Source organism: Artemia franciscana, chromosome 14, assembly GCF_032884065.1.
Source record: "Artemia franciscana chromosome 14, ASM3288406v1, whole genome shotgun sequence".
NCBI classification, from domain to species: domain Eukaryota; kingdom Metazoa; phylum Arthropoda; class Branchiopoda; order Anostraca; family Artemiidae; genus Artemia; species Artemia franciscana.
The window spans coordinates 17133692-17205780 of NC_088876.1; the positions used below are offsets into that span (position 1 = coordinate 17133692).

Below are 72089 nucleotides of genomic sequence, written 5' to 3' on the forward strand. Positions count from 1 at the left end.
AAGTGTTTCCTACATTGCCCAAGAAGTATACTTTGAGAGCATTTATTTGATAGCCTTTCAAGCGTTTTCAAGTCAGGTCATCATTGTGCATCATTGGTCTGTCAAAGGATTTCACCTCAAAAACCAAGATAACACAAAATGAAAACGACTGGACTGTCTTCAGCAATAAAATTGCATCAAACGGTGTGCTTGTGCTTTCAGAAGGATATGTGAGCTGTTCTGAAAATTTTTGAACTGTAAATAAGGGCTCATCGTTTTGACGGTTTTCTTTCAAATGTTCTACTCTTTGAGCAGTTGGAGCAATAAGTACGTTCCATCTTTGCTTCGATGATGAAAAATATGAGCACTTGGTAAATATAATAAAAAAAAAAATGATCGAGTATAGAGACACACAAGCAGCCCGAACTGCCACCAGGCTTAGGGAATTGTCTTTGCAAGGGAATGGATCGTGTCTTTGGATTGTTGGCTTTTACATGTGCTTAAGCCTCTGTGTGAACACCAGCCATTGACATGGAAATTTCATAAGCTTGATTTTGGCAGTTTTAGATGTCAGGTCCATCAGCCTGAGTATCTCCGGCATTAACTTAATTAACTTTTCAGAGGATACCCATTTAGTCTCAATAAAGTCTATGAAGGACTTCACAATACTAACCTTAAACGTATTGATTTTCAGGCAACTTAGAACCGGATAGGTCGAATCTTTGTGTGGTATGCATTTCAGGAGTGTCGTCAAAATTTTGGTTATGATTTATTTGTGAGCTTGGTCGCTGAGAATGTTGGTTAAGTCATTCTGAGGTTTTGTTGAAGTGTAATTGAGTGAAATATAATGAGAGAAATGTTGAGATGGCTAGGACACGTTCTGCGGATGAAGGATTACAGATTGCCAAAGATCCACCATGTCGGCCAACCGACAAGGGAAAAGCAGGTTGTCCCCGAATAGAGTGGGAAGGTATGGTGGGAAGGTTCTTAAGAGGGTGCAAAGATTTAGGCTTGTAATAAATTTGGATAGAGGACGAACGTGCATAGCTGTGTTGGCCTAGGATGGTTTCATGCTGCAGTGAAGTGTTATTAGTAGCGAAAGATTGCATTTTTTTTCTTGTGTAAGCTCATCGTGAAATGCTTTCTTAGTATTTGATAACACTTTGCCAATAATAAATTGAACCAGTTCAGGAAATTTTCTTTGCTTCCATCAGCATTATCACTGGTGGATCCAGGGGGACCAGGCCCCCAAGATTTTTCTGGTGCTTTCTTTTCCTGTTATTTTTTTTCACCGTTTTTTTAGAATAAATTTGTCAATTTGGTCAATTATTGTCACCTTTATCACATTGACCCCCAAGATTTTGCTCATTGGCACCCTTGTCGCATTAGGGCCCCTCCAAGATTTTGCTCTGGATTCGCCCCTGAGTATTATCACTATATTTTTGATGCCCTATGGGGACCAAACCGCTTTGCCAATAATTTTACTTCATCTAAAAAGTTGGATGGTGGATCTCTTCATCTTCCAACTCTTCCTCATGGCTAGGTCGCTGGCTGATACTCCACGATAGTCAAACAGTTCGTGGTAACGAACTGTAGTAAGGAGCGACCCGGCTCAATAGTAACCAAAACTCTAAAAAATGGAATTTTGATACCAATAGCTACATCAAAAGAATCGCATTTTAATGCTGGTTTTAAATATATAAGTTTCATCACGTTTAGTCTTACCCGTCAAAAGTTACGAGCCTGAGAAAATTTGCGTAATTTTAGAAAATAGGGGGAAACACCCCCTAAAAGTCATAGAATCTTAACGAAAATCACACCATCAGATTCAGCGTATCAGAGAACCCTACTGTAGAAGTTTCGAGCTCCTATCTACAAAAATGTGGAATTTTGCATTTTTTGCCAGAAGGCAGATCACGGATGCGTGTTTATTTATTTTTTTTTTTTTTTTTTTTTTTTTTTTTTTTTTTTTTCCCAGGGGTGATCGTATCGACCCAGTTGTCCTAGAATGTTGCAAGAGGGCTCATTCCAACGGAAATGAAATGTTCTAGTGCCCTTTTTAAGTGACCAAAAAAATTGGAGGGCACCTAGGCCCCCTCCCACGCTAATTATTTTCCCAAAGTCAACGGATCAAAATTCTGAGATAGCCATTTTATTAAGCGTAGTCGAAAAACCTTATAACTATGTCTTTGGGGACGACTTACTCCCCCACAGTCCCCGTGGGAGGGGCAACAAGTTACAAACTTTGACCTGTGCTTAGCCTACATATAGTAATGGTTATTGGGAAGTATACAGGCGTTTTCAGGAGGATTTTTTTGGTTTGGGGGAGGGGTTGAGAAGAGGGGGATATGCTGGGGGAACTTTCCTTAGAGAATGTGTAATGGGAGAAGAAATTTTCCATGAAGGGAGAGCAGGATATAGGCTACTAGCATTATTTTAAAAAAAAATGAAAAAATAAAAGTGAAAAAGCTTTTTCAGCTGGAAGTAAGGAACAGCAATAAAATTTAAAACAAACAGAAATTATTACCCATATGAGGGGCTCACCTCCTTCTAATACCTCGCTCTTTACGCTAAAGTATTTTCAGTAATTTCAACTACTTATTCTACGGCTTTTGTGATTCAGGGGGTCATTCTTAATGAATTGGGATAAAATTTAAGCTTTAGTGTAAAGAGCGAGGTACTGACGATGGGGCGAATCCCCTCATATATGTAATAAAAACATGAGAATACAAAAGTTCTTTACGTAAGCTAATTTATAAGTTACGTAAATCTTTTGCCAATAAAAAGATTCGTAAAAAATTAAAAGTTCTAGTTGCCTTTTTAATTAACCAAAAAATCGGGGGGCAACTAGGTTTCGTCCCCCGCTCTTTTTTTCTCAAAATCATTCGGTCAAAATTATGAGAAAGCCATTAAGCCAAAAAAAAATATGCAAATTTCGTTTTGATTATTCCTCTGCGGAGAACCAAAATCAAAACATGCATTGATTCAAAAACGTTCAGAAATTAAATAAAAAAACAAGTTTTTTTAACTGAAAGTAAGGAGCGACATTAAAACTTAGAACGCACAGAAATTACTTCGTATATGAAAGAGGCTGCTTCCTCATCAACGCCCCGCTCTTTACGCTAAATTTTTTTACTGTTTTAAAAAGAAGAATTGAGAGAAAGAGTCAAACTTTTGCGTAAAGAGCGGGGCGTTGATGAGGAAGCAGCCTCTTTCATATACGAAGTAATTTCTGTGCGTTCTAAGTTTTAATGTCGCTCCTTACTTTCAGTTAAAAAAACTTGTTTTTTTATTTAATTTGAAAAAGGATTTCCTTCTACATCGCTGGTGCATTGTTTAAAGCTTGCCATAGAGGGATGTTGCACACGGTATTTATTTTTTTAACCCACAGCGGAAAAATTGTACATTTGGTTTGTACGTCATCTTTGGGCTTGTAGTCTTATCTTAGGAAAAACTACCAAATCCGTCCCATCCCATCTTCAGGCTAAACTAATGATCATGGTAAAGGGACCTTCACCCATCAAATATTCCCCTATCCTACGTCCCTATTTTTCACTTCCTAAGACTGGTAACAATGGTATGTATTTCCTCTTTTTCATTAAGCACTATAAGTAAAAATTTTTTACTTCAGTTACGTTCACAAGTCTTCACTTTATTGAATTTTCAGTATTACTTACAGCTTAACTGTATCCCACTCCTCCTTCCTAATGTCTGGATATATCCTGAGACTTTGCAAAAGTTTGCTGATTTTGATCTGCATTTTTCTTTGTTTTACATAGTTCTTATCAACTATTAAAATATAATGCCAGAATACAAAAAAAGAATAAAAAAAAAGTAAAAACAAAAAAATCAGCATATTTTAGGTATTGTCTAGATTTATTCGTAATGCCATTTAATTTCCTACAAAATACTCTCTCCAAATATAAAAGGCACAACCGTGAAAATCGCACCCCAGCCCCCACATAGTACCTGGATTTTACCCTTTTAAGACCATGTACACAACTTTCCTTTTTATGGCACTTGGTATTAACCAAGTGACATATAGCAGTCGCCAATTCTGTCGGTCTGTCTGTCTGTCTGTCGGTCTGTCGGTCTGTCCCGGTTTTGCTACTTTAGGCACTTCCAGGTAAGCTAGGACGATGAAATTTGGCAAGCGTATCAGGGACCGGACCAGATTAAATTAGAAATAGTCGTTTTCCCGATTTGACCATCTGGGGGGGAGTGGGGGCCCGGTTAATTCGCAAAAAATAGAAAAAATGAAGTATTTTTAACTTATCAGCGGGTATTTGGATCTTAATGAAATTTGATGTTTGGAATGATATTGTGTCTTAGAGCTCTTATTTTTAATCCCGACCGGATCTGATGACATTGGGGGGAGTTGGAGGGGGAAAACCTAAAGTCCCGGTTTTGCTACTTTAGGCACTTCCAGGTAAGCTAGGACGATGAAATTTGGCAAGCGTATCAGGGACCGGACCAGATTAAATTAGAAATAGTCGTTTTCCCGATTTGACCATCTGGGGGGGGGGGGGAGAAGGGGCCGGTTAATTCGGAAAAATAGAAAAAATGAAGTATTTTTAACTTATGAGCGGGTGATTGGATCTTAATGAAATTTGATGTTTGGAATGATATTGTGTCTCAGAGCTCTTATTTTAAATCCCGACTGGGTCTGATGACATTGGGGGGAGTTGGAGGGGGGAAACCTAAAATCTTGGAAAACACTTAGAGTAGAGGGATCGGGATGAAACTTGATGGGAAAAATAAGCGCAAGTCCCAGATACATGATTGACATAATCGGAACTTATTTGCTCTCTTTGGGGTAGTTAGGAGGGGGGGAGTAAGTCTTAAAAATTAGAAAAATGAGGTATTTTCAACTTACGAACGGGTGATCGGATCTCAATGAAATTTGATGTTTAGAAGGATATCGTGTCTTAGAGCTCTTATTTTAAATCCCGACCGGATCTGGTGATGGGGGCGGGGAGTTGGGAGGGGGAAACCTAAAACTTGGAAAACACTTAGAGTGGAGGGATCGGGATGAAACATGGTGGGAAAAATAAACACAAGTCCTAGATAGATGATTGACATAAACGGAACGGATCCGCTCTCTTTTGGGTAGTTGGGGGGGGGGGGGTTAATTCTGAAAAATTAGAAAAAATGAGGTATTTTTAACTTACGAATGGGTGATTGGATCTCCATGAAATTTGATTTTTAGAAGGATATCGTGGCTCAAAGCTCTTATTTTAAATCCTGACCGGATCTGGTGACATTGGGGGAAGTTTGGGGTGGGGAGACCTAAAATGATGGGAAACCCTTAGATTGGAAGGATTGGGATGAAACTTGGTTGGAAAAATAAGCAAAAGTCTTGCATACGTAATTTACATAATTGGAACGGATCCGCTCAATTGCGGGGGGGGGGGGGGTAATTCTGAAAAATAAGAAAAATAACGTATTTTTAACTTACGAAGGAGTGATCGGATCTTCATGAAACTTCATATTTAGAAGGACCTCGTAACTCTGATATCTTATTTTAAATCTCAACCGGATCAAACGTAATTGGGGGGGGGGCAGTTGGGGGGACCGGAAATCTTAGAAAATACTTAAAGCGGTGAGATCAGGATGAAACTGGATGGGAAGAATAGAAACCTGTCTAAGATACGTGACTGACATAACTGGACCGGATCTGCTCTCTTTGGTGGAATTGGGAGGGGGGAGGTAATTTTGAAAATTGAGGTATTTGTAACTTACGAAAGGGTGACCAGATCTTAATGAAATTTGATATTTAGAAGGATCTTGTGCTATAAAGTTTAACTTTAGGTTCTGACCTTCTCACAAGTGCCAAATGAGCTCTTGGCTCTTGGCTCTTCCGACCTCGTCCAAATGAGCTCTTGGCTCTTCCGACCTCGTACCATATGAGCTCTCGGCTCTTCCGACCTCGTCACAAGTGCCATATGAGCTCTTAGCTCTTGTTTTTAAATTGGCAGTATCTTGCATTATGAACCAAGCACTGGAGAGAAATAGGTACAAAAAATTAATCTATACCCAACAGTCAGCAAACTTGTATGTACAGCCTGGGATCATATCAAGGCATTATGGGGTGGAGATGGGACACAATTGTTAAGGTAGCGCGTATTATATTTGCAAAGTGCTGAATGGGAAATTGAATGATACAACTCGATTTTATATTATAGTGTATAATTCAGGAAAGCCATCCTCGTTTTGTTTTAATTCAGCACACTGTTTACTAATATTTTACAATAAGAAATGGCTTAATTCCATTGCTGATTCATCACCCTGATATGACCGGCGGAGAATCACCCTTTTCCGAGAAGGACAGTTAGGGTGGTAAACAACTACCTCTTGAACGCCGTATCCGAGGGTATCTCAGTTTATGAAAAAGAAGTGAACGTGTTTGATGTGTGAAGGATAAAGAAGAAATATGGAAATAAATGCGGAAATCAAAATCAAGGTATTAAAATCCCATGTTTTAACAAATGGTTTCATTGGCAGTTCACGATCCAAGTGGACACTGTCATTTAAGTGAATGACAAACCTTCTAGTACTAGCTTAAATGCAAAGCCATATCTTGGGAATAACCATTTTGTGAAGAAAACAATTCTTACTTCATAATATGCGGAATAATCGTAGTTAACAAATTTTGTATGGAACCTCGATATACTTTAGGCTACCTCCAGCAGCCCCCCTAATGTGCAAATATATAGGCCTAATAATATATTTCTATCTATTCACTCAATGCGTGTTAGTTGTTTCAATGCGCATGCCTGTAAGTTCTGTGAAGAACTAAAACTGGAAAAACAAGTTACGCGTGGCAGAATGCATTGAAAATATATAACACGCTATAAATTGGCACACTTGGAGGGGGTTTAAAGTTTAGTGAGGCGGCATTCAAAATATTAATTATGCATAGTTAGAAGCAAGAATTGTTTTCTTAACATGTTTCCTTGTCTCCAGTTTGTTCGCTAGGCTAATTTATAGCCTACTCATGTATCCTGCTATTGAACATGATTTATTTTTTGGTAAAATTCTAGTTTAGCTACTTTTTGTTATGTTTGAAAGGGAGGTAAAATTCTAGTTAATTGACTTCTTGCTATCTTAGAAGGGGTTTAGGTTAGGAAAAATGAAACTTTCAGGGATGGGTCTACAGGCAAAAGTATGTCCAAGGAAGGTATTTTAAGGTACCCACCTCCACTCCTTCTCCCTCTAGAGGGCCCTGAAATTTGCCCACATGACAGGTCTATACGTACTGAAATTTTGACAAAACAACATTTTACCTTAATTTTCAGTTACTAGTCGCTTTTTCTCTGCCTTTAGTTCTGAAAATGCAATTCCTGTTATTTGAGTAGAATTTTGAGCCATATCAATATGTTTTTTCAAAATTTAGGAAATGTATTTGCATATCTTTAAAACCTTATAAAATGGAATTGAGCAAAGTTATGAAGCTGAAAACAATTTTGTTGTATTTCAATTAAGCAGAAGAGCTAGTTTGCATGGTTTCACTTTAATAACATATATATTTCTAAAGGTCATCAAAGGTCAGGGCCCTCTAGAGGGAGAAGGAGTGGAGGTAGTTGCTTTAAAATACCTTCCCAGGACATACTTTAGTCTGAAGATTTATCCCTGAAAGTTTCATTTTCCTAACCTAAACCCTTTCTGAGATAGTAAGAAGTCAATCAACTAGAATTTTACCTTAAATTGTATTTTTATTAAAATAAAGTAAAGGGTGCAGTTGGTAGTAAGTATAAGCAAATTGAATCCGAATGTTTCACTTTTCCTGTATAAAGTAAGGGAAGTCAGCCTTAAATATATGAAAAATTTTGTTGATAAATACAAATTTGTCAATAAATGAAAATAGTGTTACAATTTGGCCTGAGAGACAGGGGGAATGGTGCTAATTAAAATTTTGATCCGGGCGCAGAGGCCAGAACCGCCACTGACGGGTACTCTGTTTAAAACAAGTTACACAGCAAAATGCGAGGGAAATAAATAATTTGGCCTATTTGTTTGCACATTATGGGGGGAGGATAAAATCTAGTGTACTCGCAGACGAAATGCGTAAACTACAATTTTTCTACATTTTATGAATTAAGAATTGTTTCTTAACATGTATGCTTCTCAACAGCCCGAATTCTAGGTTTATGCTTAAGGTACATTTAAGGTTTCCTAAGAATTGGAATTGACACTAGTCAGCCCCCTATGTGTTATGCAATTCTTGAGAAACAGGGGACAGTACAAATTGGACTTTCTTTTTTTTTTAGCCAGATGAGCTTCTTCAGGGAGCCCAAGCTGCAGTTGGAGCGGATACACATGGTCGTGCTGTTCTAACAGTTGACGGTAAACCTGTTGCATCCAAGGAATTTGAACCAGCTGACGGAAGTGAAGTCAGGTTTTCAGAAAAGATACAATTGCAACCCGAAGAAATAGCATTGAACAAACCTGCTCGGGGTCAAATATCGGGTGGAATTCCACAGAGTAAGTCTCTTTCCGTAGCATCTATTGTGGTGCACAAAACGAAAGGCGTAACTGACACTTTCGTAATTGTGAAAAGAAGATTGGAAAAGATAAAGGTCTTAAATAGCGGTTCTCCAGAAGAAGACATGCTAAAATAATGGGACATTTTTAGATTGCCAATTTTATGTTCATTTTGGTGCTTGTGTATTATACACCACTCAAGTGCTCCATTTAATTAGAACCTGTTTCTTTGACGCTCAATCCTAATGAAATATCGCAAAATATGAAATCATATTACTTTAAGGAACAAATTTGGGCTATATGTCTGCATATTATGGGTGGGGGTAAAGTATAGCAGGCCTGTAGGCAAAATGTGCTAGGTACAGTTATTCCACATATTATGAAGTAAGAATTGTTTTCTAACTTCAAACTGTCTAAATACTTTAACCCCCCTCCCCCTAATGCACAAATATATAACCCAGATTATATATTCCCCATCTATTTTGTCGCTTGTTTTTGTCTTGTCTCAAGCTAAGCTGGAAGGATTAACACAGAAACCGGTTTGTTCTCGAGTTTTAGACAGCGTAAACTTGAGTATGTTGAATATATTACACAAGTACTTCATTTTTATGGTTTTGTCCGCGTCTTTCATAATTCGTCCACTGCTCTGCTTTAATGGTCTCATAGCCCTAGGCTATAAAAAAACTAACATCTTGTTTTTTCCATTTTATATCTGTTTTTAAATGAGTTTTCATCAATTATTATTGTGTTTTTTAAAGACTCTTTACCCCTCTGTGTGGTAGTGTCTGCTCGTTTTCTAGTTAACTTTATTAACAGAAAAATTATCAACCGCCAAAAACACAAATAATAAAAACAAGGGATAGAAAAATCCGACCACAAAACATGGTAGCTTTTTGCAGGAAAGGGACAAAGGGAAATAAAGGCTTCCCTTGAGTGGCAAAGTCACAACAATATACTAAAAAAACATTAAAGCATAAGATGACCCCGTTATCAGTGATTAGTAGTTTGTTTTTCTTTTAAGGAGTGTGGCAATTTAGTTTCGGGAGTTTAGTCTTTAGTTCCATTTTATTAGCTATTAAAGGACTTAAAATAGCATTAAATTTTGCTTTATCCTAGTTTTTAGGTCCAATCCGTAGAAATCTGAAACCATGTTCAGTTTTTAAAGTGAAAATCAGATTTTTTAAGCAAATCAACACAGTATTTAAACTAGTTGCAGGGATGAACTTAGAGGGATTATGCTTTCATTCATGACTTTATAAACAAAACCAAGAGAGAGCCAAACGCTGTAGTACCATCTGTTAATAATCAACTGCAGCAAAACAATGTCCAGCATTCTTTGAAGTGAGTTTTGAGTGAGTTGGGCTGCATTTGGGGAACTGTTTAATCCATTGGTAGCGGGAATATAATCACAGATCCAATTGACTATAGGATTGCTTTAAAAAATGATATCAGGGGAAATGGAGAAAATTGAAATTAATCGAGGTGATGACATGTCCCTTCGGTTTTAGAACTTTTTTTTTAATCTCAGAAAATCCAGCAGAAATGAAAGATCTCGTAAAACGTAAAGTAACTTGACTTGAACTTTTTGTATGCTTTCAATCAACTCTCCTTTAATATAGTAATGGAAACAGAGGTTGGCTTCGAAAGGGAGAGGGAAAAAAGTAGAAGATTTGAAAGTAATAGAATAAAATTCATTTCAAATGTTTTAAAAGATGATAGGTAAATCAAATCCTTGAAGTTGGCCATTAGCTATATTTGTCACTGATAAATGCTTTCTGTTTTTAACAAGGAAGCTCAAAGACTTAAATCCAATAAGCATCGAAACAACTTAAGCTCATGACAGATCAATAGAACAAGGTTTTTGGTATATTTACGATCAACTTTTCTTTAAGGAAGCCAAGCAGTTCAGCAGCATGTGTCATTCAAGGAGAAAGAGGGGGAACCCTTTCGGGAAAGAGAACGCGGGTATGAGCAGATTCAAGGCGTCCCTCCCTCAGCAAGAGGACAATCTCACATGAAAAATGCTGATGATAGGTCAGTATCTCCAACTGCACAAAGTACACCAATGCATCATAGAGAAGAGGCACGCCGGCACGAAGAAGCCCAATATGAACGTCCCATTGCGTATGCTCAGCCAGTGCGACATGTGCCACAAACAGCAACACCTTCAAAATCAGCAAGAACTCTTGTGAAAGAAGAAACTAAAGTTCAGACTCCTGGTCAAGCAGTTGGGGAGTTTGAAAAGCAAGCACGCAAATCTCCACTGTCACCAGAAGAACAACCGTATATCTCACCTGAATATCAAAAAAGGTAGGTCGTAATATTTTTGTGTGCTATAATTATTAGTGTATAGTCACTTGTGTACATATGCATGGAAAAACTATCTAGTGAAGCATTATTCATAGGTTTTGGTAGTTATCAATAATGTTCCAACACTACATAACACATTAATAATAGACTAATACAATAACGAAAGTTTCCATGAGGGCGTTATGTGACGTCTTAATAAAGCATTTAGACCGTAACGTACAAGCTTGCGTGTACTCTATGTAAAGAAAGATGCAGGCTTGCTCTCGATTATTGGAACTTCATCTTTCAATGGACTTTCTCAGTAGACCTACTGATCCGCATGTCCGGTTCCTATGTATTCTCTGTGACGATAATCTCTACTTTAGACATCATTTATTCTCTTTAAAATGAAAATATCGACGAATTTTTGAATTCTCACAAAGCTTAAATTCATTTTTTCATGGGTTAATCCTAAAAATTTTGGTTTGACGTCTGTATATACGTTGCTGTGTGTCTTACTTTTTTCAACTTCGTGGTGATTTTTCGCTCCATTTCTCATCTCTGATCGTTTTGCATAACATCTAGATGGTACTAGCAATATTGGAATTCCATTCGGTCCATCCTTAAGATCAGACTTCAAGCCCTGACTGCCACTCAAGCTGTCTGGAACTGTCTGACAGAACCAGCTAAAAGGTGTCACTGGATTGACAGCTTCAGCAAAAATATAAAACATTTTTGATTTCTGGATGATGACCTTTTTTTAAATATCCCACTGTTGTCTCTGGGTCAAGTTGGGAATTTATGTATGTATTGTTTATTACACATAATCCTGCTCTGGCCTGGTTTTTCCCAGGTAATCAGTGCTGGACGACTGTTTTATCATTTTCCTTTTTTCTTTTTCTTTTCTTTCTCCTAGTATTGCCGGTTATAGAGCCTTGAGTGGCAAGGAGTACATGTTGATGTGTTCGGTTTTATTTATTTAAATTTATTGTTGAATATATCGATATCAAGATGACAGAAAGGTTCTTTTTAACAGCCAAATTACTATTGAAACTAGGTCTATTGGACTATCGGATTTACTTTTCCATTGTTTTCCATTGTTTTATTGTTTTTAAAGAGCAGTGGAAATGTTAGACAATCCTGGCTCCTAGGGGCCCTTTTTTACAAGTGGTATTGTGGTACACAGCATCATTATTTAGATTGATTTTTTGAATTATTCTTTTCTACATTTCAGTCAACATGGACTCTTAACGAGAGCAGCCGATGCTTTGATTGGAGCTGAACGAGCAGTCTTTGATACCTTAGGGTCAGTGGTATATGGAACCAAGGAAACTGTAAAAGGGGCAGGACAAGCTGTTGCTGACACAGTTGAATCAGGTAAAAATAAATCACGCTCTGTCCGTCGTAAAAAACAAACGGTCTCTTAAGTAATCAGGGTGGCCAATTTTAGGTTGGAGACTCGTCGTCAAACAGTTCGTGGTAAAACCTTGCCTTATTTTACGAGAAAGGGGGAAAGAAAAAGGCAATTTATTTTGATGAAAATTACACTATCGAAATCAGCATTGAGAGATTCCAAGCATATTTCACACGGGTCAAGCCCCTATATACAAAATGCTAAATTTAGCATTTTTTCTGAGAAACGTGATCACAGCTGTGTTTATTTGTTTTTTTCTTTTACCTGGGAGTTATTTTGGTACTTTTGTCATCGTTGCAGCAGCAGCTGAAAACTAATAAAGAACGAACCACAGCCCATAGTAACCAAAAGTTGAAAACGCGTTTTGAAAAAATTGCGTACCGAAAAAAAAAATACCATCTGACACTGAGTCAGGAATGATAACTATTATTTTGGTTCTTCTTAAAAGTAGAAATTTTATTGCGAAAAGAAATGTATGGTGATTTTGAAAAAAAAAGTCTGAAACCCCTCAAAAAGGGCGTCAGATTAAAATAAAAAGTGTACCATTGGAATCAGCATGGTCGAAAACTTTGGTCAGGGAAATTACAGTCCCCAGAACAACAAGGAAATCACATTTTGCATCAGTGGCACTAATCTATCTTTAGTTTTTGTCTTTTTTTTTAAGCAGGCCTAGGGGGAATACCAGAATATCATAGAGAGATACTTAATGGCTCATTCAAAAGCTATTTTTCATATCTAATTGATTTTTTTTTATTCTGCCATCTGCAAGTGCGAGATGGCACTCTGTGCCATTTCTAAAGGGGTGGTGCTAACGGGCTACAAAATAATCGTAGACAGATTTTTTATACTTCATATAAAAGATATTGCTAATATCTACGTTTTACCTATAAAATCCACCATCTGGAAGTGTCAAATGGCACTAAAAATGGCACTATTGGTGCCATGTCTCAGGTGGAAAATCTGGGGCTGGTGGGCATCCAGAGCTTCTTAGAGAGATGTTTAATGGCTCGTTTGAAAGCTATTTGCTCATATCTACATGATTTTTATCAGTTCTGCCATCCATAAGTGCCATTTAGCACTAAATACGACACTTTTGGTGCCACTTAAGTAGAAAAGCTTGGAAGTTTAAAACAGTCTGGTCCAATAGTTCTGGTCCAAAACCGTTAACTGGAGATCTACAAGAACCCTTCCCGTAAACTCCCCCTCTCAGCCCGCTTAGTAACTCATTAGTCTGTTGGGAGAATTCACTGTGAACTCGTTAACACGGTCAGCCGACATTTGGGCTCGCAAAATGATTTTTAAAATATCGAATGTTCTTCAGAGGAAGAAATTCATAAATTAACAGAATAATTGAGTCTTAAAATTCCAAATGACTATTCCTTGGCATACCCTCCCATCTTTATGTTCGCAATAGTTGAGCTCCGCTAAATATAGTTTAATGCTCTCGCTCTTTATAATACAAGCGTTTATTAACTCAATTATAATAGCCAATTACAAATGTATTTTCTGAATAAGGTTCAATAACTATGCTTTTGGTGATGACATAGCTCTCCATTATCTGGGGAAAGGGATGTAAGTTATAAAAATTGGTCCTATAAGAAAAAATAGATTGAATTCAGTCATCAGCCGCCGTAGTTCAGTTACTAGCGCGTTAGACTTTGAATAAGAATGACAAGGGCTCAGTTCCTTAATCAGGCATTTTTAGTTCAATCATGGTTTTCTGCCTTGGATATGATTATTTTTCAGCTAATTTATTATTTTTGTTATTTTTTTGTGAATTGTGTAATGTTTCATTCGCTATTTCGGAACAAATTACGCCCCGGACCCCAACCCCTTGCCACTAGGGGTTGGAAAAGTGAAGGCATTTGATTTTGGAACCACACCGTTGTATCTTTAAAGAAGGATTACTGATTGTTATATTTATTTATTCATCTTATTGTCTATTTAATAGAGAGAATAAAACTATTTGTAATTTATATAGAGAAATCATACCAACAAAAACCTATTAATATTTTTTTTCTGTGATATTTTTCTGATTGTCAGGCTACTTTACAACTTTTTCTTGTTTATTGCTATTTTACACATGTATGTCTAATGTTTTTTGGTGTTTATCAGGGGGAATGGGATAGATATTTAGTGAAATAATTAAGACATACCAAAATTTTGCTTAGGTTTTGAAAACCTTAAAAATCTTCTTTAGAAGAATAGTTACTCTTTCCTAACTGTCGAGGTTACCTTCAAAAATCGTATACGCCATTTTGTGTAGCATAGACTTCTCAGCATTATCTGAAAAAAAAACAAAAAACGATGAGACATTGAATAATTTTTTTTCAGCTGAAAGCAAGGAGCGATATTAAAACTTAAAACGAACAAAAATTATTCCGTATATGAGGGTGCTGCCCCTCTCTAAAAAAATTAAAAAGATCATTGCAGTGTTGCTTCTGAATTAAATTTAAATTAAAAACGGACAAAGATTAATTTAAAAAAAGTTTTTTGATGGAAGTAAAGAGTGAAGTTGAAACTTAAAACGTGCAAAAATATTTGCTTCACGGTCAAACTAACATATATTAACAAAGCTAGTAAATATAAACGAAGTAATCATATTTCCCTATGTTTGTAGGATTATAGAAAATTTGCGTTTACTGAAAACACAAAACAAAATATGAGTTTTGGTAGAGTAAAAGTAAACTGATTAAGTCCACTTTCTACAGTTAAAGCATTTTTATGGCACTTGGTATTAGCCAAGTGACATATAGCGATCGCAAATTCTGTCGGTCTGTCGGTTGGTCTCTGTCGGTCTGTCTGTCTGTCCCGGTTTTGCTAGTTTAGGCACTTCCAGATGAGCTAGGACGATGAAATTTGGCAGGCGTATCAGGGACCAGACCATATTAAATTAGAAATAGTCGTTTCTTCTATTCGACCATCTGTGGAGGGTTCGGGATGAAACTTGTTGGGAAAAATAAGCACAAATCCTAGATACGTGATTGACATAACCAGTATGGATCCGTTCTCTTTGGGGAAGTTTGGAGTAGGGTTAATTCTGAAAAATTAGAAAAAATGAGGTATTTTCAACTTACGAAAAAGTGATTAGATCTTAACGAAATTTCATATTTGGAAGGACCTCATAACTCAGATCTCTCATTTTAAATCCCGACCGGATCCAGTGTCATTGAGGGGAGTAGGGGCGGGGGGAACCAGAAATCTTGGAAAAGGCTTAGAGAGGAGATATTAGGATGAAATCTGGTGGGAAAAATATGCACAAGTCCAAGATACGTGGCTGACATAACCGGACCGGATCTGCTCTCTTTGGGGGATATGGGGGGGGTATTTCGAAAAAATTAGAAAAAATGAGGTATTTGTAACTTACTAACAGGTGATTAGATCTTCGTGAAATTTGATATTTAGAAGGATCTTGTACTTTAGAATTCTTATTTTGAATCCTGACCAGATCCAATGACACTGGGGGGAGCTGGAGGGGTAAACCGGAAATCTAGGAAACCGGAAATCTTGGAAAACGCTTAGAGTGGAGAGATCGGGATGACATTTGATGATATTATAGGACCACTGGGTCGATATGATCGCCCCTAAAAAAAACAAAAAAAAACAAAAATTCCACATTTTTGGAGATGGGAGCTTGAAACCTTGAAATTAGTGTTCTCGGATACTCTGAATCTGATGTTGTGATTTTCATCAAGATTCTATGTCTTCTTTTTCGAAAAAAGGCAAATTTTCTCAGGCTCATAACTTTTGATGGTAAGAATTAACTTGACGAAACTTATATATTTGGAATCAGCATACAAATTCAATTCTTTTGATGCATCTGTTGGCATAAAAATTGTTGTTTTAGAGTTTCGGTTGCTATTGAGACGGTTCCTTCTTTACTTACAGTTCGTTACCACGAACTGTTTGATAAAAAACACACTTAAGGCAAAGGCAGGACGGACTCTCAAGGAATCTTCTTATACCTCCCATGTTAAACATTTGGAGTTTGCTTGATGTTCCTGATATAGTCATTTCGGCGGTTTTTATGTCAATTGAAATAAAAAATCTGGTGAATATTTTGATCTAATCAAATCTTAAAGCCGACAACTATTTTTTTCATAATTCCAAAATATTTATAAAACCTGTTTTGGGTTTGCATTCTAGATTGCTATACTTGACACTTGTTTTGGAGTGTCAGAAAATAGAGCAAAAAATTTTCTATTCAACAATCATAAACTTATTTCTATAATATATACTTCCTGGCTGCAGTCCCTTCAAATGCTTTACATATTTGTGTTCCGAAGTTAAAAATTCCCCTCAAATGACTAGATCCAGCTGTAATCGGAGCGTGAGAATGCATAAATTACACCAAGGGACTAACCACTCGGATTGTTCAGGAGCAATTCAGTCAAGTATTAGTTAGTAACCTGTTTAAACAGTCTAGAGAATAAGTTGCGTGCAGACATCAAACTGCCGGTTAATAAATACATATAAAAAATTATATTGTATGAATAATTACAAGAAGAATTGTTAAGGATAGCCTGCGCCTAATCATAATTTTGAGTGAGAAACCCCTTAAGTTCAACCATCTTATGTTTGCGTAGTTGAAGCGGCGAAGAAAACTGATACCTTTGTATTTGACCGAGTTGCCGCCTAAGAAAAAGTATCGACTAAGGAGTAAAATGCTTGGACTTAGGCTAGGTCTTAATTTTGTGGTTGTGTCCGTAAATCTTTTATTAGAGTTTCTAAATACCCAAAAATTTTACTCCCTTTTTTGCCTGCAATAAAAAGAGAGGCTTTCCTTTATTGAAATATAGTTTGTATTGTTTTATTCTGAAAAATCTTAAATATTACAGTAGCCTAATCTCTTCTACTTCAAACTCATCACAGTGTTAAGGCACCTGAGGCCAGAGGCCAACTCTGTTGTTTCTTCATCCTGTCATATTTAAAGCTTCTTCTTTGTTTGCCCCCAGATACATCCCCAAAGGTTTCAAATTCCATGTGATATCATTCCTGCCCAATATGATGTTATCCAGCATTGTCCATCTTTCTCCCCTTCTTCTCCTTTGCTTTGTATCTAGTGCAAGTGATTAAAGGTCTTTGTCCAACTGGATGAAATTTGCTGCCACTTTTTCTAGGAGCCAATGCTGTTTTGTGATACATGAACTGAGTGGGAACTGAATACTTATGTTCTGTTTTTTTTTTAGGATATGACAAAACTGCTGATGCTCTTGCAAGCGGCGCTCATGCTGTGAATCAGGGTAAGTAAAACCTAATAAATTGTTTAGTTATTACTGAATGTAAATAACTGAATGTTCTTATTCTTGTCTAAATTGAATGTTCTCATTCTTGACATTTACTTTCAATTAAAGACACGGTTAATTAAGTTTCAACTGTGAAAAAAATATACTTTTTTTGATAACATGTCTTTAATATTTTGTTTTTAAACAACCAATGTTTTCGGGGTAAACTGAATATTTCGACCACAGACTGAATTTTGAAAACGAGAAAATACCGGGCCAAACGTTTGATCTTGTTCTAGCTCTTAATTGATTGCCTCATGTCATAGTTAGGATTACTACTCATCCGTGCCCTTCTTTCTACTAATAATAATAGTGATTTATTTTAACCCACTTTACAAGCATGAAATGCACTCACTGGAGTTCAAAGATACAGGAAGTTAAAGAAAAACGAAAGCACTTATCAAGAAAAAATAGTCGAGAAAAATAACATCTCATCTACTTAGAAAGCCCATATAAGCTTTACAGTTAAGTGGAAAGTCGACAATATTTTCTCGACGCTTACGGAACCTTTCCACAAGCTGAAGAAATATTCAAAACGCCATATCTGCTCGACATGTGCCGGTTGCGAGTCCAAAGCGGCAACTGAAGAAGATATTTGCAAAAACGGAAAAATAGAAATTAATTTTCTTCCTATCAGATATAATGAAAAAGCTCATGGCAGCAAGCCCACTTTCAATACAATTTATGCGACACATAACATATGTTGCATCTCCAAAAAATCTGTAAAATTAAGAATTGAACAAGGTAAATAACAATGTATTTGGTTTGATCAATCAATTGAGTTTAATTTCAGACGAGTTAATCAAAAATCAACTGATGTCCTTTGAGAAATTGATCTTGGATGCTAATAGACTGGAATTAAAGTGATTACTATAGGTTTTAATTATTTTTGAATAGAAAAACAAGGATGTGTTTTCTATGAAAAGTTCAATTTATGGTAAAGTGTGAGCCGTAGACTGAAGCAAAGGCAAGTAGACTCCAAATTTAGGTAGCGAGCTATAAAAAAAGCAAACCGTAAAGCGTTTGTAACCCAAATTTAAAACATTAGGGGCCTGGTCCAACCAATTTGCATTATTTCTTAATGCTCTGATTTAGATGAGGAATAGATCTGTTGAAAATTTTTTGAAGCTTAGGTTCATTTTTTTAATTTAGATTTATCTATTCCAAAAAGAAAAGAAAAAAAGAAATCAACAAAAAAATAAGAGAGCGCAGAAGTATAAGTACAAACTGAATCCTAAAGATCGCTACATCAGCAAAACCTTCCAAAACATAAAAAAGGAAAAAAAAGATATGGGAGTAGAATAACTAGTGAAAAAGAAATTCTGTTTTCGTCTCTAGAATAAACCAAAGAACGAAAAAAATTAGATTAAGTGAAAATCTAAATATGATTGTTGTATTCCAACCTATGTAACACAACTGTTTCCTAGATTTTGTTAGGCAACTTTAGAACTTAAAATTAGTTAGGCAAATTAGTCTGGCATGAATTTTGCAGTTTAGGCACGCAACTTATGATACTTTTCATACTGTTTTTCTTATAGCATTATATATACTAACCTTTTTTTTATCAATCTAATTCGTCACTCCTTGAAATAAAGGCCCCAAAATTAATTACCGTGTAAGCACCTAAACTTATCATTTGCAATACTGGCTAAATTTAAACTCTTTTTTCACTTCTAATAACCTGAGAAAATTACGAGAAATGAGCTTTTATGAATTGTTGCTTTTTTATAGTTTTTTAAAATCAAATCTATTTACCTCTGAAATTTTGTTACACTGATACTTCAGCTATAAGAGATCAACTGTCACTGGAATCACACCTTTTATATATCAAATAAAAAAAAACAAAGTTTTTTTTAAATGAAAGTAAGGAGCAAAATTAAAACTTAAAACGAATAGAAATTACTCCGTATATGAAAGGGGCTTTTCCTCCTCAATGGCCCGCTCTTCACGCTAAAGTTTGACTCTTTCTCTTAGCTCTATTTTTAAAACAGTAAGAAACTTTAGCGTAAAGAGCGGGCCGTTGAGGGGGAAAAGCCCCTTTCATATACGGAGTAACTTCTGTACGTTTTAAGTTTTAATGTTGCTCCTTACTTTCATTTAAAAGAAACTTTTTTTTAATTTAATTTCTGGACGTTTTTGAATTAATGCATGTTTTGATCTTGGCTCTCCGCACATAAATAATTAAAACGAAATTTGCATATTAATTAATTGCAGTTAATCGGAAGATTTTGAGAAAAAGGAGCGAGGGAGGAGGCCTAGTTGCCCTCCAATTTTTTGATTACCTAAAAAGCAACTAGAACTTTGATTTTTTACAAACGTTTCAATCGGTAAAAAATATACGTAACTTACGAATTAACTTACGTAACGAACTTCTATATTCGTATGTTTTTATTGCGTGTATGAGGGGGTTGAATCCTCGTCAATACCTCGCTCTTTACCCTAAAGCTTAAATTTTTTCCCAATTCCTTAAGAATGAGCTCTGAATCACAAAGGTTGTAGAATAAATAGTTGAAATTACTAAAAGCACTTTAGCGTAAAGAGTGAGGTATAACGAGGAGGTAAACCCCTCATATGAGTAATAATTTTTGTTTGCTTTAAGTTTTAATGCTGCTCAAAAACTTTCCATATTTATTTTTCCATTGTTTTTTTTTCAAATAATGCTAGAAAACCCTGCACCCCCTTCATTGAAATTCTCTTTCCCTATGAAAAGTTGCTCCATGGAAATATCCTCCCACGTAACCCCCCTCAAATCTCCCCCCTAAACAAAACAAAAATCCCGCTGAATACGTCTGTACACTTCCCAGTAACCATTACTATATGTAAACACAGGTCAAAGTTTGTAACTTGCAGCCCCTCCCACGGGGACTGCGGAGGGTTAAGTCGTCCCTATAGACATAGTTATTTGGTTTTTCGACTATGGTGAATAAAATGGCTATCTCAGAATTTTGATCCGGTGACTTGGGACAAAAATGAGCGTGGGAGGGGGCCTAGGTGCCCTCCATTTTTTGTTCACTTAAAAAGGACAATAGAACTTTTAATTTCCGTTAAAATGAGCCCTCTCGCGACATTCTAGGACCACTCAGTCGATACGATCACCCCTGGGAAAACAACAAAAAAACAAATAAACACGCATCCGTGATCTGTCTTCTGACAAAAAATGCGAAATTCCACATTTTTGTAGATAGGAGCTTGAAACTTCTACAACAAGGTTCTCTGATACGCTGAATCTGGTGGTGTGATTTTCGTTCAGATTGTATGACTTGGAGGGTGTTTTTCCCTATTTTCTGAAATGAGGCAAATTTTCTCAGGCTCGTAACTTTTGATGGATATAACTGATCTTGATGAAACTTATATATTAAAAATCAGAATTAAAATGCGATTCCTTTGATGTAACTATTGGCATCAAAATTCCATTTTTATGGCACTTGGTATTAACCAAGTGACATATAGCAATCGCCAATTCTGTCGGTCTGTCGGTCTGTCTGTCGGTCTGTCGGTCCCGGTTTTGCTACTTTAGGCACTTCCAGGTAAGCTAGGACGATGAAATTTGGCAAGCGTATCAGGGACCGGACCAGATTAAATTAGAAATAGTCGTTTTCCCGATTTGACCATCTGGGGGGAGTGGGGGGCCGGTTAATTCGCAAAAAATAGAAAAAATGAAGTATTTTTAACTTATGAGCGAGTAATTGGATCTTAATGAAATTTGATGTTTGGAATGATATTGTGTCTCAGAGCTCTTATTTTAAATTTCGACCGGATCTGATGACATTGGGGGGAGTTGGAGGGGAAAACCTAAAGTCCCGGTTTTGCTACTTTAGGCACTTCCAGGTAAGCTAGGACGATGAAATTTGGCAAGCGTATCAGGGATCGGACCAGATTAAATTAGAAATAGTCGTTTTCCCAATTTGACCATCTGGGGGGCGAGTGGGGGGCCGGTTAATTCGGAAAAAATAGAAAAAATGAAGTATTTTTAACTTATGAGCGGGTGATTGGATCTTAATGAAATTTAATGTTTGGAATGATATTGTGTCTCAGAGCTCTTATTTTAAATCCCGACCGGATCTGATGACATTGGGGGGAGTTGGAGGGGGGAAACCTAAAATCTTGGAAAACACTTAGAGTGGAGGGATCGGGATGAAACTTGATGAGAAAAATAAGCGCAAGTCCCAGATACATGATTGACATAATCGGAACTGATTCGCTCTCTTTGGGGTAGTTGGGGGGGGGGGGAGTAATTCTTAAAAATTAGAAAAAATGAGGTATTTTCAACTAACGAACGGGTGATCGGAGTTTAGAAGGATATCGTGTCATAAAGCTCTGATTTTAAATCCCGACAGGATCTGGTGACGGGGGCGGGGAGTTGGGAGGGGGAAACCTAAAACTTGGAAAACACTTAGAGTGGAGAGATCGGGATGAAACATGGTGGGAAAAATAAACACAAGTCCTAGATAGATGATTGACATAAACGGAACGGATCCGCTCTCTTTGGGTTAGTTGGGGGGAGGGGTATTTCTGAAAAATTAAAAAAATGAGGTATTTTTAACTGAACGGGTGATCGGATCTAAATGAAATTTGATATTTAGAAGGATATCGTGGCTCAGATCTCTTACTTTAAACCCGACCGGATCTGGTGACATTGGGGGGGGGGGTTGGGAGGGGGAAACCTAAAACTTGGAAAACACTTAGAGTGGAGGGATTGGGATGAAACTTGGTGGGGGAAAAAACACGAGTCCTAGATACATGATTGACATAACCAGAACGGATCCGCTCTCTTTGGGGTAGTTGGGGGGGGGGGGGGGTTAATTCTGAAAAATTAGAAAAAATGAGGTATTTTTAACTTACGAACGGGTGATTGGATCTCAATGACATTTGATATTTAGAAGGATATCGTGTCTCAAAGCTCTTATTTCAAATCCTGACCGGATCTGGTGACATTGGGGGAAGTTTGGGGTGGGGAAACCTAAAATGATGGAAAACGCTTAGATTGGAGGGATTGGGATGAAACTTGGTTGGAAAAATAAGGAGAAGTCTTGCATACGTGATTTACATAATTGAAACGGATCCGCTCAATTGCGGGGGGGGGGGGGTAATTCTGAAAAAAAGGAAAAATTACGTATTTTTAACTTACGAAGGAGTGATCTTCATGAAACTTCATATTTAGAAGGACCTCGTAACTCAGATATCTTATTTTAAATATCAACCGGATCAAGCATAATTGGGGGGTGGCAGTTGGGGGGCCGGAAATCTTAGAAAATACTTAAAGCGGTGAGATCAGGATGAAACTGGATGGGAAGAATAGAAACCCGTCTAAGATACGTGACTGACATAACTGGACCGGATCTGCTCTCTTTGGTGGAATTGGGGGGGGGGGGGGTAATTTTGAAAATTGAGGTATTTGTAACTTACGAAAGGGTGACCAGATCTTAATGAATTTTGATATTTAGAAGGATCTTGTGCTTTAAATTTCTAATTTCAAATTCCGACCAGATCCTGTGACATTCGGGGGAGTTGGAGGGGTAAACCGGAATTCTTGGAAAACATGAAAATTGGGGTATTTATATCTTACGAATTTATTATCGGATCGTAATGAAATTTGATTTTTAGAAGTAATTCATGTCTCAGAGCTCTTATTTCAAATCCCGACCAGATCTTTTGACATTGGGGGGAGTTGGAGGGGGAAATCTTGGAAAACACTTGGAGTGGAGGAATCGGGATGAAGCTTGGTGGATAGAATAAACAAATGTCCTTGATACGTGATTGACAGAATCGTACTGGATTCGCTCTCTTTGGGGTAGTTGGGGGGAGGGGTTCAGTGATTTGGCGAGTTCGGTGCTTCTGGACGTGCTAGGGCGATGAAAATTGGTAGGCGTGTCAGGGAGCTGCACAATTTGACTTGATAAGGTCGTTTTCCCAGATTCGACCATCTGGGGGGCAAAAGGGAGAGGAAAAATTAGAAAGAATTAGGTATTTATAACTTACGAGTGGGTGATCGGATCTTAATGAATTTTGATGTTTAGAAGGACTTTGTGACTCAGAGCTCTTATTTTAAATCTTGACCGTTATTAAGCCTCTTATTTTCCTTTTTAAATCAATCTATTGATTCATAGAATTTTGTTAGAGCTCATACCATATGATCTCTTGGCTCTTAGCTCTTCTCGCCTCGTCACAAGTGCCAAATGAGTTCTTAGCTCTTGTTTAGAGTTTCGGTTACTGTTGAGCCGGGTCGCTCCTTACTACAGTTCGTTACCACGAACTGTTTGATAAAAAAGCTATGACTTAATAGAACTTGGAAATCTTTCTTTTTGTTTCCGTTTATTTTGTCATTTTGCCGACGAAAAAACATTTATTCTTGATTTAGTCTCATTTTGTCGTTCCATCATGAAATAAAGCTAATAATGAATGCAAAAAAAAGAAATATTTGTATTACCCTAATCTTCTTGATTGTCTTCTCAATATTATTTAACTTACACATGACGAACAGAGGAACCATATTCCCTAGACATCTTGAAGCGTTTACTATTCATATTTTTCTTTATATTTAAGCTATTGTATTTTCAGATCCCTTCCCGCCCATCCCCTATATATCAAGTGTTGTATATACGTGCTCTACAGAAGTCTTTGCCTCCCGAGGTAAAAAGGATTCATTGGAGTCGAAAACTTTCATTTTGTAAATGTTGTTTGTTTTAGGTGCAAGTGCTGTAAAAGAAGGAGCAAAACAGGCTGGAGAAGCTGTCATTGATACTACGAAAGCAGTTGGGAACAAAATATCTGAGACTGGTGAAGCAGTACGAGAAAGTATTCCTGGTCGACCGGACATTGAGGGTAGAATCGCTGAATCTCTTAAACCCGCCCCTGGACAACTGGAAAAGGAGTTTCAAGGTCTAAAGGACACAAAACATGGTTAGTTACTTTTAAGTTTCCTTTTATCATAATTAGGTGCTCAAATCAGTAAATGTTAACTTCTTGCTTTTCCCAAAATGTAATTTTTTTATCACTTGTAAAAACTTGGAAAATCAAGCATTTTGATGCCAAAATTCGTTTGACTTGTTTTGTCTTTAAAAAAAGAAAGAAAAAAAGTCCGGTCAAAAGAGGAAAAGTAGTAGTTAGCAATGGATATTGCAGCCAAAGAGCCCAACATGTTTATATAGCATAAAAATAAGAACTGAATATTTGCTTTTCAAATATTTTGGTCACAAATAGTTAGGGTTCAAATTGCTTTCCCTGTTTCAAATTGATATAAATATTAGTGTTTATCGCAGTTTGCTCATACATACTGTTTAAATTTTGCTGTGAAATAAAATCTCCGCTTGTCGTTGTGGCTTAATCTATTTTTCATAGTTTCAAACACAGGGGAAGGTACAGTATGATCCAGATAATTTTGCTTGCTATGTGAAAACCAGTACTTTCCTCGTTTAAAATTAATTTAGAACTAAACCGGATCCAAAAGTCAATTTCTGAGAAGAGAATTTGTTGAAACTTCAGAAGAAAATTATTCAGAAGCTTCAGATCAATAAAATAAAGTTAATTTTAACTCATTTTAACAATTGTTTCAATTAATTTTACAAATTGTTGACAAATCAATACATAATTTTGCATATTTTTAGGGAACATCCAGCTTTATGCAGGGATCTTGTAAAACTTCCTTACTTAAGATTTTTGATTCCAGAAAGATTATACAGCCTTAATTTTGCTGTCATGCGAATTCGTATAACTAGGATACACCCTTTATTTTTAGTGGCTCTAATTATTCCTTTTTTATAGCGATTGAAGATGTGGGGCACGGGATAGCGGACACAACAAAACAAGCTGGTCAGAGAGTAGCAGATACGACAACAGCTGCTGGTCAAGCTGTTAAAGACACTATAGTTGGTGCAGGAGATGTTGCTAAGTCAGCAGGAAAAGCAGTAGTTGATACAACAAAAAGTGCAGGAGGAAAAGTTGCAGATACAGCAAAATCAACAGGAGAAGCAGTTGGTGATACAGCAAAAGCAGCTGGTAAAGGTGTAGTAGATACAACCCAAGCAGTAGGAGAAAAAATATCGGGTACAGCAAAAGCCGCGGGTAGTGCTGTAGTTGATACTTCCAAAGCAACGGGAAGAGGCGTAGCAGAAGCTGCAAAAGGAGCAGCTGGTGCAGCTGAACAAGCAAGGCAAGGTGTGATGGATACAACAAAAGCTGCTGGTGATAAAGTCTCGGATACAGCAAAACAAGCAGGACGAGCTACTACTGATACAGCAAGAGCAGCAGGAGAAAAGACTGCAGAGGCGGGAAGGAAAGTAAAAGACAGTATGCCAGCCATGCCAGATATTGAAGGAAGAATTGCAGAATCCTTAAAAGTACGATTTTTACTATTCTCGAATGTAAAAAACGCTTCTGTTTGTTAAGGATGTATTTTTTCTGCAAACTAAATGCCTAATGTCTCATCAAAGAAACACTTTCATCTTTACAGTAGTCATCTAGAATCTTTAAATTTGTGTGGCATCAAATTCACGTGGTAACTATAGAAAAGAGCATATGCCCTACGAGTACAAAGCATGAACATCTGATATTTCGATAAATTTAATGCCACTCTAGCTAAACAACACTGCATTTTTATTGAAAATAAAAATATGTCATAAATATGTGTTAGTTCTTTGTTTACCTTTTTGTTTTATGTAATGTAATGTTGCTCCTATATCTGTTTTGTTTTTTTTTCAAGTCTTTCCGAACATAATAGTTTTTAGAATTGTGGTTGTCCATTTTTATGAGTTTCCACACAAGGGAAAACTTCACATGTATTGTGATTTGTTTTCTTTCTTTTTTTTGATAATCTTAGTTGATTTCTCGGCCGATCTTAAACTTTTTTTTATTATTTAAGATTTCTAGAAGCATCGATTGGAATTAAAATCAAGTTTACATCAAGCCATCGGCCAATTGGAGATGAAGCCAAGGCAGGTAGTCTTGAGTGAGAGGCAAAGCTGGCATAAGCCTTTTTCATGATTGTATACAAAAATTGATGTCATTTTCATTTGTTGTTAGATTTTTTCTATCATCAATCCATCCACCCTAGAGTAGAACTAAGGCAGATAGCCATAGAACTAAAGGATGAGTGAAATTTTTGGTTTGAATCATTACTTGTATGAAACGGGGGGGGGGGGGGTGTCTAAGTTTTAACTCACAGGTGAACAAGCGACCTAAGCCTAATAGGCTTGCCTGCTTAGTCTCAGGCAGACTACCTGTCAGCCTGCTAAAACTCAATTTAGTACAGACCGCGAAAAAAATCGGTATCGAGGGGGATACCTTAGGAAAAATCTCAGATCTGCATTAGAAGCAAAGATTAGCTGAATACCTGGTAGAGGTATAGGTTATTTTATTAATTCGTTAATTTCAGTTGGGACTAGTTTTGGTTTCTTTACTTGCCCTAGTCAGTGTGTTGCATAAGCTTTGCTTCTCATCTGGTCTCTCAAATGATGCAAATCTTAATGAAGGTAGTCCAAGTAGCTTGCCATTGCACTTCCTGGCTGAAGGGCCACGAAACGGAGATCAGCCCCGCCGGTTTGGACCTTAAGGGTCTAGTGCCGTCTTACTTACTTTTTTACTTTTTACAAGTAGCTTGGATTTTTGTTTCCTTTCAAAGAAAATAAATCCTGAACAAGTAGAATACAAATACAGGTACATATAACCGATATTGAGGTTCAATGGGTTTAGTGAAAAAAAGAAGATAAAATATTTCAATCCATTCCTGGATGCCAAGAACCATAATATGTAAATTGTACTCTGAGTGGTCGCCGCTCTTGCCCTCAGGTATGATCTTACCTCTCATCAATCAAAACAATATAACCAAATAGTTCCCTGCTCCTTGCTCTAGGGGAATTGATGAAATTGATCAAAAGAAATCTGTCAGAGGTACCTGAAGGTAGGTATGTCAGAAATACTGTCTCGACCTAGTCCAACAACAATTGAAAATTCCATCGTCTGTTGAAGTATGTCTTTTCAGATCGGAAGTCCGTTGGTCACCCAAAATACATTCACGTCGTTTGAGCTAAACGCTCCGCTCCGAAGATTGATAGCATTTTCCTCTGCGGAATAGTTAAAACATTTCCTTTTCAAGAAACTTTTGTTTTGTCTCCTGCGCTTAAATTGCAATGTGTCCCATTTTTCATTTAGCTTAGGATCTCGTGGTTGTAATTCCTCATAGCCTGTTTCTCGCCTGGAATTCTATTCGATTGTATACCGTCATTGTAGACGTCTGTAGACACGTTTAGAAACCAAAAAAAAAAAGATAAATTGCTGTAGAGCCGTTCAATATGGAGCTTGTTTACAAATTATAATCTCGAAATTGTAAAATGTTTTTTCAACACTGTTTTGTTTAGCTTAAGTATTTATGAAAAGTTAACCTACTTGCCTATGCTAATCAATTTCTCTTTTAGCCTGCTCCTGAGGTTGTGAGAGAAATGCATGAAAGACCCCTGGGAGGAGCTAAAGAACATTTAAGGACACATGGGGTTGAACGACCTGAATTCGCAACCCCACATCGTGGTGGTGAGCAGCGGCAAAAACCTGAAACCACTACACCAATGGATGTTATTGGACAGAAAAGAGAGATTTTAGGAGATTACTCTGTTAGACCACTTAGTGAAAAAGAAAAGGTACGTTGTCACTTAAGTATTCTTTCCATTCTAAGATTATAGAAAAAAGTCCCAAAATTACTAAAAACCGGAACGTTTTTGGCATCAGAAAGAATAAACACAAAACAGTATTTTGAGAAGATTATACTAAATTAAATTAGATGAAGTTTAGATTTTTTTAGTATATTTAGGTGAGGTGGTTGTACGTCCGGGGAGGGAGGGAGGAACCGTATGGTTAAGATTAAAGAAAATTATATGATGAGGAGGCGTGTGGTTGTGTCGAAAAGTGAAGTGGGAGCCGTACTGCGTGTTAGTGAAGAATCTTAGGTTTATGGGTCTCAACGTGAGTTTTGTCACAGAGCAGTGTACTTTAAGTTTAGCTATTTCCTTTTTTTAATTAAACCTGATTGAACCTTGAACCTTGTTCTCCATGCTTTTAGAGGATAGTAATTGATATTACATCAAACTTCCGTTTACATATGGCAGCTGGCAGCTGATTCAACCTGGTCTAATAGCCACTTTTCGGGTCCTTTGTAAAGCTGCCAAGTCGTTCTGGTCAGCGGCTGCTTTTTGTTAGGTGAACCAATTAAAATACTTCGTTCGGCTGGCTAGCCCAGCAAAGCTAAAGATTTCCAAAAGATAATAAAAGATAAGGATAAAGATCCTCCTTTATCCTTTAATATCCTTTTTATCCTTTTAAGGATAAAAATCATAAGGATAGGAATGGTCTAAATCTTAAATTATCTCGAATTTAATTTGTACTAACACACTCGAGCCCTATCCTCAGCGTTTCTTTATGAAAACAAGAGCTAAGAGCTCATATGTCACTTGTGACGAGGCGAGTAGAGCTAAGAGCCAAGAGATCATATGGTATGAGCTCTAACAAAATTCTATGAATCAGTAGATTGATTTAAAAAGGAAAGTAAGAGACTTAATGCCAGTCAGGATTTAAAATAAGAGCTCTGAGTCACGATGTCCTTCTAAATATCAAAATTCATTAAGATCCGATCACCCACTCGTAAGTTATAAATACCTAATTTATTCTAATTTTTCCTCTCCCTTTAGCCCCAGATGGTCGAATCTGGGAAAACGACTTTATCAAGTCAAATTGTGCAGCTCCCTGACATGCCTACCAATTTTAATCGTCCTAGCACGTCCAGAAGCACCAAACTCGCCAAATCACCGAACCCTCCCCCAAACTCCCCCAAAGAGAGCGAATCCAGTACGATTCTGTCAATCACGTATCAAGGACATCTGTTTATTCTATCCACCAAGCTTCATTCCATTCACAATTGGGGATTTAGATTCAAAATTATTTGACTATGAAACCAATTTTTACTTTTTACAATTTCAAAGTTAATAGAAGCTGTAATTTCAAAGTTAATGGAAGATATTAAGAAAGAAATTCTCATGCTAGACAATTGAAACTTTATTTTTCTTTTTTATAGAATCGAAACAAAAAAGCTATTATTTTCATTGTTTATTTAGTTTTTTAAAGAACGCAAGAGAAGGGTCTGCATGAAATATTGAACATTGAGTTTTTTTGTTTTAAAATTTTTTATCAACATAAGTTCTCTATTAAAAGCTATTTACCAGAATTAAATATTATCGGAAAGAAATGTCACCAACAGATTTACTTTACAAATTCATTCTGAGTGGTTTGTTCCGTCAAAATAAAGTATTGATTCTGAATTCTGGGAATCTGTTAAGAAGTAAATTTTGTCACTACGAAAAACAAGAGAGTAAAGCAGCAATTTCGTTTTTTTTTCAAAGTGGAAATTTCGGTTTTATACAGGTACATCCTACCCTGAACGTAGTGTTTAGATTTAAAAATTCCGTGTTCTTCAAAAAAGATGGGAAGACACCCAAGCCTTATAACTTGTCTGAAAACGTTTTAGTCCCTTACCATAGGTTCAAAAATGAGAAGTAATCGAAAAGATGTTGTAACTAGAGATAGCCTCATTAATCCCAGTAGAAGATAAAATACTATTTTGTTTCTTTCTTACATACAGCTCTAACAAAAAAAGAATAATATCTTAATTTTCTTTCCTTTTTTTTAGAAAGAATATGAAAGTTTGAATAGACAGAGGATCGAAAATTTGCCTCCGAGCCAACATGGAGAAGGAGTACATTTGGTTCATCGTAGAGAAGGTCCTTTTCCAGAAACAGGTAAAAATAATTTTTTTTTAATATATCTGGCAAATGTTACATATCTGCTTATATATATATATATATATATATCAGTCATTGCGAAATTGGCTGCATTTTCAATTCTGAATTATAAATTTTGGATGGATATGCTCTCTCTATTTAGTGTTACTAAAAATGTGTCCATTGCAGCCGTCAGGTGTGTGTATTGAATTTATACCTAGATTTGACTTGCCAGTCAGATACAATTTCATTAATCAACTTTACAAATAATCAATTAGTTTAGTCAATCTTATCAGAAATATAGTGCTGTACTATCAAAAGTGAGGTATGTTCTGTAATGGTTAATGTATTTTAACTACAATAGTGTTATTTGCTTATTGAACTGTAGAATAAAATTGAACTTTGTTATACCCAATAACGAAGCTAAGTGATGCTAATAGCATCTTTACACTGGATTAAAAAAAAACACAACTATATTAAAAAAACTTCTGAACATGAAAATTCTCGGCATACCCAGCTACAATTCAAAATTTAGAATACAGGATCCCATTGTGTACATATATTTTTTTGGTCTTGGCCTAAAATGGTATGTGTTCTTAAATATAAACTTCCTGGAGCATAAGTGTTTTTTGACAACCAAATTAGGAACCGTGTGCTTATGAAAAACATTATTAAACTTGTTGGTAAATATGATAATTTCGGATACATGATGGTATCGGATATATGATGACTAGAAGAGAACCCGACTTCATTTTGCTTCACGGACTGTAAGAAGCGACTCAGCCCAATAGTAACCGAAATTGTAGAAAATGGAATGTTGATAATAATTAGTAGATCGAAAATTGAGTTTATGCTATGTTGATTCCAAATATACATAATTCATTAAGCTTAATGCTACGCACCGAAAGCTACTAGCATGATCAAATTTGCCTATTTTTCGAAAAAGGAGGGAAACACTCCAAACATCAAGGGGTGTTAAATGAAAATCACGCCATCAGAATAAGCATATCAGAGAACCCTGCTAGAAGGGTCTCAAGCTCCTATCTGCATGTGGAGTTTTTGTTTTGTTTTGCTTTTTTGCCAGAAGTTGCCCAGAAGCAATGATATTTTTTCCAAGGGGTAAAGGTTCTTATCGAGCCAGTATTCCAAAAAAAGCCATAGAGGGCTCTTCTGAGCGGAAATTAAAAATTCTAGTGCCCTACTTAGGTGACTAAAAAGAGCGGAAGGCAAATAGCCCCTCTCAAGCCCTTTTTCCTCTGAAGACATCCAATAAAAATTTTAAGACTTCTATTTGGTTCAGCATAATTAAAAGGTCCACTCTTTATGCCTCTGGCAATGATGTTACCTCCCCCTTCCCCTCAAGGCCCTTGAGGAAAGGGTTGTGAGTTTTTGCACTTTGTCCATGGTTTACATATAGTATTTGTTATTGAAGAATATACAGAAGTTCTTCGGTGGGGGTGGGGAGGAATTTTCTGCGGTGGGATTTCCCACCGGGAGATTTCCTCCGTGGGCAGGAAAATCTATGGGTAGAATTTGTCATGGAAGGAGTTTCCCGACATGATTTGAAAAACGGTTAGAAATTGAATAAAGAAGACGTTTTTTTTTACTGAAAGTAAGGAATAATATCAAAACTTTAAAGGAAAAGAATTTATTCCGGGGCTGCCTCTTCTTCATTCCCTCGCACTTTACGCTAAAATTTGACATTTTATAAAAGTTCTTTAAGCAATACTTTTAAAACACAAGGGCCGTTGAATGTGAATGAGGTATATTTTTCGAATACTTAAGACTTAATAGTATATAGCCAGGAATTGAGAAGGGGGTAGCCCCCATCGTTTACAAACAATTTCTGTTCGTTTTAAGTTTTGATGTTCCTCCTTACTTTCACTTGAAAAGACCCATTTTTTTATTTAATTGGAATTAAGTCTAGGTTAAGAAAGAAATAGCTGATTTTCTTCTGATCAAATTTTATAATGATCCATACGTCGATTCAAACCAAAAATAGTTTATTCATTTACTAAAAATTGCAGAGTGGAATAACTAAAAAGCTTCCAATCGGTTTTAGAAAATTTTCCTCCACTTGTTCGGTTTGTCCCAGTAAATCAGTTTCTTTGGGTTTCAATGAAACAACAAATGTGCGACCTCGTACAGTTCTTGTTCTTTAGAAACTTGGTGCCTTTGGCAACGGCAGCGTTGGAAGAATTACTTACCAAATATTTTGGTTCGATATTTTGCTTTGATGTTTTTTCCCGCTAAAAGGAATCTGAAGGGATTGTATCTGGAGTGTTTGCGGAAATTTCCAGAATTTCACTCCCCCCTTCCCCTGTAGGAACCAGTTCTGATCTATGGAAGTATTGCATTTTTTTTTTAAATTCAAGAATTCAATAATATTCTAATGAAATCGTCCCTAAATAAATCAAGAAAGAAAAAAAAAACTTGTTATTATCTGCACATGTTTAATCGTATTAAATAGTCAGTGAAATAATTTGTTTCCTATAAAATTCTTCAGGCATAGTAGTATAGCGCAAAGTTCCATTTGGGTTCATTATAAATAAGTATTTTCATAGCAATTTCTAGAGATGTCTCTGTAAATCAGTACTGAAAATTCTTCCCAAGAATATGAATTGACGAAACAAAAACTGAGTAAATATCTGTTTAGTCAGAAGTAAATAGTTTTTAGTTTCAAAATAGCATAGAGTTATTATTGGCAAAACCTAGCTTAAAAAAGAAATCACAAGAACAATGAAGTTCTAAATCATCTAAAAATGCAAAAAAGCTGTACAAAACGATCAAACACGCTGTCTATAAACTAAATTGTTGGTTAAAATTCAGCTGTAAAAGTTGTAATGCTGAGTAGTACTGCTTTCGCGGTAAATACGTATCGATTTTGGGAGGTGTAGCTACGAGGAAAGGGGGTTAAATCCTAGTGAAACTTAGCGTGAAGAGTTAGGCTGAGTTATGCCTTTTTATCTTGTGCACCGATCTGTCCTCCTAGGAGAGGGTATCAAAATGTCTTATCAGCCTCAACACATGATTTAACAAAACCTGTTTAACAGCTAGAGTCATGGCCCTCATTATTAGTTCTTGATAGTATCTTCTTGAGGGAATGACTACATTCTGGCAATTCGCTCCCCCTTAGAAGGGTCTTTTGGGTTCGATCAGGTTTGGTAGGGATCAGCAGCGAACTTTTGTCATGGCTTTAGAGGGCTACTATCCAATCTGATAGTCGTTATCGCTTGTGTTGGCTCTGCAGCTATCACCTACGATCAAAGTTGTTGCAATAATTATTTTAACAATAATTGCTGAAATTCTTAGCGTTATGTATCTTAAGCCCTCTTTACATGAAATCGGAACTATCTGCAAACTTTAAGACACACAGATATCTAGTTCATTGCTTATTAATTTCGTTCCAGTTATCATTATTGAACTTGCCAAAATAATACAGTAAATGAAGTTAAATTATAGGCCACTCACATGAAATCCACCGTCCAGCCTCCCCTCTACGTGACCAAATGGTTGAAGAAAGGAAAAAATTCTTTGCCTCTTTATATGCCCCACAAGAACGTGAAACAGGTCTTCCTAGGGAACACAAACAGCTTGGAGCTCAAGTTTCAGGCCTCCACAAAATCCCTCCTGATCCAAGTAAGCTCTTTAATAATCACGGTCCCTCGTCAAGCCTAAATTTTGCGAGAGCGTGGCTCCTTAAAATACGCCTTCCAAAACTAATAATAGCTTATGAAATTCACCCGTTTAACTGGATTGGTGCATTTTTTTTTCCTTGTCAGTGAACATTGCACATTAGTAATATTTTATGAAAAGTTAGATTATCTTTCATGATGAAAATTGAATTATTTACCAGCTAAAAATGTCTACATACATTTATTAGAATGGATTTTGCTAAATAAAGCTGGCGCGGCTTTTAATAATGTAGCGTGTGATAAATATTTCTAGGAGATACTGAAAGATCTCGTCTCTCAACAACGCCACTTTTTGAAGAAAGAAAAAGTTTCTTTGAATCTTTTGCCCAACCAGAAGAGGGAGCAGAACATGCATTACCCTATCATCACGTAGCTTACTTGCCCCCCGCACCTGAGGTGGCTAGGCTCCATGAAATACCCAAACATGCAAGTAAGCTTCAACTATTGTTTAATGGAACATAAAACCCATTCAAATTCTAAAATTGGTTTATTAGGAATTACCCAATTAATTTTCTTTTGAATCTAGTGAAATGAGATACTCTGTAAATAGAAGTATGATCGAAATGATTGAGTTGAACAGGTCCTGATAACGATCGACAAGAAAAGCGTATCCAGTACCAATAGTAACGAAATAAAAAAAAAACGAAATAATAATAATATGCATAAAAAATTGCTAAGAAAAACTTAAATAAAAGTAGGCATACTAAAGCCTAAGACGAGCAGAAAGAAAGTCATAGAATAATCCAAACTTAAACTAAATAGAAATTATTATCATTAGATAAATAAAACCCAAAATGAACAAAATCAAAATTAATAATCGTAACAAATGCTGAACTTTATAGAGATACAGATGCTAGTGCAGATGAGCAAGTGAATCCTAGAATGATTAAGTCAAATTGTGACCTATTTGTGACATTCAAAATGACGATGAATGAAAATTACCATAAACAATAGTAGGGATACTGTCCTAAACCTTTTGAAGCCGGAGCTCATTTGTGCTTTACTGGAAGCAATTAATATTTTGAATAGTATGTTTTAGTTGTCATAACATCAACAGCAAGACAACGATAAATAAAAAAGGTATCAAGACTCATCACCAATGACAGGAATGATGCTACCACCTCCACCCCCTTCCTCTCAAACCCTTTAAGTGGCATGAGTGTCATTTGCATTTTATTGAAAACGACATTTATTTGAACAGATTGGTATTTATTTCTGAAAACATCGATAAAAAAAAGAAATCACATAATGATAAAACTATAATTATAAAATAGACAATGTTTTACGTTCAACTTGTATTCTTTTTTCAGTAAAATGCAAATGACGCCCTAGCCCTCAGAAGTTTTAGGGGACCGCAACCCTACTCGTGTCCGTGGGCAATTCCTGTCAATTTTGAGGTTGAATTCTGATTATTCATTGTAATGTCTATTCGTTTTGGGATTCGTTTATTAATCCATAGCAGCATCTATTATGCTTAGATTTGACGTGATTAATCATTTTACTTTTCTTTTTTTAGGTAGGTGGGGGGTTCTTTTGTTCATTAATAATAATTTTTGTTGGTTTCAAGTTTGAATTACTATACGACTTTATTTCTAGTCGTTTTAGGATTTAATATGGCTCTTTACTTTTCTTTGAGAAAACTTCGTTTTTGAAAATTTTTTCCTTTAAGTATGTATTGTTCGTTTTTAATTGCCATAGTTCAATAATTTGTTAATATTAGGATTATTTGTTGTTTTTTTCAGTTTTAGACTTTCGAGATGAGTGGGAGGGGATTATTATTTATATTTATACCTTTCTACACAGTTGAAGTCATTATGACCCGCATTCTGCAGATAACCTTGAATATTCATCTTAATCTGATTAAATACAACAAGATTTGTTGACTTAATTTTTTGTCTTTATTGCTAGGATAAGTATAACCACATTTTCTTCCAACAATTATTGTACTCATAAAGGTCCGCCTCTAATCTACTAATCCACTCTAATCTACTAACCACACCGATCAGAGAAATACAATGCTTGGTCCATTACGAGCGTACCGAATAGGTACAGCCATCTTTTTTTCAAAATATATGTTTTTCCTCTTAGATTCGTTTGGACCAGTATATACACCTGGTAGGTTGTTAGTGGATCGGAGACAGAAAAAATTACCTATATTATTAGGCTTAAAAAACATTGCGTCCTAGTTGATCGGAAAGAAAAGTTTTGTGTCCATTTTCGAATGAAATAATGTAATGTCGATCCTTTTTCGGACGAACTCGTATGTAGGAGACGTAAATGTTTTGGCCCCTCATCTCTTTTCCTATACATAATTTTCGAAGTCCTCCTGCTCTCCCCAAACACTTCCTGAAAGTTTGACTGTGAATCTCCAGTCGTCCCAAAAATATTATAGATATGGTATTTTCATAGACTGGACGAATACATCTATCTCGATTTACCTTACCACCTCAGCATGAATAGATTAAAAATTCTACTGGTGCCAATAGTGCCAAAACTTTTAGGTTAGGTGAATCAGAGACGCACATTTCTTGGCTCTCGTATCACCTCCTCCCAAATACAGAATAGAAAGTCCCCTTGGCTCTCCCTAATATTCTGGATTTTTCGCTCAATCTCTACAAGTCGTTTTAGATTTCATTTTTATAACCGGGATACATGTTTTAACTTCTTTCCTTATTACCTTGGCCACTAAACATCCTCGAAAATTCAAACGCGATCCCCAAGCTGCTCTTGGGATAGTGCAGATACACTATTTTTATACCTGAAAGGTTTTTTTTAGTTCTAGATTGCTCCTTCACTAAGAATAGATTCTTATCCAACAGTGCCTCATAGTGCCAAACATTTGAACAGATAGCAGACCAAAATCTTTAATCTCACTTTTACTATTTTTTACCCTGTGCATTTTTAATGTCTTCCGATTTGCATTGCCACATCACCTGTGAATAGATACTAGTCTCATTGGGGGCTTACCATGCCAAAATGTTCCAGATATTGGAGATATGCTATTTGGCAGCATGGAGTTTCTTTAGATTTATCTCCCTCCCATAAGTCGCAATTTGAGGTTCACTTGATCCTTCAGTGACGTCTCAAAGTTTCAATCTGGTCTTCCAGATGTTCTTGACATATTGTGGATACTATTTTGTTAACTTTCGTGAATTCAATGCTTTCTGTTAACATCGTTACTTCACTTGTAAATAGATTTTAGTCCCGCTTGGGACTTGCTGTTCCAAAGCATTTAGGTAAATTTGAGATCAAATCTAGCCCTTATCCCCCCAAGCAAAATCTGAGGTCCACATAGAATCCCCCAAAAGATCCCGAAAGTTTCAATTCAATCTCCCAAGCCATTTTCGAGATATTGCAGGTAATTTGGAAACTCGGGTGCAGAAAGCGCCTCTTGATTTGCTCAGGTTCATGTGCTGTTTCCATGGTATACGCTTGGGAAGCTGTAAATCTAGGCCCAGTGAACCATCCCTTTTTACTTGACATACAGCCAAGACGAAACATAACCGCTTTTTCTACTTAAAAAGTTGTTGAACAATGGGTAGTTTATGTAATTAAGGGTGATTACCTTAAGGGTTATTGTCCCTGGGGAAAACATTGACCCCGGAGGTATGTTATTAGATATTTTCAACGAAATTGTCACTATATCTTTTTCTCATATCAGGAGGGGATTATAGGAGGCTGGGTAACAGAAAAGGGCTCAGAAGGGAGGTCGGCTGTCATCTAAAAAACCTTGAGCACTAGAATTTCCAGTTCTAGTCGAATTTACCCCCTTCCCAAGTTTCATGAACCACCCTTTAAATGCAAATTGAACTGGAAAAGAATCTTTGGGCGCGCATTTTTATTGGGGGCTGGGGGCATGCCCAAAAACAATTTTTTCTACTTCATGATATTTTTGGCCCAAGGGCTTACGGTTGCAAATGAAACTGACCAGGGCCTCAAACTTGTATGGCCTGTTTCTGTGCCCATAATCCTCTCCCTATCTCCCAGCAAAACGTGTGATCCTTCCAACCCAGAGAGAAGATCCCAGAAAGTTTCAAGCCAATTTCTCACCCAAAATAAAAAAAAAGTCCTCGTTTTCTCTTGTAAACCTGATTCTTAACAATTGGGTATTTCTATTGCTGACACCCAGCACCCCAAGGGCTGTAGGGATATTGTCATCCCCAGGGCAATATTTATTGGACTTCTAGACCCATGTGAATAAAGTTGGCTGTTTTATCATTGTGTGCCACGTCAGAGAAATTTTTGCCCGAAGAGGACGAAAATGCTAGAAAGTGGAAACAACGAGATACTCGATTTAAAGGCTCACTGGAGGATCTATTGGTCTTCTTAAAGTCAGAAACTATACGATACAACATTAATTATTTGTTTTTCTCTTATAATTCTCGTAAATCAAATTTGAGATTACCAAGATTTTTCGTTAAAGCTGAAAAAAGTTTGGAAGAATAGGAAGATAGTCTGTGTGAACCAAGATTAGAATATTGAAAGCTACAGTGTTGACAGTGGTCAAATACGACTCTGAAGCATGGGCGCTCTGGAAAAAACAAACGGAAATTTGCTTGATTTTTTTCCAGGGAAATTGCCTACCAATTGTTTGTTCTAGGGCTATAATGAGAGAAAGGTTGAAATGGTTAGTGCACGTTCTGAAGGACGAAGGATGACAGATTGCTGAAGATTGTCCTTTTCGGCCAATCATCTAAGGCTAAATGGAAAGCAGCTTGTCAGTGGTTGGTGTGATTGATTTTTTCCAGTGAAATTGCCTACCAATTGTTCGTTCAAATTGCTTGATTCCGCGATGAGTTTTTAGTAATAGTAGTATTTTCATATAATAAGTATGTTCAGGCATGCATATTTTTTTTAATTAGGGGGAGGGCAATATCTACGGATCGGACTTCAAAAATGAAAAAAGGAGGAAAACTTAGAAAATACTGGATCATTTGGGAAAGTATTCGAATCTTGAGATTTGAGAGTGCATGAGCCTTAGAGATCCTGCTTTCCGGTTAGGGCAGACAAATGGAAGTAAATTTCACTTTATAAGTACATCAAGTGACAAAACGTATAATGCCATAGTTATGTCATATTTATCTATACTGCAAAATATTTTTCTATTCTTCCAAAAATCTGAGAGTATGTTCTATAGTTAAGGATTCAAATAGACGTATTAAAGAAATGTCTTGAAGTGAAGGGGTGGAGGAGTTTGTTCCCCTCCTATTTGTTAAGTAACACAATGTTCCAGTTATTTGTATATTTCGGTTCCAAAAATTTTGATTGTAAGTTATTTATTGCTTTTATGACTGTAAACATTAAAATTCCAGGCGTGAAGGAACAAGCAGAACGTTTCGAGCATCACGAAAAAAGACCTGAAGAGACCGGCCTCCGTCCAAGTGCTCCTGTTTTCCATCCTCGTTCAGAAAATACCCAAGAAGCTGGAAGAGTTGGTCAAGAACAGATTTCGGGATTTCAGCAACAAGACACTGTCGCTGCTCCAAAAGGGGAAATTACTGTTAAAAAGAAGGTCGTTGAAGAAAGTCAAACTGTTAAACCTGTCTCTGTGACGGAAGAAGATATTACAAAACAGTGGCAAACACTTGATAGATCAACATAATTATTTAATTCTATGCCCATTTAATTTTTTTCTAATTTAATTCATTTTCTTTTGTGTCGTTTGACAAGCATATGTCTTTTGTGTTTTGTCCCGGTCCAATTTCATTAACTCCGGTATTGCAGCCTAACGGGCTATTGTCTTTTTAAGTTCTGTTTTTTCGACTGTTTTTAAGTCTTAAGTTATTTGTTCTGCCCCTGATGAACCGAAGTTTTTGTTAAGAATAATGTTGGTCTTACTGTGTCATCGCTCGATGGAGAGTCATACAGTAGTGAAGAGGTATTTTGGTGGGAATCATGGTTCGGCGAGAATGTGGTGGCTCTGTGCACGCTTCCCTTGCAAAGCTGAACTAAAACTTTGTGAAATACAACAATAAAAAGCAAATAAGTTTACAGACTAAGTGACGTCCATTATTCAATTAACTATTAAATCGATAATTTTAGCAGACAACACTCCTTTTCAATAGGGTATCTCTAAAACTTACCTTAAAGACATTCATAGTGTAGAACAAGATTATTGTCTTTGTACATCTTGAATTAGATCTTGTTTATAGCCGGGTTAATTATTAGTTAGTTTTGATTGAAAAAGAACATATATTACATGGCTGCCAGTGTCAGTCGTAAAATTTATATCCAGAATATATTTAATTTTATATCTGAAAATCTTCCATTTTCAAACGATTGTGGTAATTTCGATATTTTAATTGGGTATTTTCAGGACTTCAATGCACAATGTTGAGAAAAGTTTCCGGCGTTAATCGTACTCATTGTTCCGATGTTAATACAGAGTGAAAATATGCAGGCAAGACAAGCACTAACGTAGCATTTCCAAGCCTCAAGACTTCTTAATATCTGCCTTTATATAAGCTAAACGGCACAATATTCAAAGCTATCAAATTACTGATAAGAATAATACTCTTCGGAGAGTCAGTCCCACAGGGTCTCCCAGGAAACTAAAGTTTTACAACAAACAAGAAGGTCAAAATAAATACCATATTGTTTCGTTTAAATATGATTTATAAAAAACAACTAAAAAATAACATTAACTTACGATTCCTGATTCTAGCGAAGAAGGTACTAAATTATTCATGAATTTAAGGCTGATTGACGTTCACTAGTGTCGTCAGTTCCTCAAAGATTATTGAGAAATTAACAAGTCAGGATCAAGTCTATGCAAAATCCTATTAAATAAATAGGCTGAGCTAATTTTTGTATTCTGTGTTTTACAACTTTTTCAAATCTGGAATTCTAATTGTGATAATTAAAATTGCAGCTAGTTGAGCATTTTTTTTTGCTTTTAATGTATTTCAAGCTGTGATTAGTTCTTTTTTACTATTTTTTTCGGAGTGTTCTTATTATTGTATGCAGCGTTCGGAGGGAAGTTCTCGAGTAGGTTAGATGTTTCACACTGGTATCAGAATCCCAAGTGTTTTTCTCTTAGGTTGTTAGTAAAATTAGCTCAGAAATATTTTGGGAAGACGTTTTCAAATGAATAATGTTTAATCAAGATACATAACCGTAGGCTATAGTTATTTTATATTTGGCTTTCAAATGTGACACTTAGATGTTTCTATTATACCATAGTATCATAATTGGTGTTATATGGATATTAAAAAAAAAAACTTATGGTTGTGAATTTCAGTAGCTTCGGTTTGGTATTGCCCACAGGAGGTAGATGTAAGAGCTAAATCGAAACTATCAAGAGTAGTTAGTTGGTAGAAATACTTTGTCTAGGCTAGATGAACGATTTTTTTTGCTAATGTTTTATGCAACTTCTATGATATCATTAAGACTATTGTGTGATTTCAATATTTGCATCAATGGCTGTGTCTTAGTATTAGATTACTTGAGCGTTCTGAAATAAGCATATAATCGTAAAGGACCGGAGACAATAACATTTTCTTTTTCTTTGTATTATGGTATAGTATCTTAATAAATTGCATTTAATTTTCGCACTTTTTTCTTTTCGTAGGTAAGGCAATAGTGTTGTCTTAGTAAAGGGTGACTTGTCTTCCTGGTGTTCCTTTTTGTCTGCCATACGTAAACCGGATAATTGTGTATGTCTGAGGACTGCCTTTTCTAATGGCAACACCCAATGACAAATATTCAATAATAAAACCCAGCTGTACTTTTCAAAATAGTTGAAAGGTGCAAAAATATACCTCAGGAGGTAGAAAGATATATCTTCCAAGTAAAGGGGCCCTAGATTATACGTATTAGCCCATTTCAAAGTAAAAAGTACCATAAATTAATGTAGTAGAAAAAAGAGCATGTTAGACCTTGCTCAAATCGGAAAATTCAAATATTTTTAGTTACACAATTGGCTGATCCTCCTTGGATGTGTGTCTTAGGGATCTTTTCGGGGGTGATGTCAAAAAATGTGATGCCTGTGTCTTATACGGTGTTTCACCGGGAACTGGCGTTCCCTCCCTGGAAAATTTTCCTTCCCACTTGTGGAAAATTCCCATGTTAGGTTCAAGTCAGGTAGTTCAAATGATTTTCCGTGAAATTATTCTTGGTGATGTATAGTTGCGCATCAGGTACCATAAAGGAGAAGTGGTGGGTCATTTCGTAGGACAGGGGGGATGTCTAAAAGAGCACATTTCGATGCCCAAATTGTCTTAATTCTCAGTGAGCCTTCACATCAATATAGGCAAGGTTCTAGGGGGATATGGAGTTAATCTAACATCTTCCTTCATCTATACTAAGCCTGGATAAGGGTGCTGCAGGGAGATGCCTCCCGTTTTATTACACCAAGAGTTTCTTATATTTATTTTAAAGCTTCATTAACTAAACTGATTTGCGTTATATTTTTGTGAAATTGTAGGAAGTGATGTATAAAAACACATCAGCTATATGAAGCAGTGGCGAGGGGCGGAGATCATTTTAATGCCCAAAATGTTCTAACTCTCATTGAACCTTCATTTAAATTTAGGATATGTTTTGGAGAAGGAGGTAAAAAAGGGTGTTCAATCCCTCTTGATTCTTGGTAATATTTTTGGTCTATATTTTTATTATTGGTACTGTGGGGCGGGGTAATAGTAACACTCATTGCTACAATCTTTTTTATGCGGTATAAATATTGCATTCACATGCCTACCAGCACAAGGGAAAAGGCGAGGCTGGGCTTAAGGAACCTTGCAAGGGAATTCTTGGTTTATTGGGGGGGAGGGGGTGACAAAACTACCAGGTGCTATGTTTTCACCGATTTTAAATGGTAATTTTCCTCTTTTCTTATCTAAATGTAGAAATGTATTCGAGCATACGTATGCAATGCATTTTAACATCAATGAACACTATTGTGGAGGTCGCGATGGCTTCAGCCACGTAGAAGACCAAGTCACGCAGAACTTCCGTCCACTTGAACAATAATACCCGTCTTCGTCCACCCGAATTTTTTTAATATTAAAGAACTACTGTTCATCGGAAACTTTGACCAAATAATCAAATTTTGTCCAAAATTTTACTCACAATGCAATATTTTAATTCTCATGCAGAAAAATGGAAAAACGGGAAGGTACTAACCAATTTGCAATTATAGGTACATATACTTTAACCGTAATAAATCGTATGTTTATTGTACTGGTGGCCCTCATATCTTGATTAAGCTGGGGCATTATCTGAAAAACAAGAAATGAAATAAAAAAAAATCAGCTTTTTTCAGCTGTCATGTTGAGCCGCATTGTCTATGTCGTCCACATAACGTATTCTACTCATATATTCCTAATCTTAGCGACTTACGCTTCTTGACATTAATTTTCAAACTCATTCTTGCCCTCTGAACTCACGAAATCTTAAATTTCATCCATTTTGCTAACATTTTCATCTAGGATACTTAGGCGAATTTTGCTTCCCCTTTTTGATGCCATGCTCTCCCAATGACCTTTGTTGTGCTCCTTAGGACAAAGTCCATCAAAATGATTTATATTAAGGGGGATAGGACGTAACCCTGCTTAACTCCTAATTTAATACTGGACAAGCTAACCTCACTTCCTACATTAACCGCAGCAATTTATTCTCGAACATAGTACTAATCACTAATGTATTTATCTAGTATAAAATTCTTCTATCAGCTGAATCAAACGCTTGTTCATAATATGTAAAACTGAGGACTAAAAGAGCTAGATGACTCGGGCACTTCTTGACTATTAATCTCAGAGTAATAGTTTGGTCGACGCATCCTTTACCCTTCCGAAGACCAAACTATTCTTCTCTTAAAACTTTAGCTACATCGTCTCTAAGTCTAAAAACTATCATCATACTAAGTAATTTACTTCCTAAAGGAACCAGGCAAATGGTTCTATTATTACCGCATTCACTCTTCATCTTTCTTGTCGTGGGGAATAATAAGAGTTTTCTCAAAGTTGTTAGGTACTTCCCCTTTTAGAAAATGATATACATAATCTTCAGTAACTTACCTTTAACCTCACAACCAAGATATTTAAGACTCATTTAATACGCCATCAGCACCTGTGGCCTTATTATTTCTTAATCTGTGATACTGTTACTAATTCTTCCACTCAAGATAAATCTTCCTTCACATCCAAAGTGTCATAAATTTTTCCATCCTTTTCTGTATCTTTTCCTGCAACTATCACGATTTAGCACATTCTTAAAATGTTCTGGCCATCTCTTTTCAATTCTTTCCTTACCACTAATTGTGACCCTGTTCCTATCTTTAACTGGGGCAAGTTTAGACTGACCTCTCTCAATTTATTAATATGTCAGTACAATGTTTGAATATTATGCCGTCTCTGCATCTTCCAGAACTTCGGCAATTCATGGTCTCCCCTTAACACCTTAACTCATATTTTAATGTTTTCTCTAGTTTCTTTACATTCCTCTTATTTGCATATAATTTATCATTGAATAAAGCTCGTACAGGCCCCTCTGTCAAACAAAACATTTCCACTCGCATTCCTAGCTGCATTTCTAACTCTTGTATAGATCCTGCCAGTCTTCGGCCTACAATAAAATAATCAGTAAGGTTAGCCGTCCTACCATTGTGTGAATACTATGTTAACTTATGGGTCATATCGTTTATTTTCGTTGTCTATTTAGCACCGATTGAATCTGTTGTGTTTTTCTATTCGCAAAATGAATAGAAGAATGAATTAATTCCTTGTATCTCTTAAATAATAATAATAATAATTATTATTATATTTTAAACTTTAAAGGAAGATTTTGACCCTCCCCTTGTCTTTCCAATGAAATCTGCTCTTTTCATACATGACTTGAGTAACGATGCAGTAGTAACATTTTTTAGTGAAATTTTTCTATAGCGTCACTACAGAATTCTTTGCAAGATGGAAACGGATTCGTTTCATAAACGTTGAAATTACAAACAAACGCTTTTGGCTGGTAGATTCAAGAATGGTTCAACTGTTGATCAAATAATTTCGTGCGATTTAAATTGTAGGTTGTTGTTTTTGTTCAAGATGAGTGATCAAAATGAAATTGAAAGTGCTAAAAAAATCGCTCAAGCTCTTGCAGGAGAAGATGAAGAGGTAAGTTGAAATAGACTAGCCTTGGACTAGAAGACTAAACCTGGTAAGGACATCTGTTACTAAAATTTCACGGCTAAGATAAAATATTACTATAATACCTGTAAAAACTTTTGTCTTTTTCTCATTTTTGGCGTTCACACCCTAGCTCTAAAGCATACGTGCAAGAAGGGCAAAACCCTAGTTTGAGCATGTTTGGCGGTTGAGCCATGTAAACAGAATTTACACAAACAGATCTATTGCTTAAATTGGGGTACATGAAAATATTTTCAAGGTTCTACCTTCATCCCTCTCCTAGTAGTATTTTTGGTCTGACATAAGATTATTCCAATGCAGCAACGACTGTTTGGTTAGAAATGAGACATTGACAGCTGTTTGCGAATTTCTGGTTAAATGTTTTCCATCTTCAATATTATCACCTGAGTTCATTTATCAGAGTTTGTCCGATATGTTAGATTGATAAATCGCATCTGAATTACATAAATAGGCTAAATCAGATCAGATTCGATATTGAAAAATCATTTTGTGCTCAAAAGTTTGTAAGGACCACACAAATAGGCTTCTAATAATGAAAGTGAAAGAATAAATTCTGGAAGGAGTTGAAAGTGAGGTTAATAAGCTGAAATTATTTTTTTTTTCAAGAAAAAGGAATATACCCTTCGGCTCCCCAATTAAAGCTATTTCCAAATATAGTAGTCATTGTTTTTGCAATTTCACGCCAATCCTTCAGCCAGATAGTTGAGATATAGGCCTAGTCATAAATTGTTTATATTAGTTAAGTTTTTTCTTTTTTTTTGCCAGATTCACCACATTTGACATCGTGATTATGAACCAACCATTGGTAAGAAATCAGCAAAAAAATAGAGCAAACCAACAAAATCAGAGAAGTTTTGTATATTGTCTAGTTATACCACGACACATTTTGTTCAAACACATTTTATATAGTCGTTTTGTTCAGCGTAGTTTAAAGGCCTGGAAAGTATGTCTTTGAAGATGAAAACCCCTCCTACAGCCCTCAGCGCAAGGGTTGTGAGTTATGCAACAAGGGTATATAAAGTATTTATGGAAAGGATGGTCGTATATACTCGTGGAGGGCTCATTGGATTGGAAATCAGATGTTCTAGTGCCTTTTTTAATATCAAAGTGATCAGTTGGAGCTCCCCCACCCTCACGTTTTATTTTCCCCAAATGCATCCAATAGAAATTTTGAAATATCTATTGGTTCAAAAATAGTTCAACGATCATATAACAAGGCCTTTGAGGTTGACAGAATCTCCCTGTGTCTGGGGGTAAGGGATGTAATTTACGCCCCAGGGGCAAATAAGGTTTATATGGAACGGGTGGTCGTCTGAGCTTTGGAAGAGGCTCATTTAATTGGAAATGTATAGTTCTAGTTCCCTTTGAAGAGTCAAACATGACGGAGAGCAACGAGCCTCCCCTCCCTGACATCCTCTTTTCCCAAAACCTATTCAATTGAAATTGTGAGATAGCCATTTTGTTACCAATAGTATCATATAGCAATGTCTCTAGGGTGGACACAATCCCCCAAAGCCCACGGGCAAGGGTTGTAAGTTATGCCCCAGGACATGTAAGATTTTTATGGAAAGGGTGGTTGTATAAACTTCGGATCGGATGGAGCTCATTGATAGGAAGTGGGAAGTTTTAGCACCATTTTTAAGAGTCAAAAGTGAATGGAAGGCCATTAGCCCCCCCCCCTAAGCCTATGACTCCACAAAACTTATCTGGTCGAAATTTTAATAGAGCTAATTTGTTCAGTATGTTGAAAGGTCAAGTAACTATATACCTACTGGTTTGCACCCATTCTTCACGCTTGGGGACTTTAATATTGACCTTAGCGATATGAATTCGAATACTCCTATGGATTTCCTACAGCTTTGCATGTCATATAGTTTATTTCCCGCTATTAATATTTGTACGCATGTTACCACTTTAGCGGCAAAGCTACTTGATAACATTTTTTCTAATTCTAAATTTTCAGATCCAGGGGTTATTGTTACTGATGTTTCTGACCATTTTGGGATTTCGGCAAGTTTTAAAGTTTGTTTCCCGAGGCAGCAAGGCCCTAGACTGAAAATAAGTATGTTACCTGTGCTCAACCAGGGTAACTTAAAAAAGTTTAAACAAGAGATTTCTAATGTTGATTGGAATAATAAAGTTGAAAATCTAGATGATATAAATATAAGTTTTCAGAGATTTTATGATACATTGATCTCTATTTTGGGTAAAACCTGTGTAATGAATCGGACAAGGTCAAGGAAAAAGATGCCCAAAAAGCCGTGGTTGTCACCTAGTCTTCTGCGGTGTATAAATAAGAAAGACCAGTTATATAGGGATTCAATAAGGAATGAAAATGATCCAGTTTGCACAAGAGTTTATAAAAATTATAGAAATGCTCTTAATAAACTTTTGAGAAATGCGAAGAAAAAATATTTTGAGTGTAAATTTAAAGATGCTTGTGGTAACCCAGCTAAAACTTGGAAAATTATTAAAAATGTTATATCTTCAGCAGATCCAGTTCTGCCTGATAAAGTTACTACAAGTAATGGGTTAAAATCGAATGAGCCTGATGTAATTTGTAATGCTCTTTCGGAACATTTTGCAACTGTTGGGGCTCGATTTTCTCGTACTACAGTAGCTTCTGATAATGATCCTCTGCTTGAGACTTTTATGGGTACTTCTGTCGATGTATCAATGTATCTAAGACCTGTCACTCATGATGAAGTTCGTAAGATTATCTTTGAGATGAAAAGTTCTTCGGCTGGGAGTGATTCCATTAACCTTCTTGTTTTAAAAGCCGTGTTTCCAAGCATTTTACATATATTAACGTCCCTTATTAATGCTTGTTTTAAGCAAGGGAAGTTCCCCAATTGTCTTGAAATTGCAAGAATAACTCCTATGTTTAAGGGTGATAACAAGAATGATTAAGGGAATTATAGACCAATTTCATTATTACCTGTTGTTTCACGAGTTTTAGAAAAATTTATCAATATTATAATTTATGAGCATTTGGAGCGTCATAAAGTTCTACATCCAAATCAGTTTGGTTTCAGGAAGGGCAGAACAACAGAAATGGCGATTTCATTTATTACCACTATAATTAATGATGCTCTTGATAAAAAGCTTAGGGTAGCTGGTGTATTTTTGGACTTAATTAAGGCGTTTAACACTGTTGACCATCGAATATTATTTTAAAAAATGTGAATTTTATGGATTAAGGGGTGCTGCATTGGGTTTGCTTTGCAGTTATCTTCAAATTAGACAGCAGTATGTCAATTTACAAGGATTCTTGTCTAGGAAAAATGTTGTTAATTGGGGGGTTCCCCAAGGATCCGTACTGGGTCCGACTCTGTTTTTAATTTTTATTAATGATCTACCGCATGTTGTGAAAGCTCTGCCCAGAATTGACGACTTTGTTGACAAGGATCCGAGTAAGATCCAGCTTACTATGCCCTTATTTGCTGATGATACAACCTTGATGTGTTGCCCCTACAGAACAACTGCTCATGTCAACGATAAATGCAGCAATGAGGAGCATATGTACATGGCTTAAAATAAACCACCTTGACCTGAATATAGATAAGTCAAATTTTGTTATTTTCTCTCGATCTCCGAATTTTTACCCTTGGTTTACAGAAATGATTTCGGAGCTGGGAATTATTAAACGAACAAGATTCACCAAATACCTAGGAATCAATGCCGATGAAACCCTATCATTTAAAGATCATATGAAGTCAGTTTCGAAAATATTGTCACGTAACTTAGGTATCATGCGCACATTGAAACATATCCCCCCCCCCCCCAAATGTTCTACGATTGTTATATTTTTCCCTGATTCACCCTTACATTTTGTATCGCTCGTCGATTTGGGTTGGTACTTTCCCATCGATAGTTCGTCCAATCCGTGTGATCCAGAATAATGCTATCCGAGTTTGTTTGTGGTGTTGGGAACCAGGAGTCTTTGAGGTCTGTGTATAGAGATTTAAATATAATGCCTGCAGCTGGATTACGTTATTTTTATCCGTTGATTTTTATATATAAGTGTTACAGCGATAGCCTTCCTGATTGTTTTACAGGAATATTTTGTGAGAGGTCTGATGTTCACCACCACATTACTCGGATACGAGGTAATACTGAGGTTCCTCGATTAGTTTCAAGTAGTTCTTCTTTTTCTCTTATTTACAGAGCTTCAAAAATTCGGAATAAACTGAGTATAAATATCAAAGAAATAGGTAGCCTTGGCCAGTTTAAGTCTGATTTACGTGGGGAGTTGCTCGTTAGGTATGCTTTTGAAACAGAATAACTAAAATAAATTTTACATAGGTTATTCATTTGTAATATTTATGTATTTTTTGTTGTTGCTGTCTTGGGGTAATGCAAGGTAGTGTATTGCTTATGTTTTTTGTTTTTTTTTGTTGATTTCGGTATATGGTCTCATTCTCCGTATTTTCTTATTCTCCATATTGTCTCTTTATAATCTTTGAAGTTAGCACAGCCTCGCAAGCTTCGCTTATGTTGTGCTATTGATTAAGAAATGTTTATTTCTAATAAAATTGTTCTACTACTATTACTACAACTATGTCTCTGGGGGTGTCAACCTTCCCACAGTCCTCAGGACAAGGGCTCTAAGTTAGGCAGGTCATTATATATTGCGATAAAAAGAGATTTCATACCTGAAAATATTGATTGTAAGCCGGCATCTCCACTCACTATAGCGTCATCAGATAGTGACAGGGCCATAGGAATTGTTGAGGCAGTTATAGCCATAGAAATACTTTCACAAACAGAAGCTGCAGTGACTGTAATATTGACATATCGCTTTTGCTTCTTTGACGCCGTAAACGGGTCTTTAAACAACAGCACAATCACATATTTCGGTGCTTCTTTAATATCGTTGTGAATACGACGAACATGACCTTTAAAATCGTCTTCGTTTATTTTAGCGTCACATTCACAGCATTTGACGGTTGTACGGTTGGGTCTGGTTATAGAAACAGCACGCTTCTTATCGGCACTTGACATTTTAAAGCGAACGTTTGAACAACTACCATCCAAGCTAATTTTACAAAATTACGAGTACGTTACTCAGAAGAAATCAGAATGCACAAAATTCTGCTTCACCTTTCTTTTGAACACGTTTCAAATTGGCCGATTGACTGACAAAATACAGTTTAATAAATTTTTTTCTCGTTTTCGAAGGCACTGAGCACCTAACTTGGGTAAGATAAAGGGATGATAACTCCAGCTCGAAAGAAGCTTCGAATGGGCAGTGGAAAAATTTACAGAACAGATTAAATGGGGTAAAAATTACATCAAGTCAGAGTAAAGTTGCTTTCGAATTGTTTTTCTTAAATTAAATAAAAAATAGATTGATTTGACGAGTTGTTTGTCAGTCGAGTGATAAAATTATCGGTACTAGTCTGTTAAACAGAACACACCCAATACTTGAAGTTAGGTTAGTCCTAATGAAATATATCAAAGCATGATGATATTATAACACTTTAGAAACAAAATGGAAACTACGACAGAGAATTATGGAAAGCAGGCCACGCAGAACGCACTATATTCAATACCTAACCCCTAACCACCTATATTAAATAATTAATAAAAATATACATACATCGTAGTTTTTCTCACTCAAAATAAGCCAATCACAACCGATCCTAGAGAGACAAACCGGTTTCTGTCAGGTTTTACACAGCGTATTTCTTGAGTGTTCTGCGTTAGACAAGTACCAAATCATTTTCGCATTTTTGGAAAAACTGATACTTCCCTTCTAAGTTAACAGAGATTTTCATGTAGAAACCTCGAAAAATATGGTCACGCATGTTTCAAACAGTTCATGTTAACGAACTATAAGGAGCGACCCGGCTCAATAGTAACCGAAACTCTAAAAACAGAATAATTTTGATGCCAGTAGATACATAAGAAAAATCAGATTTTTATGATAATTTTAAACATATAAGATTCATCAAGTTTAGTTTTACTCATCAAAAGTTACGAGTCTGAGAAAATTTGCCTTATTTCCGAAAAAATGGAGAATTACCCCCTAAAGTCATAGAATCTAAAGGAAAATCACACCATCAGGTTCAGCGTATCAAAGAACCCTTATGTAGAGGTTTCAAGCTCCTATCTGCAAAAATGTGGAATTTTGTATTTTTTGCCAGAAGAAAGGTCACGGATGCGTGTTAACTTTTTTTTCCAGGGGTGAACATATCGATCCAGTGGTCATAAAATATCGCAAGAGGAATCAATCTAACGCAAATTAAAGGGTCTAGGGCCCTTTTTAAGTAACCAAAAAATTGGATCAAACCGGATCCAATTTTTAGATAGCCATTTGGTTTAGCATAGTCGAAAAATCTAATTATGTCTTTGAGGACGACTTAATCCCCCACAGTCCCCAGGGGAAGGGCTGCATGTTATCCCATTCTCATTGTTTATATCAAGTATTGGTTATTGGGAAGTATACAGACGTTTTCAGGGGATTTTTCTGGTAGTGGGGGGGATTGAGGGGAGGGGGTTTCTTGGGAGGATCTTTTCATGGAGGGATTTATTATAAAGGAAGAGAATTTCCATGAAGGGGATGTTGGATTTTCCAGTATTATCTAAACAAAAACAATAAGATCGTTGGATTTTCCAGTATTATCTAAACAAAAACAATGCGATATTAAATAAAAAAACAAAGTTTTTCAACTGAAAGTAAGGAGCAACATTAAAACTTAAGACAAATAGGTATTATTACGCGTATGAGGGGGTTCGTCCCCTCTTCAATATCTCAATCTTTCCGCTAAAACAGTTTTAGTAATTTCAAAAGATCTATTTATTCTAATTAAACGGCCTTTGTGATTCAGGGATCATTCTTAAAAAATTAGAACAAAATTCGAACTTTAGTGCAAAGAGCAAGGTATTGACGAGGGAGCAAACCCCCTCATATACGTAATAAAAATATACGAAAATAGAAGTTCGTTACGTAAGTTAATTCGTATGCTACATATATTTATTACTAATAAGAACGTTCGTAAATAAAATTAAAGAGTTCTGGTGGCCTTTTTAAGTAGCCAAAAATCGGAGGGCAACTAGGCCCCCTCCCCTGCCCCTCCTTTCTCAAAATCGTCTGAGCAAAACTTTGAGGAAGCAGTTTAGCCAAAATAAAAAAAAACAATATGCAAATTTTGTTTTAATTAACCGTGCGCGATGAGCCAACATCAAAACCTGCATTAATTCAAAAACGGTCAGAAATTAAATAAAAAAACAAGTTTTTTAACTAAAAGTAAGGAGCGACATTAAAACTCAAAATGAACAGAAACCATTTTGTATATGAATGGGGCTACTCCCTCCTCAAAGCCCTGCTCTTTACGCAAAATTTTGACTCTTTGTCACAGTTCTACTTTTTTAAAACAGTATATTTTGTCCCGATTCTCTAAGAACACTTCCTGCAACACAAGGTTCTTTTAATTAGAACAAAAAAAACCTTTTTTTGAAAAGTAGGCTACTAAAGCACCTTAGTGTAAAGGGAGAGGTGTTGAGGAGGGGCAACCCCCCTCATATACGTAATAATTTCAGTTCGTTTTGAGTTTGAATGCTGCTCCTTACTTTCAGTTGAAAAAGCTTGTTTTTTATCAATATTTTTATGAATAAGAAACGGTGTGACGTTCACACAGCACTATCATTGTGACATTTTGACGAATGAATTCAAACATTTTAAGCTAGACTTGTTAGTAATTTGAGAAGCTTATATCCCAAGGCTAGGAAGCAAGAGCCTGGAGAAAACGTATTATCAAGGAGGCACACTCGTGCCTCTTTAAAGAGGCGAACCACGACAATGTTAAGCGATCTTCAGTTCCAGTGGTCGCAGAGGGATGGGGGGAAATGCATTTCGTAGCCCGAGCTCCAACTAAGAAATCTGCCAAATTTCATCCCCCTCCGACTTTTGCTTCATGGGGAAAATCTGGCCGAAAGTGTCGAACCACCAACCCCAGCCCCCCTTTTATGTTGTCCGATCGAGCTGAAATTCACAAGTTAAGGTCCCATAGGGCCCAGGAGCTTATCCGCGAAATTTCAGCTCGATCCGATAACTCCTTCCCTGTTTTCCAGAAACCACGCATGGCCACTTAATGTTCATATTCTTTTTTTCTGCCACGCCTACAGGTCACAGCCGACATCGGATCTAGGTTTACGAAGACTCATTCGAAGTGGAATTCTCCGAGTAATTGCCCTGGAAAGTTTTGTCGGAAAATCTTAACCCCCCGATTTTCTAGCTTAGAAAAACCTATTTCCCCATTGAAGGTAAAATTTTCTCTTGTAATAACATCGCTTGTTTGAAAAATTCTTACACTAACAGCAGCTTAGCGCAGCGGAAGCGTGCTGGGCCCAAAACCCGGAGGTCGGTGGATCAAAACCGCTAGCTACTAACTTTTTAAAATTTGTAAAATTAGGTAATTTTGTCAGTTTGAATTTATTGATACAGAAAGGGAGAAAATAAACATGGAAACATGTGATCAGAATTACATACTGGAATGTTCACAAGAATTTATACTGAAGCGGGGGTAAGGCTTGATGGAAGCAAGTTAAAAGAACCATTTAAATTGATTTCCTAATTGAAGCCGTTGGTGAAATTTTCTATTGTAATAACTTGTTTGATAACAAGCATAACAGCAGCTTGGCGCAGCGGAAGCGCGCTGGGCCCATAAACCGGAGGCGGGTGGGTAAAAACCACTAGCTGCTAAATTTTTAATTAAGCTGCTAAACTATTAAAATTATCAAAATTAGATAATTTTGTCAGTTTGAATTTATTGATACAGAAAGCGAGAAAATAAACATGGAAAATTATTATTAAATTACATCCACCATGGATTGTAGAAAAACGTACAGAAATAATATGAAAAAAACTTCGTTTTCTTAAAGAGTTAAAGAGGCTGCGTCCTAAAGTCGAACCTTAAAACGTACAGGAATTAGGAGAGGCAGTTGGGGGCTGCTGCCCCCCAAACCCCCCGCTTTTAAGGACTTTTGTACAAGTTTTTTGTTGAGGGGGGCTACCGCCCCCTAACCCCCCGCTCTTGGCTTCGGAAAGGCCCTCTTTTAATTAACAAAACAAAAAACCTGCACAAAAGAGTCTTTAAAAGCGGAGGGTTTGGGGGGCGGCAGCCCCCCAACTGCCTCTCCTAATTCCTGTACGTTTTAAGGTTCGACTTTGGGACGCAGCCTCTTTAACTCTTTAAGAAAACGAAGTTCTTTTCATATTATCCAGTTAGTAAGGATGGGGTACACTGGCCTGGGGTAAAGTTAGAGGGGTGGAAGCTACTGTAGCTTAGGTAAATTTGGATTATTGGAAACGAAAGAACAATGGTAATAGACTGCGGGCCAATGGAAATGGGGCGACATAATGGATGTCCTGTGAGCAAAACATTACCAAGGAGGAACTATTTCTTTATTTTTATTAATAGATTGCCACAGTTTCGTAGGCATATTAATACGATTCTAGCCAATGCGTTATTTGGTCTTGATATTGCTATGAGTTGCCATGGTATTCAGATGACGGTAAGACGGCCAACTTAACTGATTACATTATTTTAAATCGAAGACTGGTAAACACAACAACAACAAAATTAATCAAGTGCATAGGTTCACTTAATTTTGTAGTATCATTAGCAAAGATTATGGAAGCTTTAAAGATGTAGCTATGCTGGCCTCAAGCAAGTGAATTTTATGAAAACGAAATATACTATGTCAAATCAATGCTGTTTTAATTTTTAACTTCAGTCTTTGAAAAAAGAATTAATGCAGGAAAAAAATCTTTTTTTTGTATAGGTTATCTAAACTACTCCTGAAAAACTATCCTCGGAAAAACTATGATGTCTTGGAATATGATTACTTTTATTACAGTTACAACAATAGCTTGTATCCATAAAAGTATGAATGAAACTGACGAACTTTTTATTTATTTTTTTTTCTTTTAACAGGGAAGACGGACATTGGATGCTGCCTCTAATCTCACAGAACTTGGTGGTATTCGGCTAAAACGTGCAATTAGGGAAGGCAAAACTGATATCACCAAAAATGCAGATGGCTCTTTAGCTTTTGCAAATCCAGAGAATCCTAATGATAGAGAAATCATATATGCGAAACCTCCATCAGACTCCGTTCTTTTTGCTGCCAAAGAAGGGAGGGCACCACCAAGAGACCACTGAACGGTCAGATGCAATATTAGTTATATTTTTTTTCAACTGTAATATTATTTTTAATGCTGAAATATACTACTATTTTGAAATATTATTTTTTGACATAGTGTATGCTCGACATCAACAAGTTGTTGTACTGATCCTGGTAGTCTCTGGTTTACAGTAATATAATCGATAAGGTTATCTGCCTTACCATCATGTGAATACCGCGTTAACCTATTGGCTATTATCTGACCAATTGTTGTATTAGTTATAACTAGATTGGTATAACTACAAAATTGCGGTAGTCTGTAACCATTACTGTTTTCTTCTGCCACACCAAATTTACCCGCTATAGGATACTATCAATCTCTACTTCCACCAAGCTGGGAATTAATATCCCGTAGTGAAAATACCTTATTTCAACATGGGTCTCTTTGTTCCTGTAGCTGTCAGTAAAATTCGTCTAAATCAATCAGTACTGAAGGGGTGTATACTACTATGACTGATACCCCTGCCTTTTTATTCATGAAATTAGTGACCAGTATTCTATTATTAAAACCATCCCAAACTAAATAAGAGTCTGCAGTTTCCTTATTTATCATGATCCATAATCCCTACCTGTACACCCCGTCATCTGTGCCTGATTAAATAAATTATATATTACCTAACTTCAGGCTTCCTAACCCTGGCGTATGAGTTTCTGAAACTCCTAATAAGTCCAGTTTAAAGTGGCTGAACTCACCAGTCAAAATGTCGATAAAAGAGTTATCTCTGAACTTTCCAACATTCCAAGTTGTAACTTTCATATTCTTCAAGTCGTTGAACTATATTGGCATGAGGAAAAGCATTGGTTCCAGAATCAGTACAGAAAGAGGACTAACAAGTCATCACAAGTAAAAACGAAGCATTTAAGCCAGCTTAGAACCGGACAACAAAAGGTCCTTGTGAGCTCCATTGATTGGAGGCTTTGCGCAATCCTGGGCCCATCTGGCTAAATGGCTTTCTCAAAGTTTTGATCGGGGGATTTTGAGAAAAAGGGCCGGGAAAGGGGCCTAGTTACCCTCCATTTTTTTGCTACTTGAAAAAGCCACTAGAACTTCTAATTTTAGATACGAACGTTTAGATACGAAAACGTTCGTATCTAAAATACGCTCTATACGCTAAAGTTCGAATTTTGTTAAATAATGTCCGATATTAGCAATAATTTGTTTGAGCCAATCTTGGCATTTATTTTACCTTGAGCAGCTTCATAACTATGATTTTTATGTGATAATGAACAGAAGATATTGTATGTTCACGACTTGTGGTTGCTATAAAATAATAAAAAAACAAGTTTTTTTCCAACTGAAAGTAAAGAATAGCGTTGAAAGTTAAAACGAACATAAATTATTACGTATATTTTTGAAAGATCTTTTATATCATTCATTTCAGTCATTTGAAAATTGCTCAACATGACTTTCATTTTCATAAAAATAGTTTCGACCTCTTTCGCGTTTTGTTACTATTTTACAATATTAGTTCCACAAATATCACTAATTTAAGTTACGTGGGAGGGTCTTTCCATGGAGAAATTTCTCGCGGGGGAATGAAATTTTCCATGGAGGGAGAGCTGGATTTCCAGACAAATTAAAAAAGGATCAGCAATAAAACAAAAACACAAGTTTTTCAAAAAGAAAATAAGAAGCAATAATAAAACTTAAAACGAACAGAAAATATTACGTATATGAGATGGATTGCCTCTCCTAAATAGGTCGCTTTTACGCTCTTATTTCTTATTTAAATTTTACAAGAGGTTATTATTTTAATTAAAGAGCCTTTGAGATTCAGAAGCCATTCTTGAACAACTGGAACAAAAATCAAACTTACATTATTATATGGTTGTTATAAGTTAAAAAAAAGTAAAGGTAATATGCAAATTTCGTTTTAATTACTTATGTTTGGTGATCCAAATTCAAAACATGCATTAATTCAAAAACGTTTAGAAATAAAAAAAAGTTTTTTGAACTGAAAGTAAGGAGTGACATTAAAACTTAAAATGAACAGAAATTATTCTGTATATGAAAGGGGTTGTCTCCTCCTCAATGCCCCACTCCTTACGCTAAAGTTTTTAACTGTTTTATAAAGTAGATTTGTGAGAAAGAGTCAAAATTAAGCGTAAAGAGTCGAGCGTTGAGGAGGGGACAGGCCCTTGTACTTACGGAATAATTTATATTCGTTTTAAGTTTTAATGTTTCTCTTTACTTTCAGTTAAAAAAAAACGTGTTTTAACCTAATGAACAGTAGCATCAACAACGCCAATGTCAGGAAAAGAAAAGCCAGACGTTTTGAATAAACACATTTCAAGTTCGATAGAATTGTTGAAGAAATAGGCGAATAGTAATTGAATAAAAGACATAGGCAACAATATGAACAGCTTCCTGACTTTTTTGAATGGCTCCGGATTTGTCTGAAATATCAGAGGCAGCGCTATAGGGTTGCCTACAGTAAAAGTCATACGGCTCCAATGTTTTATTATTATTTTTTTCAGAGGCACATCATATGAAAGTGGTAATTGTACAAACTTCAGAGGCAGCGCATTCGATTGAAAATCACTAGTTCTAGTGCCCTTTTTAAGAGTCAAAAGTGATCAGAGGGCAACTAGCCCCCACAAACCTTTTTTAAACACATCCGATAAAAATTTGAGATAGCCATTTTGTTAAAAATATTTCAAAGATCATATAACAAAAACTGCGAAGTCAAGAGAAACCCACAGGGCCTGAGGGAAGGCGTTTTAAGTTATGCCATGGGGGTATATATGGTTCCTATAGAAGAGATGCTCGTACAAACTTCAGAGAGGGCTCATTTTATTGGAAATTGAAAGTTCTAGTTCAATTTTTAAGAGTCAAAAGAGATTGGAGGGCAACTAGATCATGTTACAAAACTTTTGGGTCGAAAATACACCCCAGGGCTTGGGGGCAACGTTGTAAGTTATGCCCTTGCGACATACATGGTTTTATAGAAGGAGTGCTCGTATAATTTTCAAAGAGGGGTCATCTGACTGGAAATTGAACGTTATAGCTCACTTTTTATGAGTCAAAAGAGACCGGTGAGCAACTAGCCCCATCTCACGCCTATTTCCCAAACCCGTCCGATAAATATTTTGAGATAGTCATTTTATTAAAAATAGTTCAAATATCGGCTATTAAGAACTCTGGGGTCTACCAAACCTCCAGAGCCCGGAGGCAAATACTTTAAGTTATGCCCCGGGGGCATATAAAGTTTTTGTGTAGGAAAGGTTGTATTAGCTTCAGAGGTGGCTCATTTGATTGGAAATTCAAAGTTTTATTTACTTTTTTCTGAGTCAAAAGGGGTCGGAGAAGGGCATCTATCCCCCCTACACACACCCTCTTTTGCCGAAATGCATCCGATCAAAATTTTGACATTGCCACTTTGTCCGAAATTGTCCAAAGATCAGATAACAAAAAATTTGGGGTCAGCATAACCACCCACACCCAAAGCCTGGGGTAAGGGTTGTAACTTGTGCCCTGGGGGGAAATAAAGTTTGAGAAATGGTCGTATAAACCTCGGAGGGGACTCAGATGATTAGACATTGAAAGTTCTAAGTCCCTTTTTAAGAGTCTGGTTGATCAAGACAGGCTGTTTGAAACTCGTACCTGTTAGTGGGGCAGGCCCACGTCAGCAGTGGCAAACACCGTTTGACAGGTGGCCCAGTGAAACGCAGGACCTGCTAATTGATTTCTTCACCGTACTCTTAAAAAATATCCGAGCATCCAAAATACTCGTGCCAATAATCACACGTCACCAATTATCAGAGCTAGCGAAATGCGACTTCATTGAATGAATGCTAGATGCGAACTGAACTCGTTTTGTAACTGGTTCAATACTATTATAAATTGGTTTAGTAAAATATTTTGTTAGATAATGAAAAGTATCCTGTGGGAGGTATTATTAAATATATGCCAACCTAAAGCAGAATCAAAGGAGTTGTTGGAACTATTTGAAATTAATGCCTTGTCTATGGCTTTTTTTATGCTAGTGCAGCCGTTTTTCTAGATTCTGATGGGTCCTGCCAACATAGTAATTTCCACAGTCATAAGGTATTTGATAGACCCCTCTCTGGGCGAGTAACGTTATAGTAGAATATAATACTTTTATTCATTTACAAGATACATTTTCAAACAGTTCGTGGTAACGAACTATAGTAAGTAGCGAACCGGCTCAATAGTAACGAAAACTCTAAAAAACGGAGTTTTGATACAAATAGTTACATCAAAAGAATTACATTTTAATGCTGATTTTAGATATACAAGTTTCATCAAGTTTAGTCTTACCGGTCAAAAGTTACGAGCCTGAGAAAATATGCCTTATTTTAGAAAATAGGGGGAAATACCCTCTAAAAGTCATAATTGGTTTAGAAAAAAGTTAAAAATAAAAAAAAAGTTAAAAATACTTTATTTTCTCCGAACTAACCGACCCCTCACTCCCCACAAAGGTCAAATCTTGAAAACGACTATTTCTAATTTAATCTGGTCCGGTCCCTGATACGTCTGCCAAATTTCATCGTCCTAGCTTACCTGGAAGTGCCTAAAGTAGGAAAACCAGGACAGACAGACCGACAGAATTTGCGATCGCTATATGTCACTTGGTTAATACCAAGTGCCATAAAAACAACAAAAAAACAAAACAAAAAATACAAAACAAATAAACACGCATCCTTTATCTGTCTTCTGGCAAAAAATACAAAATTCCACCTTTTTTATGATAGGGGCTTGAAACTTCTACAGTAGGGTTCTCGGATACACTGAATCTGATGGTGTGATTTTGTTAAGATTCTATAAATTTTAGATGTCATTTTCCCCTATTTTCTAAAATAAGGCACATTTTCTCAGGCTCGTAACTTTTGACCAGTAAGACTAAACTTTATATATTTAAAATCAACATTAAAATGCAATTCTTTTGATGTAACTATTTGTATCAAAACTCTGTTTTTTAGAGTTTTGGTTACTATTGAGCTGGGTCGCTACTTACTACAGTTTGTTACCACGAGCTGTTTGAAAATGTATCTTGTAAATGAATAAAAGTATTATATTCTACTATAATGTTACTCGCCCAGAGAGAGGTCTATCAAATACCTTATGACTGTGGAAATTACTATGTTGACAGGACCCATCAGAATCTAGAAAAACGGCTGCACTAGCATAAAGAAGCCATAGACAAGGCATTAATTTCAAATAGTTCCAACAACTCCTTCGATTCTGCTTTAGGTTAGCATATATTTAATAATACCTCCCACATGATACTTTTTATTATCTAACAAAATACTTTACTAAACCGATGTATAATAGTATTGAACCAGCTAGAAAACGAGTTCAGTTTGCATCTAACATTCATTCAATGCAGTCGCATTTCGCTAGCTCTTATAATTGGAGACGTGTGATTATTGGCACGAGTATTTTGGATGCTCGGATATTTTTTAAGAGTACGGTGAAGAAATCAATTAGCAGGTCCTGCGTTTCACTAAGCCACCTGTCAAATGGTGATTGCCACTGCTGACGTGGGCCTGCCCCATTAACAGGTACGAGTTTCAAACAGCCTGTCTTGATCAACCAGACTCTTAAAAAGGGACTTAGAACTTTCAATGTCTAATCATCTGAGTCCCCTCCGAGGTTTATACGACCATTTCTCAAACTTTATTTGCCCCCAGGGCATAAATTACAACCCTTACCCCAGGCTTTGGGTGTGGGTCGTTATTCTGACCCCAAATTTTTGTTATCTGATCTTTGGACAATTTCGGACAAAGTGGCAATGTCAAAATTTTGATCGGATGCATTTGGGCAAACGAAGGTGCGTTTAGGGGGGATAGGTGCCCTCTGGGGGGATAGATGCCCTCCCCCGACCCCTTTTGACTCAGAAAAAAGTAAATAAAACTTTGAATTACCAATCAAATGAGCCACCTCTGAAGCTTATACGACCTCTCCTTCACAAAAACTTTATATACCCCCCGGGGCATAACTTAAAGTATTTGACCCCGGGCTCTGGAGGTTTGGTAGACCTCGGAGTTCTTAATAGCCGATATTTGAACTATTTTTGATAAAATGGCTATCTTAAAATATTCATCGGACGGGTTTGGGAAATAGGCGTGAGATGGGGCTAGTTACTCACCGGTCTTTTCTGACTCATAAAAAGTGAGCTATAACGTTCAATTTCCAGTCAGATGACCCCTCTGTGAAAATTATACGAGCACTCCTTCTATAAAACCATGTATGCCGCAAGGGCATAACTTACAACGTTGCCCCCCAGCCCTGGGGTGTATTTTCGACCCAAAAGTTTTGTTACATAATGTAGTTGCCCTCCGATCTCTTTTGATTCTTAAAAATTGAACTAGAACTTTCAATTTCCAATAAAATGAGCCCTCTCTGAAGTTTGTACGAGCATCCCTTCTATAGGAACCATATATACCCCCATGGCATAACTTAAAACGCCCTCCCTCAGGCCCTGTGTGTTTCTCTTGACTTCGGAGTTTTTGTTATATGATCTTTGAAATATTTTTAACAAATTGGCTATCTCAGATTTTATCGGATGTGTTTTTAAAAAAAGGTTTGTGGGGGTTAGTTGCCCTCTGATCACTTTTGACTCTTAAAAGGACACTAGAACTTGTGATTTTCAATCGAATGAGCTGCCTCTGAAGTTTGTACAATTACCGCTTTCATATGATGTGCCTCTGAAAAAAATAATAATAAAACATTGGAGTCGTATGACTTTTACTGTAAGCAACCTTATAGCGCTGCCTCTGATATTTCAGACAAATCCAAAGTCATTAAAAAAAGTTAGGAAGCTGTTCATATTGTTGTTCGCCTATGTCTTCAACAATTCTATCGAACTTGAAATGAGTTTATTCAAAACGTCTGTCTTTTTTTTCCTGACATTGGCGTTGTTGATGCTACTGTTCATTAGGTTAAAACACGTTTTTTTAACTGAAAGTAAAGAGAAACATTAAAACTTAAAACAAACATAAATTATTCCGTAAGTACAAGGGCCTGTTCCCTCCTCAACGCTCGACTCTTTACGCTTAATTTCGACTCTTTCTCACAAATCTACTTTATAAAACAGTGTTTTGAATTTGGATCACCAAACATAAATAATTAAAACGAAATTTGCATATTACCTTTACTTTTTTTTAACTAATAATAACCATATAATAATGTAAGTTTGATTTTTGTTCCAGTTGTTCAAGAATGGCTTCTGAATCTCAAAGGCTCTTTAATTAAAATAATAACCTCTTTTAAAAGTTAAATAAGAAACAAGAGCGTAAAGGCGACCTATTTAGGAGAGGCAATCCATCTCATATACGTAATATTTTCTGTTCGTTTTAAGTTTTATTGTTACTTCTTATTGTCTTTTTGAAAAAAAACTTGTGTTTTTATTTTATTGCTGATCTTTTTTTAATTTGTCTGGAAATCCAGCTCTCCCTCCATGGAAAATTTCCTTCCCCCGCGAGAAATTTCTCCATGGAAAGACCCTCCCACGTAACTTAATTAGTGATATTTGTGGAAATAATATTGTAAAATAGTAACAAAACGCGAAAGAGGTCGAAACTATTTTTTTGAAAATGAAAGTCATGTTGAGCGATTTTCAAATGACTGAAATGAATGATATAAAAGATCTTTCAAAAATATACGTAATAATGTTCGTTTTAACTTTCAACGCTATTCTTTACTTTCAGTTGGAAAAAAACTTGTTTTTTTGTTATTTTATAGCAACCACAAGTCGTGAACATACAATATCTTCTGTTCATTATCACATAAAAATCATAGTTATGAAGCTGCTCAAGGTAAAATAAATGCCAAGATTGGCTCAAACAAATTATTGCTAATATCGGACATTATTTAACAAAATTCGAACTTTAGCGTAAAGAGCAAGGTATTGATGTGGTGGCAAACTTCCTCATATAAATATTATGAAGGGGTTCACCCCCTCGTAAATTCCTCGCTCTTTACGCTAAGCTTCGAATTTTGTTCCAATTCTTTGAGAATGACCCCTGAATCTCAATGGCCGTTTAATTAGAATAAATAGCTCTTTTGTAATTGCTAAAAAAAACTTTCGCGTTGAGAGTGAGGCATTGACGAGGGGGCGCACCCCCTCATGTACGTATTAATTTCTGTTTGTTTTTAAGTTTTAATTTTAGTCCTTAATTTCTTTTGAAAAAACTTGTTTTTTTTTTAATTCCTGATTGTTAAATAAATAATGCTGGGAAATCCATTCTTCCCCCATAACAATATCCCCCATAGCCCTCTCCCCCTACCTTTCCCCTCACCAGAACGAATTCCCCCTTAAAACTTCTGTATACCTCCCAATAACCAATACTAAGCTATATATAAATAATAGGCAAAGTTCATAGCTTGCTGCCCTTCCCCTGGGACTGTGGGGGATTAAGTCGTCCTCGAAGATATAGTTATTAGGTATTTCAACTATGCTGAACAAAATGGCCATTTTTGATCCGGTGACTTTGGGAAAAAAATGAGCGTGAGAGCGGGCCTAGGCTTCCATTTTTTTGCACTTAAAAAAGGTTCTAGAACTTTTAACTTCCGTTTGAACAAGCCCTCTTGCGACATTCTAGGACAACTGGGTCGATACGATCATCCCTGGGAAAAAAGAAAACAAAACAAAACAAATAAACACCAATCCGTGATTTGTCTTCTGGCAAAAAATACAAAATTTCACATTTTTGTTGATAGAAGCTTGAAACTTTTACAGCAGGGTTCTCTGATACGCTGAATCTGATGGTGTGATTTTCGTTAATATTCTATGACTTTTAAGGGATGCTTCCCCTTATTTTCTAAGATAAGACAAATCTGATGGTGCGAAAATGAAAATGTAACTTGTAAATGAATAATTCTACTATAACGTTGAGATAGAACTTATTGATATCTCAGGTTTTCCCATCCCTTATTTGTTCTTGTTTTTTTTTCTGCCTATTGTGAAAATTCAAATGCTAAATTGTTATCTGACTTGTAACCAACCAAATTCCAATGTTCAGCTGTTACCGATTAGACATTTGAAATAGCTAAATTCCCTTTAAATCTGGTCGTAATGTAGAAGGAAGTAAACAGTCTTTAGATATTCTGGTACAACCCTCAAGGAGCAATTAAGCCAATGAGAAAGGAGGAAATCTTGTTACGTATTTCAATGCTATAGGAAATAGAATTCGCTTTCAACCTAGGAGAATCGCGTTAAATCTTGTCGTAATGCTAGGGAGATGTCAACATTCTTAATGATATTCTGGCAAACCCCTCAAGGAGTGCTTAAGCCAATGAGAAAGGAGGAAATCTTGAATATTAAGAATTATTGCTAAAAATCATCTCTTATAACTTCAAACTTAATAATCTTTGGAATTATTTATCGGTATAAGATCTACAAAACGACACAAAAATCAAGGCTGCATGATTGGTGCAACCCTTTTCAAACAGTTTGTGGTAACGAACTGTAGTAAGGAGCGACCCGGCTGAATAGTAAACGAAACTAAATAACGGAATTTTCATGCTAAAATATACATCAAAAGAATCGGATTTTCATGCTGATTTTAAATATATAATTTTTATCAAATTTGGTCTTTGTCATCAAAAGTTACGAGCCTGAGGAAATTTGTCATATTTTAGAAAATAGGGGCAACACCCCCTAAAAGTCACAGAATCTTAAGGAAAATCACACCATCGCATTCAGAGAACCCTATAGCAAAATTTTCAAGCTCCTATCTACAAAAATGTGGAATTTCGTATTTTTTGCCAGAAGACAAATCACGGGTGCGTGTTTATTTGTTCGTTTTTTTTTCCAGGGGTCATCGTATCGACCAAGTGGTCCTAGAATTTTGCAAGAGGGTTCATTCTAACGGAAAAAAAAAGTTCTAGTGCCCTTTTTAAGTGACCAAAAAATTGGAGGGCACCTAGGCCCCCTCCCACGCTCATTTTTCTCCAAAGTCAACAGATCGAAATTTTGAGATAGCCATTTTGTTCCGCATAGTCAAAAACCATAATAACTATGTCTTTGGGAGTGACTTACTCCCCCACAGTCCCTGGGAGAGGGGCTGCAAGTTACAAACTTCGACCAGTGTTTACATAAAATAATGGTTATTGGGAAGTGTACAGTCGTTTTCTGGGGATTTTTTTTTGGTTTTGGGGGTGGGGTTAAGGGGAGGGGGCTATGTGGGAGGATCTTTCCTTGGTGAAATATGTCATGGGGGAACAGAAATTCAATGAAAAGGGCGCAGGATTTTCTAAAATTACTATAAAAAAACAATGAAAAAATAAACATGGAAAAATTCTTTCAATTGAAAGTAAGGAGTACCATTAAAATTTAAAACGAACAGAGATTATTACGCATATGAGGGGTTCTAAAAATACTTTAGCATAAAGAGCGAGGTATTTAGGAGGAGATAAATACCTCGCTCTTTATGCTATAGTATTTTTAGTAATTTCAACTATTTATTCTACGGCCTTTCTGATTCAGGGGTCATTCTTAAAGAATCGGCACAAAACTTACGATTTAGTGTAAAGAGCGAGGTATTAACGAGGGTACAGACCCCCTCATATACATAATAAAAATTTAAGAATATAAAAGTTTGTTACGTAAGTTAATTCTTAAGTTACGTATATTTTTTACTAATAAAAAAATTCGTTAAAAATTAAAATTTATAGTTGCCTTTTTGTGTAACCGAAAACTTGCATGGCAACTAGGCCTCCTTCCCCATCCCATATTTCTTAAAATTGTCTGATCAGAACTAAGGGAAAGCCATTTAGCCAAAAAAGGGATTAAAATGTAATTTCATTTTAATAATTTATGTGTGGAGAGCCAAAATCAAACATGCATTAATTCAAAAATGTTCAGAAATTACATAAAAAAACTAGTTTTTCTAACTGAAAGTAAGGAGCGACATTAAAACTTAAAACGAATAGAAATTACTCCGTATATGAAATGGGTTGTCCCCTCCGCAATCCTTCGCTCTTTACGCTAAAGTTTGACTATTTACCACAGTTCTGCTTTTTAAAACAATTAAAAGCTTTAGCATAAAGAGCGAGGGATTGCGGAGGGGACAACCCATTTCATATACGGAGTAATTTCTGTTCGTTTTAAGTTTTAATGTCGCTCCTTACTTTCAGTTAGAAAAACTAGTTTTTTTTATGTAATAAATAGTATAGAAAGAATATCTTAAATGGCCAATTTTAAAGGAAACTGATGATAATAAAAAAAAATTCACGGCCAAAAATTTTGAAATCTTGTTGCAAATCGAGAGGCTACTTTACAATTCTCTACGTCTTCTAAAAGTGGTTTGTTACTACTTTTAAAAATTAGAGGTGTTCCCACTAATTAATTTTTTATGAAGCTCTAAAGAAAAAAAAATGCAAATTTATTCTGCCTATTCATGTTAAAGCTTTCAATGAAGCCACAGTAGTATCAAACAGTTCGTGGTAACGAACTGTAGTAAGGAGCGACCCGGCTCAATAGTAACCAAAACTCTAAAAAATTGAATTCTGATATCAATAGCTACATCAAAAGAATCGATTTTTAATGCTGATTTTAAATATATAAGTTTCATCAAGTTTAGTCTTACCCATCAAAAGTTAAGAGCCTGAGAAAATTTGCCTTATATAGGAAAATAGGAAGAATCACCCCCTAAAAGTCGTAGGATCTTAGCGAAAATGACACCATCAGACTCAGCGTATCAGAGAACCCTACTGTAGAAGTTTCAAGCTCCTATCTACAAAAATGTGGAATTTTGTATTTTTTGCCAGAAGACAAATCACGGGTGCGTGTTTATTTGTTTTTTTTCCCCAGGGGTCATCGTATCGACCAAGTTGTCCTAGAATGTCGCAAGAGGGCTCATTCTAACGGAAATGAAAAGTTCTAGTGCCCTTTTTAAGTGACAAAAAAATTGGAGGGCATCTAGGCCCCCTCCCACGCTCATTTTTTCCCAAAACCTACGGATCAAAATTTTGAGATAGCCATTTTGTTCAACATAGTCGAAAACCATAATAAATATGTCTTTGGGGATGACTTACTCCCCCACAATCCCTTGGGGAGAGGCTGCAAGTTACAAACTTTGACCAGTGTTTACATATAGTAATGGTTATTTGGAAGTGTACAGACGTTTTCAGGGGGATTTTATTTTGTTTGGGGGTGGGGCTGAGGAGAGAGGCTAAGCTGGAGGATCTTTCCTTGGAGGAATCTGTCATGGGGGAAGAAAAATTCAATGAAAAGGGCGCAGGATTCTCTAGCATTACTATAAGAAAACAATGAAAAATAAACATGAAAACGTTTTTTTCAAATGAAAGGAAGAAGTAGCATTGAAACTTAAAACGAACAGAGATTATTACGCATATGAGGGGTTCTAAAAATACTTTAGCATAAAGAGCGAGGTATTTAGGAGGAGATAAATACCTTGCTCTTTATGCTAAAGTATTTTTAGTAATTTCAACTATTTATTCTACGGCCTTTCTGATTCAGGGGTCATTCTTAAAGAATTGGGACAAAACTGACGATTTAGTGTAAAGAAGGAGGTATTAACGAGGGTACAAACCCCCTCATATACATATTAAAAATTAAAGTATATAAAAGTTTGTTACGTAAGTTAATTCTAAAGTTACGCATATTTTTTGCTAATAAAAAAATTCGTTAAAATTAATATTAATAGTTGCCTTTTTATGTAACCGAAAAATTGCATGGCAACCAGGCCTCCTTCCTCATCCCATATTTCTCAAAATGGTATGATCAAAACTAAGAGAACGCCCTTTAGCCAAAAAAGGAATTAATATGCAAATTTAATTTGAATAGTTTACGTGTGGAGAGTCAAAATCAATCATGCATTAATTCAAAAACGTTCAGAAATTACATAAAAAAAATAGTTTTTTTAACTGAAAGTAAGGAGCGACATTAAAACTTAAAACGAACAGAAATTACTCCGTATATGAAATGGATTGTCCCCTCCGCAATCCCTCGCTCTTTACGCTAAAGTTTGACTCTTTGCCACAATTCTGCTTTTTAAAACAATTAAAAGCTTTAGCGTAAAGAGCGAGGGATTGCGGAGGGGACAATCCATTTCATCTACGGAGTAATTTCTGTTTTGTGTTCAAATTCGAATTTAGTTTTGTGTTAAGGTATTAACTGGTTGGAGGTTGAGTGTTTGGGGTGGCGTTGAGCAGGCATAATTATTTAGACTATGCGTGCCCAACGTCTCCACGCTTGTCCAGCCCCAAATGCATTAATAGAATTAAGATTGGTACGGTGAAAATATTATGGCAGCGTCTACTTAAGGCATTAACCCTAGGTTTCCTTCATAAATGAGTAAATTATATACCCATATCTTTTTTCAATATTAGCTCATAGCCCTGTCACTATCGCCTCATTAGCATTCAAAAATAAATATATGTTTCGCTTAGATTTAGGACCACGCCGGTTGTCTAAGATACAACTTTTCTCCAAAGTTGATCCTTAAACTTTTTTCTCGAGTCAAAAGTCACGCATAATTCTGCAGAGAAGCTTTCAGTGTTGCTGACTTCTAGTTTGTCAGGTTTGAGAGGTTTGTTGCACTAGCCATTTCTGCGTTAATTCAGCAGGGTCTCCATTGTATGGAATTTTCAGAATTTGTCTGTTTCCTGCGATTTCAATGATATATCCGGTTCATGTTGTGGCCCGGTCCCATGTTTGCCACATTCCAACAGTATCTCCTTGCCACATTTTGGCCAAGTGAACACTTTTTTTTATTTATTTCCTATAAACAGAGGTTGGTTTAGGAGTTGTTGTTCTTCGTCGCTTTCATCACTACTGGCGGTTCGGGATTGACCTTATTTACTTGGTTCTATCGCGGAAGAGCACGCTAGATATTCCTTCATTTCTTTCCATTTATTTTGGTCATTAAATATGTAAAAAAAAATTGACACGGTTTTCTTATATATTAAATAAAAAAACAAGTTTTTTTAAATGAAAGTAAGGAGCGACATTATAACTTAAAACGAACAGAAATTACTTCGCATATGAAAGGGGCTGCTTCCTCATCAACGCCCCGCTCTTTACGCTAAAGTTTGACTCTTTCTCTCAACTCTTCTTTTGAAAATAGTAAAAAAATTTCCGATTATTTTCATTTTTCCGATTTGACCATCTAGGGGGGGGGAGTGGGGGGCCGGTTAGTTCCGAAAAAAATAGAAAAAATGAAGTATTTTTAACTTATGAGCGGGTGATGGGGTCTTAATGAAATTTGATGTTTGGAATGATATTGTGTCTCAGAGCTCTTATTTTAAATCCCGACCGGATCTGATGAAATTGGGGGGGAGTTGGAGAGGCGGAAACCTAAAATCTTGGAAAACACTTAGAGTGGAGGGATCGGGATGAAACTTGATGGGAAATACAAACACAAGTCCCATATATGATTGACATAATCGGAACAGATTCGCTCTCTTTGGGGTAGTTGGGGGGGGGGGTATTTCTGAAAAATTAGAAAAAATGAGGTATTTTTAACTTATGAACGGGTATTCAGATCTCAATGAAATTTGATATTAAGAGGGATATCGTGGCTCATAGCTCTTATTTTAAACCCGACTGGATCTGGTGACCTTGTGGGGGAGTTGGGAGGGAGAAACCTAAAACTTGGAAAATACTTAGAGTGGAGGGATCGGGATGAAACTTGGTGGGAAAAATAATCACGAGTTTTAGATTCATGATTGACATAACTGGACCGGATCCACTCTCTTTGGGGTAGTTGGGGGAGGGGTTAATTCCGAAAAATTAGAAAAAATGAGGTATTTTTAACTTACGAACGGGTGATCTGATCTCAATGAAATTTGATATTTAGAAGGATATCGTGTCTCAAAGCTCTGATTTTAAATCCTGACCGGATCTGGTGACATTGGGGGAAGTTTGGGGTGGGGGAACCTATAATCATGGAAAACGCTTAGATTGGAGGGATCGGGATAAAACTTGGCGGTAAAAATAAGCAGAAGTCTTACATACGTGATTTACATAATTGGAACGGATCCACTCTATTGGGGGGGGGGGGTAATTCTGAAAAAAAAGAAAAAATGACGTATTTTTGACTTACGAAGGAGTGATCGAATCTTCATGAAACTTCATATTTAGAAGGACCTCGTAACTCAGATCTCTTATTTTAAATCTCAACCGGATCAATCGTAATTGGGGGGGGGGGCAGTTGGGGGACAGGAAATCTTAGAAAATACTTAAAGCGGTGAAATCAGAATGAAACTGGATGAGAAGAATAGAAACCTGTTTAAGATATGTGACTGACATAACCGGACCGGATCTGCTCTCTTTGGTGGAATTGGGAGGGGGGGGTAATTTGTAAAATTGAGGTATTTGTAACTTACGAAAGGGTGACCAGATCTTAATGAAATTTGATGTTTAGAAGGATCTTGTGCTTTAAAGTTCTAATTTTAAATTCCAACCAGATCCTGTGACATTGGGGGGAGTTGGAGGGGGAAACCGAGATTCTTGGAAAACGTGAAAATTGGGATATTTTTATCTTACGAATAGATGATCGGATCTTAATGAAATTCGATTTTTAGAAGGAATTCATGTCTCAGAGCTCTTATTTCAAATCTCGACCAGATCTTTTGACATTTGGGGGTGTTGGAGGGGGAAATCTTGGAAAAACACTTGGAGTGGAGGAATCGGGATGAAGCTTAAACAAATGTGGATAGAATTTAACGTGGATAGAATAAAAAAATGTCCTTGATACGTGATTGACAGAATCGTACTGGATTCACTCTCTTTGGGGGAGTTGGGAGGAGGGGTTCTGTGAATTGGCGAGTTTGGTGCTTCTGGACGTGCTAGGACGATGAAAATTGGTAGGCGTGTCAGGGAGCTGCAAAATTTGACTTGATAAAGTCGTTTTCCCATATTCGACCATCTGGGGGGCTACAGGGAGAGGAAAAATTAGAAAAAATTAGGTGTTTATAACTTACGAATGGGTCATCGGATCTTAATGAATTTTGATATTTAGAAAGACATCGTGACTCAGAGCTCTTATTTTAAATCCTGACCGGCATTAAGCCTCTTATTTCCCTTTTTAAATCAATCTATTGATTAATAGAATATTGTTACAGCTCATACCATATGATCTTTTGGCTCTTAGCTCTTCTCGCCTCGTCACAAGTGCCATATGAGCTCTTACCTCTTGTTTTGTTTGTTTTTTTCCACGGGTGATCGTATCGACCCAGTTATCCTTAAATGTTGCGAGAGGGCTCATTCAAACGGAATGAAAAGTTCTAGTGCTCTTTTTAAGTGCCCAAAAAAATTGGAGGGCACCTAGGCCCCCTCCCACGCTAATTATTTTCCCAAAGTCAATGGATCAAAATTCTGAGATAGCCATTTTATTCAGCGTAGTCGAAAAACCTTATAACTATGTCTTCGGGGACGACTTCCTCCCCCACAGTCCCCGTGGGAGGGGCTACAAGTTACAAACTTTGACCAGGGCTTACATACAGTAATGGTTATTGGAAAGTGTACAGGCGTTTTCAGGAGGATTTTTTGGTTGGGGAGGGGTTGAGAAGAGGGGGATATGCTGGGGGAACTTTCCATCGAGGAATTTGTCATGGGGATAAAAATTTCCATGAAGGGAGCGCAGGATTTACTAGCATTATTAAAAAAAAACAATGAAAAAGTAAATATGAAAAAGTTTTTTCAGCTGGAAGTAAGGAACAGCATTAAAACTTGAAACTTATTGCCAATTATTATTATATGGGCAAATTATTGCCCATATAAGGGGGTCACCTCCTCCTAATACCTCGCTCTTTACGCTAAAGTATTTTAGTAATTTCAACTATTTATACTACGGCTTTTGTGATTCAGGGGTCATTCTTAATGAATTTGGACACAATTTAAGCTTCAGTGTAAAGAGCGAGG

At 36.4% G+C, this 72089-nt stretch overlaps 1 protein-coding gene across 3 annotated transcripts; it reads left to right on the forward strand.

Moving 5' to 3' along the window:
- Positions 1–6242: 6242 nt before the first annotated feature.
- LOC136035405 (uncharacterized) lies at positions 6243–40517 on the forward strand. Of its 3 annotated transcripts, none has more exons than XM_065717189.1 (11): positions 6243–6442; positions 8250–8463; positions 10356–10773; positions 11987–12129; positions 17356–17409; positions 24139–24351; positions 25213–25787; positions 27861–28079; positions 30119–30227; positions 33672–33848; positions 39217–40517. In XM_065717189.1, the coding sequence occupies exons 1-11, from the start codon at positions 6413–6415 to the stop codon at positions 39504–39506; spliced, it is 2442 nt and encodes an 813-aa protein (XP_065573261.1). In that variant the 5' UTR covers positions 6243–6412; the 3' UTR covers positions 39507–40517. The 3 variants fall into 3 exon arrangements, with proteins under 3 accessions (XP_065573261.1, XP_065573260.1, XP_065573262.1); XM_065717188.1 differs by lacking the exon at positions 33672–33848 and adding an exon at positions 34158–34334; XM_065717190.1 differs by lacking the exon at positions 33672–33848.
- Positions 40518–72089: the final 31572 nt, after the last annotated feature.

What these genes read in the sequence shown, in the direction of transcription:
- LOC136035405 (XM_065717189.1), top strand. Translation starts at nt 6,413, where the DNA reads ATGGAAATAAATGCGGAAATCAAAATCAAG. An exon ending in TCTAAAGGACACAAAACATG is followed by an intron (nt 24,352 to 25,212) that starts GTTAGTTACTTT and finishes CCTTTTTTATAG; the next exon opens with CGATTGAAGATGTGGGGCAC. An exon ending in CAAAATCCCTCCTGATCCAA is followed by an intron (nt 33,849 to 39,216) that starts GTAAGCTCTTTA and finishes TTAAAATTCCAG; the next exon opens with GCGTGAAGGAACAAGCAGAA.